Here is a 72089-nt window from a genome sequence, read left to right as displayed (position 1 = left end):
CTACTCAAGGACGAGCCGGAGTTAAGCTTGGGGATGCTTGATACGACTCCAACGCATCTATAATTTTTGATGGTTTCATGCTATTATCTTGTCAAACTTTGGATGTTTTGCATGCCTTTTATTTATTTTTTGGGACTAACTTATTAATCCAGTGCCAAGTGCCAGTTCCTGTTTTTTCCATGTTTTTGACCCCTTTCAGAGGAGATTTTGAAACGGAGTCCAAACGGAAGAAAATCCCCGAAAAGATTTTTTCTGGAACGGAAGAAGATCGGAGAGCTTGGGGGCCAAGCCAGAAGAGCCCCAGGGGCCCCACAAGCCCCCACATGCGGCTAGGGGGGGCGTGCCATGCAGGCTTGTGGGCCCCCTGGAGGTCCCCTGACCTAGATCTTGCGCCTATAAATTCCCAAATATTCCCAAACAAATCAGGGGAGCATCGTACTGACTTTTCCGCCGCTGCAAGCTTCTGTCTCCGCAAGATCCCATCTGGGGCACGTCCTGGTGCCTTGCCGGAGGGGCAATTCGGACACGGAGGGCTTCTCCATCAACACCATGACCTCTCCGATGATGCGTGACTAGTTCACCATAGACCTACGGGCCCATAGCTAGTAACTAGATGGCTTCTTCTCTCTCTTGGATCTTAAATACAAAGTTCTCCATGATCTTCATCGAGATCTATCCGATGTAATCTTCTTTTGCGGTGTGTTTGTCGAGATCCGATGAATTGTGGATTTATGATCAGATTATCTTTGAATCTTATTTGAGTTTCTTCTAATCTCTCTTATGCATGATTTCATATCCTTGTAATTCTCTTCGAGTTGTGGGTTTTGTCTGGCCAACTAGATCTATGATTCTTGCCATGGGAGAAGTGCTTGGTTTTGGGTTCATACTCTGCGGTGACCTCACCCAGTGACAGAAGGGGTAGCAGGGCACGTATCGTGTTGTTGCCATCAAGGGTAAAAAGATGGGGTTTTCATCATTGGTTTGATATTATCCCTCTACATCATGTCATCTTGTTTAAAGCGTTACTCTGTTCGTCATGAACTCAATACACTAGATGCATGCAGGATAGCGGTCGATGTGTGGAGTAATAGTAGTAGATGCAGAAAGTATTGGTCTACTTGTCTCGGACGTGATGCCTATATGCTAGATCAATGCCTTAGATATCGTCATGACTTTGCGCGGTTCTATCAATTGCTCGACAGTAATTTGTTCACCTAGCGTAATACTTCTATTTTGAGAGAAGCCTCTACTGAACACTATGGCCCCAGGGTCTACTCCACGCCATATTTTCAGCCTTACACTTTTTACTTTGTTTCACTTTCCGCCTTCAAATCTCACTTTGCAAACAATCTTGAAGGGATTGACAACCCCTTTGAAGCGTTGGGTGCAAGCTTGTTTGTGTTTGTGCAGGTACTCTGGACTTGACGAAACCCTCCTTCTGGATCGATACCTTGGTTCTCATACTCAGGGAAATACTTACTGCTCCTGTGCTGCATCACCCTTTCTTCTTCAAGGGAAAAACCAACACATGCCCAATCTCCGTCAACTAGTCAATTTCTGGCACAGTTGTTTTAGAAGTAGTAGATAGCGGTCGATGTGTGGAGTAATAGTAGTAGATGCACACAGTGTCGGTCTACTTGTCTCGGACGTGATGCCTATATGTATGATCATTGCCTTAGATATCGTCATGACTTTAAGCGGTTCTATCAATTGCTCGACAGTAATTCGTTCACCCACCATAATATTTGCTATTTTGAGAGAAGCCTCTAGTGAACACTATGGCCCCCGGGTCTACTTCACATCATATTTTCAGCCTTACACTTTTACTTCGTTGCACTTTCCACCTTCAGATCATACTTTGCAATCAATCTTGAAGGGATTGACAACCCCTTTATAGCATTGGGTGCAAGCTCGTTTGTGTTTGCGCGGGTACTCTAGACACTTGGCTTGACTCTCCTACTAGATTGATACCTTGGTTCTCAAACTGAGGGAAATACTTATTGCTACTGTGGTGCATCACCCTTTCCTCTTCAAGGAAAAAACCAACGCAAGCTTAAGAGGTAGCAAGCTACTCGTCTCTCTAGGCAACTGATGACGGATTCGATAGAAGAGCATCCACAAAAGAAAATGTTGAGTGTCCTGGAGATGGAGGAGTGGATACTGGAGGTGCTTGAGCTGGAGCTGGTGCGGAAGGTGTTGATGCTTGAGGTGAAGATTTATGTCTTGTCTCCTGAGCAGGAACAACAGCTGATCTAGGCTGAGCCCTAACCATGTGGTAGTGAGAGGAGGTGACTCTTCTTCATCATCATCTTCATCTGAGCGTGGAATATCCACTGAGTCAACTTCATGTTGAAGATGTTTTACTATGGTGGGCAACTCAGTAACCTTCATATCCATGTCATGAAACTTAGTTTACACGACTCTCTCAAGGCTTTTCTGACTTTGAAGTATCTCCTAGATGTTCTACTCCATACCTTGGACTGACCTAACTAGAAATGACATTTGATCAGCTTGAGTTCTGATCTGTGGAACTGGTGGTGGCCTATTTCTAGCAGCCTCAGCATCTGCTACCATTCCTGATGTAGATGAGGTGGGATCATTTGCATCCATCACCATTGTTCAAGAATTCGTCCGATTAACCAGTTAACTTGCCAGTTAAGCGCTATTCTTAGGGTGACCGAATCGAATAACACCTATTCATCGTGTTAACTTGACATGCCGATTAATTGGCCAGTTAGACCGATTAATGAGTTGTCATATCGATTAATTCGTTGCCAAACCGATTAATCACTACTGGCCTATTAACTAGTGGGCAAATGAATCCCAAAATTTTGGCACATAATGCCTCCCACCCCCTCTTTCTACTAAATACCTGGGGTTTGGCCCTCCTCGCGCTTCCTCATGCTCCTTTCATCCCCTTATAACTTGGCTGGTGGCTAGTCGTGTTCTCACCAGTGCTAGTCTCGACACTACACCTCAAAGATCTAGTTGTTCTGCCATTTTGGTCGCTTGCCTCGACCCCACCCCCTTGGACAATCCCCATCCTCTCCCATGGGATGCTCCCCAATCTCTTCCTCAATGGCATCACCTGCAGGCAAGGTACTACCATCTTCCCCCCATACCTTACTGGAGAATCCAGGATTCATATATTAGTAGATTATGAATTACAATTTTGTAGATGGATGAATGGAATTGTTGGTTTTGGCTCTTATCTGTACTATATTATGTGATGTATGTTAGCAAGTATATGTATAAGTTTAAATGTTTAATTTCTCCATTTGAATTTTGAGATTTTATATATTTAGATTTATAACGATTGTTAATTTTACCTCTTATCTATTTTTTATATGCCTACAATAGAATATTTTGGTATATTACATAGCTAGGTGCATGGAATTATGGTATGATACATAAAAAAAATAGATATAAGTTGGCAAGTTTCTGTTTAATCTACCGATTAAAGGTCGACCGATTAATCCATTTAATAGGCCGATTCACCGATTAATCGCTACTCCCAAGCCGACCGAGCAGCTACGAGTTACTAATTTCTTGAACAATGTCCATCACCACAACATTATCTTCAAATTCTGGCTGAAGGGGGTAGATGGGGATGATCAAGGAGATATGCATGCTTGCCTAGCTTGGCATTGATAAGCATCTAAATGTAAGGGGCATATCCACAAGATATTTTCTGATCACATGCAGTCCTCCAGATAGTCTCTACTATCAAGTCCATCACTTTGAATCTAGTGTGAGAGTACAAATGGTGCGGCAGATTGATGGAGTGTCCTCGAATCATCCTATCATCGCCTGATTTTGGCATCAAGGTGTGTCTCAGAATAGTGTTAGTGGTGGGTATCCATGCTTGCAAGGAGTATACGAAGACCATATTGTGACTAGCCAATTAATCGTGAGGAATTGGCTTGTACATATTTTACATGGTGTTGTGGCTCATCTTTGCTTCAGAATACACATCCACATCACTCTCTTTCTGCTTGGGGGCACCAATGATAGTGGCCCACTCATCAATCGTAGACTCATATTTGTGACCATGAGTCATCCGGACCAAAAAACAATCTCCATAGAAATGAACAGTTGAGTAGAATTGCATGATCAGCTCATCATACCATGGGGTCATCTCTTTTCCAACAAAGTATTCAATGTCCACAAGCCTGAAATTTTCTTGGACATGGGGAAATAAATTTTAATTTTCTTTGATATATTCCGAGTCAACATATCTCATATCGCTGACAGCGTGACTCTTGTCAAATAAGACAGTCTCATAAAAATCTTGTTATTCCTTGGTGTGAAACCTTGGATCAACAACAGTTCTTCTCGTGACAGCACATGGGTCAACAGCTCTTCATTTCCTCAAACCTCCATCTTTCCTCTTCCTCATATCCTATGCTACTGGGTGAGCAGCATTGTGTACTCACAGGGTTGGTCGGAGCTTTCTGAGAATCGGTGCATTCTCATCTTCTACCTCCTCTACAACAGGGGCACTAGAAGCAGGGCCTTTCTCCTTGGCAGCTATAGTAATATCCTTTGTAGTCTTTCACAGAGCTACAACCTTCTTTGCCTTGGATGAAGGCTTAGGAGCATATTTCATGGCATCAGCCATGAGCTTCTTCTTCTTGGGAGGAGCTGGGATCTCATATTCTCCAACATGTTCTACACGGTCCTCATACATGGAAGTTTGTCTCCCCACAAGATGAACTGTCCGCTTCCTAGGTCTCTTCACACCAGCCTTCTTAGCAAGCTTGTCAATGGAAAGTGCAATGCTCTGCCTTCCTTGGAGGTTTAGCAGGTGCTCTAAGATCAGCAGGTTTAGCATATTCTTTCCTCACAGTCTTCCTTGGAGCCTTAGGAGGAGCTGAAGTTTCCTCCGACACAAAATCTGAATCTTCTTCCTCTGAGTTCACTTTCTTCCTCTCCCTGGTGGCGGCCTTGGGCAAGCGATGGGAGTTGTAGGATCCAGGGTCAGAGTCAGACTTCTCTGGACTAGTGCCTAAGTCCATCTCAACACATGGCTCTCTGAAATCATTCTGGCTATCATCTGATCCAGATATCTTGGCAGACAAGTAGAAACTCAGCATCAAACAGCAAGACCTGTGAATTAGATATAGGAAAGGTAGAAGGGTTGAGCATCACAAAATTCAGATGTTTTCGAAATTTTGAACAAAGAAATCCTTAGTTTTAGCTTTCTGCAGATCACATTTTGGTAGCACCGAGTTTGAATTTTCGGAATCACCAAGACAAATGAACTCCTTTACAGAAACTTTGTCATCACTTCGGTGGCACAGAAAGTGACAGCTCGGGCTCACCGAGTTCATTCTCTTTAACCCTAGATTCAAATTGGTGGAACTGAGTTTTGCAACTAGGTGGAACCGAGATCAATTTTGCGGATGGCTAAACCTAAAAACTTCTCGTTCGCTAATCTACAAGAATTTCTAGTGGATGGAGAGGTTTGCACACCGTGGCTTATAGATAAAATTTCTTATGTGCATAGGATAGATCAGGGGAGTGCAAGAGAAAGGCGGATCCGTACCCTAACTCGGCGACGGTACGGCTACGACGGCGATGGTGGTGAAGAATCCATCGGCGATGGCGATTCCCAATGGCGGAGACGCACGGGAAGTCAAGGGCGACGACCAGGGGTCCAGGGGGCAGCTAAGGGCTTGAGGCGAAATGGTTTTGACGATCTGAATTCAAAGATCCGATCCGCTGGAATATATACTCCTTCACTGTCGGTGTCACCTAGATTCCAAAATCGGTGTCACCGGCTTCCTCTACTGTCAGCTGAGAGGGAAACTCGGTGTAACCGAGTTTGTGATTTTGGTGGTACCGAGATGGAAAAACCAGATCAGCTTTGGAAATTTGGTGGAACCGATTTTGTGAAGCTGGTCTCACCGAGATTTTCAAAGAGGTTTTGGAAGGCAGCCTTTGACGATACGGAACTCCGAGTGCACCTTCACACAGAGGGATCGACAAGTGCTTGTTCAACTTTTGTGATGAAGCATGAATAGAACTTGAAATGAGATAGCATAGATAGCTAGAGAAGGGTCCTAGGCATTCTTATCCATTCAATTGGCAAAAGATAAATCAAGAGCCAAATAAGAACAATTGGATGTCCTCGAATGAGCAAACACATGCAGACCAACATGCTCACACAATAAGAATGACAGATAAAACATGGTGAACGTGCATAAACATCCTAGCAGATATCAAGCACTTGGGCGATGACAAAGTCATCTATATGTGAGTATATTGACTTAGGAGCCAAGTAAGAATACTTGATCATAGGTCATATTCCTCGTTAAGCACAATGTGGGTTTCCACTTTTACATAAGCATTAATGTGTTCATATACTTAGGAGATACGTATACTCAAGATTTAGAGTAAAGCTTCCCCTTGATATGACATCCCCCCTAAGAGGTATCAACTAACCTTGGGTCTTGTTGTAGAAGACTTCAAGTAGGTGAAGTAGTGGTGGATGATCAATGTTGATGAAGATCATCTTGAGTTGGGACTAATCCTTGTTGTTTCTAAATCTTCTCACCTACATGGGTTAGTCCCAAAGAAAAAGGAACATATGCAGGAATATCTATGGACATGGAGTGAAACACACATGGGATGATGTCCAAAGATGCATTAATTACCTTGTTCCTTGCTTACCTTTGAGGGAATGTGTGACTCCTTGAGCTAATGCAAGTTCTTGACAAAATGAATAAGAGTGAATTTCATTAGCGGAGTCACCCCTCAAGAACATTCTAGTTCTTCCTCTTGAGGATCCACAGCAAATTGATGGGAATCCTTGGAGTTGTGGTAGCACTAGTTGAGGTAGATCTAGTAGTGTCCTTGGGAATCCACTTGACCTTGGCTTGGGGTTCTTCTTCAAATAGGTCAATGCCATCTTGAATCTTTCCCTTGCCCTTGTGGTCTTGTGGTACAAGGCCATATTGTGAGCTTGTTCCTTCGGGAGGAGTAGGATCACACTTCTCCTCTAGGGGAACAAACTTAGGAATGGGGTATAAACCTTCTTCCCAATCATCTCCGTTGACGTTGAAGTAGCCAACACCTCGTTTCTTCCAATGACCTCCTTGATTGTGCATAATTTACTCAAATTCCTTACTTCCGGCAAGACTTTTGAAGACACCTCTCTTAATAATCCCTTTCAATAAATCTTTTTATTGCTCAAGTGTAACTTGGCTAAGAGAATCATTAGTGGAATCAATAGAGCTACTAGCAACAACATTATTGGATTTAGCTTTAACATTGTTGTTACTAGATGAAGAAAATTTCCTGCCTTTATTACTAGTGTTCCTTGGTTTAATTCTGGAACAAAACTAAACAAGAGTAATGTGGCACCCCGATTCAACGAATCGGGTTACCAGTGTTTCCAACCCGGCGATCATGTCTTCTGGAAACACTCAACAACTTGGCACATAACTGAACTGACTTTATTGATAGCATAATGTTACAACAGCATATCTTACAATGATAGCGAGGCCAAAGGCACCCTTGGTGCAGCACAATATCTACATTATTTATGAGACATAGCGGGGGTTCGAAACTACTAAGTACTTCTATGGCGTAGCGGAACATAGCGGCAACTCCATACACACGGACACTGTTGTGGACACTTCCTAGTACGCATCATCAGGACCTCCGTCCTCGGCTTCTCCTGCATCTGGCATGATATGTCAGGGGAGTACTTGGAATGTACTCGCAAGCTCATAATAACCAAGCAATGCAGCAAACAATAGCATGGCAACAAATTAAGAATAATACCACTTGGCTTTATAACATCCACTTACTCATATCCGGGGTTGTCTCACAACCACCGGAATGCTTATCAAGCATCTCCACTCAACTGGAGAGTTCTTCCAACATTACTAACATCCACACGGGTGACCATCTACTAAGGTCTGGTTGGGCTGTCCATTACCGTGGACATGACTATTCGAATAGTTTTGACACTCTGCAGAGGTTGCACACTTTACCCACACTCTGGAGCACTGACCTCGTGATCCCATTCGGGCGGACCAGCATTGCTCCTACGAGACCGACCTGACCCGTGACTCTCTCATCATATCCCTGGCAACCACTCCCTTCCGAAGTCCTGTCCTGGGTGGCCCTGTGTCCTCATGACACATGTGTCCTCATGACACCTGCCACCGTCGTGGCCAAACAAAACTGTCCCAAACGGGGATGGGCCCAACTCAACTTAACTGGGCTCACAGAGTTATCACCGCCCACAGGGCCAAGGTGGCACGCATGCATAACCCTCCCTCTTTCGGGCATATCGGTGACAGATCACGCGGACAGCCCAAGTCACGGCCTTCCCATATCGGCAAGAGGTGGTTGGGCGATTATGCCCGGTCAGATGACTCATGATCATCCACCATATCATAGTAACCATAGTGATTCATAACCATAAGCATATATGTCTATATGATCATTTATTAAATCATTACTTTCTTAGTAAGTTAAGCAATTTTAATGCATGAATATGTGAGCTATGCTATGCAAAACTACATCACATGGATATGATGGCTTGCCTTGATCAGTGGGGTTGTTCAAATACTCCTGGTCTTCAAAGTTTCCCTCCAAAAACTGTGGTTGAAATAGCAAAAGAAAAGGAAAAGAGTTAAATACTATTTTATTAACCAGAAATTCTATGAGTGTGTGAAAAATACCAAAATTTACCAGATTGTAAAGAATTTCAATACCAACCCAATGCAAAAAGAATCAAGTGATTTGGACTTGTAAATAAAAATATTTAAATGGTCAAAGTTTCTGTTTGAAACTAGAATTAATAAAAGAAATAGAAATCCTGGGAGGGGCCGCGTCGAAGGCGTAAAGTGGAGGGGCGCCTCCACTTAACGCTTCGGCTGCAGGATGCAGACACTAGCAGGTGGGGCCTACCCCTTTTAAATAGAGAGGGAGGAGGGGGAACAGAGGAGGGCGGCTCACCGGCGATGCTCACCGGCGATAGAAACGGCGGGGAGGCTGGGAGATGACAGGAATGGAACGGGCACTCGACGACGATCCTCCCTGTACCCGTAGCTCCTCCGGAGGTGGACGGACAATGTCGCCCCTTCTTCTCCGGCGAGGCAGGGATTCAACTCACCGACGGCTCGAGGAGCACCAGAGGGACCCAAGGAACACACTGGTGGCCTTGGATTTGACTGGGGAAGGGCGGAGGAGGCTGGCGACGGAGGGGATTTGGCGGCGGAGCTTGTCGCCGGAGCTGAGGGAGACGAGCTCCCGGCTCTTGCTGAGGGTCTCTAGGTCTAATCCAGAGGTGGAGGAGAGGGGTGGCAGCTAGGAGGGGTTTGGGCAGCGCCTTAAATAGGCCAGCGACGAGCACTGCCAAGCTCTCACGAAGCGGCGAGGCTCGGGCTTGCCACTAGAGCAAGGAAGGCGAGCTGGCTGTCGTGTCGTGGTGGTGAGGTGATGGAGGAGGTCAGGGGAGCGACGGGACAGGTCCGGAGCCATTAATGGCATGCGGACGACCACAGTGGCCGAAGCTCACTGTTTTGAATGTGACGGAGCTTGGCCGGGAGCGACAACGGTCTTCTCCGGCGAACCAGAGGGTTCGGGAGGTGCCACGTGGCTACCACGGACCTCATCGGAGCTTCGGACAAGGGGGGGCAGCGATTGACGGCTCAGGACGGCTCAGCTATCGCTGGACCTGCGCAGAGCGCGCTTTATGGCATGCGAGCACCGTGGTCACCACGGATGAGGCCACCCTGATGTCACGCAAGCCCTGAAACCTTGTCTATTGCGTCGACCAGCCTTCCATCAGTCACCATCCACTGCTTGCTTGAGCATACAAGCTCTTCTGCGACTAGGAACATCATCAATAGGTTCTGCCAGCAGACTTTGGGTTGATCTAGAGCTCAACAGGGTTGAGATAATAGAAAACTAAGATGTCTAATAGAATCAGCATAGAAAAGACTCTAAACTGGAAAATTTTGGCAAGGTTTGAAGATCAAATGAATATAGCTCCTTTGTAAACCACCTTTGTGGTCCAGAACACAAATGAGCTCCTAGCACTCAATTGCAAGCTTTGCTACCAGTGTCATTTGGTGGGGAAGTGTCATTTGATAATGCACACATGCCCAAAAAATTTGTAGCCCAATTGTGCACCCCCAGCTAGCACTTCCTTCACAAAGTTCATGTTTTAGCAGAAACTTAGGAGAGTGTTTTTTCTCAAAATTTGTACTGGACCATGGGATGTTTTTACATATTTGAACTATATATGATCCCAAGTAACTACATGAATTTATTTGGAATTTTTCAAAACAGGAATCATAGGGTTGCTTCACAAAGGGATAATTCTGGTCAGAGAAGAAATAATTATTCAGGCCATAATTATCCATTGGACAAAGAATTTCTTTTGAATATTTTGAAATCATATGACCTTGAGAAGATGTTGCAAAAGTTTTGGGTCTTAAAGCTCATCCAAGCTATAGGTTGCTTCACAACTCATAGTGATGGCTTAATTCCCAAAATAGAAAAAGAGAATTATTTAATAGAATAAAATATTGCAAATAAATCTCAGAAAGGTTTTGGTAAGAAGAAAATTGTTTTGGATTGTTTGAGACAAGAAATCAGAAATTTTCATAATCCCACTTGCTTTGAGAATTTGAAAATCCACCAAATTGCAAGTGATCTTCAAAATATTTTAAAAAGAAAAGGTTTGAAAAATCAGGGTGTTACAAACCTAGTCCCCTTAGGATGAATCTCGTCCTCGAGATTTGGTTGCTTAGGGAACAAGTATGGATATGCGGATCTCAAGAAATCTTCTCTCTCCCATGTAGCTTCTTCCTCAGTATGGTGTTCCCACAATACCTTATAAAACTTAAGCACCTTACTCCTGGCAGTTCTTTCCATCTCATCCAAGATTCTCACGGGTTTCTCCTCATAAGTAAGATCCTTAGCCAAATCTAGCTCACTCATATCTGCCTGCTTAATTGGAGGTGCAATACACTTTCTTAGCTGTGAGATGTGAAAGACATCGTGCACATGTGACAATTCGGGTGGTAGCTCTAACTGATAGGTGACTCTACCTCTTCTTGCAATCACTCGAAAGGGACCGATATATCTCGGTGCAAGCTTTCCCCGTGTGCGAAACCTTCTCACTCCTTTCATGGGGGTTACTCGGAGATAGACATATTCTCCAGGTTCAAAGGTCACTTCTCGGTGGTTTGGATCACAGTAGCTTCTCTGGCGGGACTTGGCTGCTTGGAGGCATTCCTCAATATCCTTGACCTATTTCTCGGCCTCGAGCATCAAGTCGGTCCCAAATATGCGACTGCCTCCTGTTTGTGACCAATTCAACGGGGTTCGGCACTTCCTGCCATACAATGCTTCAAAGGGTGATATGTTCAGGCTTGTCTGATAGCTCTGGTTGTAGGAAAATTCTGCATAGGGTAGGATATCTTCCCATTTGGGTCCATGGGTGAGGCACATGACCGAAGCATGTCCTCTAGTATTTGATTCACTCTTTCTGTTTGTCCATCCATCTGAGGGTGGTATGCGGTACTGTGATTTAGCATGGTGCCCAAGGCCTAGTGAAGTCGTAGCCAGAATGCCGAGGTGAATAGAGAGCCTCTATCTGATGTGATTGACTTAGGTACCCCATGTAGGCTTACTATCCGGGACATGTATAACTGTGCTAATTGATTGGCGTTGAAAGTAGTCTTTACCGGGATAAAGTGAGCTACTTTTGTTAGCATATCCACAATGACCTAGATGGCACCATTGCCTCTTATTGACTTGGCTAGTCCGACAATGAAGCCCATGCATATGTCGTCCCACTTCCATTGGGAACTGGTAAAGGCTGTAGTAACCCCGCGGGCTTTTGGTGTTCCGCCTTAACCTTGTTGCATATACCATAGCAGGCGACATAATATGCTATATCCTTTCGCATCCCTGACCACCAAAATGTCTTTCTCAGATATTGGTACATCTTCGTACCTCCTAGATGAATAGAATATGCGGACTCATGTGCTTCTCTAAGTATTTGCTGTCTCAGGCTATTTTGGTCGGGGACGCATATCCGCTTTTCGAACCATAGTATGCCTTGGTCATCTACTCGGAATGATTTTTCCTTTCCCTTTGGCAGTGACCCTTTGATCTTCCTGATTCCTTCGTCTGATTCTTGGGCTTTCTTGATTTCGTCTATGAGGGTGGGGGTAATTTCCAGGCTTTCTAGTGTAATTGGACCGCATAATATCATGTTGAGACTAATGAACTCTTCTTGCAGTCTTGGATGCATACTTTCCAGTAGTGCATTTATCGTGATTGGCTTTTGACTAAGAGCGTCTGCAACCACATTGGCTTTCCCCGTATGATAGTTCATCCCAAGGTCATAGTCCTTGACTAGTTCAAGCCATCGTCGTTGCCTGAGATTCAGATCGGGTTGGGTGAAAAAATACTTAAGACTTTTGTGGTCCGTATATGTAATGACCAAGATGCGGTCCTTTCCGATCTGGGGGGTCGAGGCCCCCGAATAAGAAAGAAGCGCATCTAAGCGTTTCGTAAGCAAGTAACATAGCACAAAATATAATACAAGTAGACTGTTGGGGATGTGACATGTGGATGACCCGCCCTAGTTGGGCCGGGTTATCCATTGGGTGATTCATCTAAATGTTTAGTTGGGCCTCGCTTTGGCCGAATCAAAGTTGTACGACGAGTATGGCTCTCGCCGGGTCTCCCAGCTTTGGAAGATGGCGATTCAAAGACCACATTGGTCACGAGTTGTAGAAAGGAAGGAATCCCTGTAAACCCTAGGGAATCGACCTATATATAAAGGCGAGGTCCCGGGGGACAGGGGACGGGTTAGAAATCATGGAGTGCTAGGTTTAGGCGAGTTACGCCTCCCTTGTAATCGAATCCATATCAATACACACAAAGTAGGACGTAGGCTATTACCTCCTCTCGAGGGGCCGAACCTAGGTAAATCGCCGTGTCTCTCCCGCTTAACCCCTTTGAGTCGCCACCAAGGTGCGATGGCTCTAGTACTAAGTCCTTTCACGAGGACATCTGCCGTGAAAAAACCACGACATAGACAATTCGGGATTCAACTGTCTTCTTGTTAATAACTCAGAGTACAACACAGATACAATCAAGGTAGTTCCGCTACGGACTACAAAACATGGAGAATGCTATGCTACCCTGCTGCAGGCCCACGATCACGACCACGCCTCAGTCCTCGGGATAGTTCACGTAGAGGCGGTCTGTCTCCTCGTCGTACTGCCACGCCAGCTGGGTGCCGTCGGGATCATCTGTCTCTGGGGTACCTGTACCTGCTGGGAGTTTCGGAGGAATCCGTGAGCCACGGGGACTCAGCAATCTAAGACCTTGGTGCCAGAACTAGTCATGTTATTAGGTAGGGTAAGGATGAAGTGTATCAGGCTGCAGCATCCTATGCTTGATTAAGTGGCTAACTTACGCAAAGTAGAAGTAAAGGTGGTCTACACTCGCGGTCGGATTTACTTGATCACTAAGTGATCCTGAACACCTACCTACGGCATTCATAACCCCACCTTGTTCCCGATCGAAGAGAGATCTTCGAAGGGACAGTCACGGTTACGCACACAGTGGGCAATTTTATTAGCTTATGTTTAAGTTCTCTAATACCAGATGTTAACAAAATATTCCAAAATGCCACATAACCGCGGGCACAGCTTGCCGAAAGATTAAACCCTGCAGGGGTGCTTCAACTAGTCCATCACAAACGAACACAGGCCGCAAAGGCATCCTTTATCATGAATCTCGTGATCTCGTCGGATTCCTTAGAGGAAAACCTCAACTCCGGGGGAACCCAAACCTTCACTGGGATTCCTATACGCAAGATATACCGCTAAGGTAATACAAGGCTAGCAGGACCTCCCGTCGTGTCGACGACCCTGATAAGAGCCGCGTCTCTCAGTCTCAGGACACGACAGATGAGCTAGACGTCGGGATGGCTAAACCTCTGGGTGACCAGTGGGGCCCCGGACATCGCTCAGGTGGGGCCAACACTCATGAGGAGCACTGGCCCGGGTTGTTTATTAGATTCCTCGGGGTAGCTATTCCCTATGCAGATTATTATGTGATTAGCAGGTTAAAACCAAAGTTGGGTCCTGCCGGACAAGCCTTAACACTAGGCGACTTATCAAGGGGGTCCCCATAACAACCCCGAACGTGTTAGGAGCGATCATTATGGAATCAAACACCGGTAACCGGTAACAAAGGCGGCAATAACGGAACAAGGCACCCGGCAAAAGGCTAGGCCTCCCGTCATTTACCAAGTATATAGGTGCATTAATTAAATAACAGAATTTAATATAATGATATCAAGCTCATGTTATCACATGAGTCAAAATCACCTGCAACTAGCAATGCTAACATTAGTAGCTGAGCAAGCCTACTTAGCCACACAAGTTTGCTAGGAAGGAGAACGGTGTTTGGGCTCATGGCATATCAAGAGGCAAATTAATTCAGTGGTAGGCAGCTAGCAATATGACATGGAAACGGAACTAACATAACAAGCCTAGAGATGGAATCAAGGTCATATCATCTTGCCTGTGATATCCTCTGCTTGGAATGGTTCTGGTTCGCCCTGCACGTACTCTCCTGACTCCACGTATTCGTTCTCCGACCCCGGTGCTACCCAACATGAGAATAACAACCAATGAACAGCAGCAACACAAGATGCTTCAAACACATGATGCATGAGATGAAAAAAAATGGGCATGCATCACTAATTCTATCACTAGCACAATTAAAATAAACTACTGCAAGTTTCTGGGCAGAACTGTACACTAAGCTATTTTTACATGCATGGGGATGACATGAACGGATGCGGCTCGTGAAAACGATGCAAAACCATATAAATAACATTGCAAACGGAGCTACGGATCAACGGAATCAACGAAACAAGATATGAAGCTCTGCGTGGAAGATTCAACACCACACACTCAAATGGCACAAATCTGGTATTCCCAGGTTGCCAAGACATGTATCATTCCAACATGAATGGAATGGAGCAAGGAATAACACCACAACACCAACTAAGCACACACATTGATCAAAATGACTATACTACATAATCTGCCACAATCTGCATCTTAGCTATTTGGGAGCTACATGCAACATAGCTACAGGCCTCCAAACATGACAAATAATATATGTGGTTGTAGCCCACCAATAACACTACAAGCACCAGCAAGAATCACAGCAAAAGGAATTAAACTCTAGAAGATACAAGGCCACAAACTTTCCGAAAACCATCAGATCTCAGGGACTTAGTGAAAATTCATGCACCTGAGTTTCTGTCTCTGTCTGAAGCTTTTTGACAGCAATCAAAACACAACCTACTGGACTCAAAATGATTTGAAATTTTACAGGGAGCTTCACAAACATACCAGGTTCAAAATCCTAGCACTGAACTAAGGCTAGTTCTCAACAGAATGGCCAGCACATCCTCATCTATAAGAGAAGAAAATGTTTCCAGAATTCCAGACTTAGTGAAATTACAGATTTCAGCTACATGCCCACTTTGTCTAGGCATAGATTGCACACACCTAACACCAAGTGATAAATGACACCACTATGGTGTAGAGAAAAACCCCTACTACTATCACACAAAAGCTCATGCCCTTGGGCTCCACCTATTCCATGGAATCAAAGATCAAACTTGCAACGAATCTGAATATATCTACTCCATCGAGTATCCTACTAAGACAACAACTAAAGGTTGAGTTCATGTGCACAATGACAAAGTGACATGGGGGTTTTAACCCCATGTTTGTGTCATGCACATCAACAACACAAATTCTACTCACTAAGCTACCCCACACACACAACCTATTGCAAACATCAATTTCTAGTACCTACAACAAAGAAGAATATACACAAGTTACCACTTCACTTGCTAGCTTTACCTAGGATAATATACTAGGTAACACCACCATGCACACACAACATGTAAAGCTACTCCACGTATATATGGCCTCACACACACATGCAATTCTCACAAGACACACACTACATCACCTAACATAGATATAACAGCAAGAACATAAAATAGAAACAAGATGCCATGACCACCTATGATTATAACAGGAACTACAAAGCAAAGATGAATTAATATTGCAGCAAAGAGAAAACCAAAAAAAAGGGGGAACTTCCTGGGATTCGAACCCAGTACTCCCTGTGGTAAACCAGAGCACCACTACCACTCTACTAGTTACCATGCACTCGACAGAGGAGGGGAACATGGCAGGTTAACCTCTCTGCTGCTGCTACTACTATCAACCGAGAAAAAAAATGAAATAAAAAGGGGGGGAGATGCACCACCGGGGATTCGATCCCTGCACCTCCAGAGAACAAACAGAGACCATCACCACTGTGCTACAAATCGGCTACTGAAAGAAGGAGGGGGTATTTCTAGGAATACCACCACATCCACTGGATTCCTGCTCTGCACCTGCGCGCCAGAGACGCGCTGGCAACAGGGAAGGAGCACCAGCTTCTCTGCTGCTGCCGCTGCGATTCGACGGGGAGAGCAAGACGCTATACTACAGCCTATCGAACGCCTATTCCTGCTGCACTACGAGGAAGAAGACTACCCTACTGCTACTCCTACTGCACACGACAGGGACTGCACCAACACCTACTGCTACCGCACGGGCAGGGGCTTCCTGCAGCCTGCTCGCCGGATCCAACGAGGGAGAAGGGAGGAAGAGGACCGGCTCACCTCAGGGAAGAAGGAGGAGCCGCTCGGTGGAGGAGGCCGGCCGGAGAGGAGGGAGGCGCACGGGAGAAGGCTCTGCTGCCGGTTGATGTCGAACGGAGGTAGACGAAGCAGATCACCGGAGCCGACGCCTTGACGTGCTCCTGGCCGGCGTTGTAGACGTCCCTCGACCTCACCGAGGACGAAAATGGGGTGCGGGCACCGTCCCCGTGCCCCTGGACATGGCCGCCGGCGCTGCTCGACGGAGTAGACGGGGTAGACGGCGGCGAATGGTACTCTCTCTCTCTCTGCTCCTACTCTACAGAGGACTTACCAGGGAGAGGGAGGAGAAAAGAAGGGAGGTGGCGGCGGAGCTGGGGGAAGGAGAGGGAACCCTAGGGAAGGAGGAAGGTTCCCTCCACCATATATTACCTCGGGGGAGGCGCTTGAGCCACATGATCAAGCCATGGCAAATCGGCGGAGGAGGTGGAGTCGTACAACGTGACGTCGACGGGAGGAGGAAGAGGGACGCTGGGTGGGCTGCGCTGCGCGAGGGGGAGAGGAGGCACTGGGCCTCTCTGAGTGGGAGGAAGCCCACCAGAGAAGGAAAAAAAAGAAAACAGCCCTGGACATATTATTACCTAATTAGATTAATTACAGAGAAAGGAAAAGGCCCACAGGACTAACTACTCATTATAAAATCAAAACAAAAATGCCCCTGGGCCTGAAAATACATAAGCCTTTTAAATAAAATGCAAAAGGAATTTTATGGGGCAATTAAATAAATACAAAACAGCAATTATTTATATTGTTTTGTGATTTATATTCACCCTCAAGACCAAAATAAAACTCCACACCATCACATCATCATCTCCACAATAACCTCTAAACACAAGACATTTTAAAACAGCTTTTGGGAAGATGGAATTTTTAACATGAGATAATAGGAAAGGGAAAGGGTTTGAAATTGCAATGAGCTTTGAAAATACCAAGCAACCACTCCTACACACCACACACCATCATCACATGACATCAACACATGAAATTACAAGGCCCACTCCAAGACATGGCAAGGTATAGAAGCAAGCACACAAGGCATGGTAAGAATGGTATGACATGGATGCATGCATGCAAAAGAAGAAACACAAGGTGACACATGAAATCATACATGCATAGATAGCTCTCACGACAAAGTCAAGGTGGTCCCACATGGAAGGTTACAACAAAGGGAAAGCTTTACACTTGGGGCACTACAAATTCTCCCACACTACAAAGAAGATCTCACCCTCGAGATCTAAGACTGAAAGAAATCGGGAAATTCGGAACGGAGGTGATCCTCGCTTTCCCACGTAGCCTCTTTATCGGAATGGTGTGACCACTTCACTTTGAGAAACTTGACAGTCTTGTTACGGGTCTTGCGCTCAGTCGCCTCGAGAACCGCAACTGGATGTTCACGATAAGAAAGGTCAGGCTGAAGATCGATATCTTGAAGATGCTAAGTGCGCTCGGGGGTCTTGAAACACCTCCGGAGCTGAGAAACATGGAACACATCATGGACATTTGCAAAGGTTGACAGAAGCTCGAGCTGGTACGCCAGGTCGCCCCTCTTGCCAACCACTTTGAACGGACCAACGAAACGAGGCGCAAGCTTGCCTTTGATGCCAAAACGCTGCATACCCTTCATAGGCGACACCTTGAGATAGACAAAATCATCAAGCTCATACGACATGTCACGGTGCTTGCTATCGTAATAGCTCTTCTGACGGGACTGCGCTGCTCTGGGGTTGTCGCGAATGATCCGACACATCTCCTCAGCTTCTTCTATCATATCATTGCCAAGGATCTGACGCTCACCTGTCTGGGACCAGTTGAGCGAAGTACGGCACTTCCTGCCATAGAGGATTTCAAACGGAGCCTTGCCAGAACTAGCTTGATAACTGTTGTTATATGAGAACTCCGCAAAAGGTAGACAATCCTCCCACTTCATGCCAAAAGAGATAACACAGGCTCTCAGCATATCCTCAAGAACTTGATTCACTCTCTCCACTTGACCACTAGTCTGAGGATGGAACGTTGTGCTGAAGCGGATCTTCGTGCCCATAGCAGACTGAAAGGAGTCCGAGAACTTGGAAGTGAAGATACTTCCGCGATCTGACGAGATCATCATAGGTACGCATGCAATGAGACAATCCTGGAGGTGTACAACTCTGCCAGCTGAGCTGCTGAAATGGACTCCTTGACTAGAAGGAAATGCGCTACTTTACTCAATTTGTTGATGACGACGAAGATAGCGTCATTGCCCTTCTTGGACTTCGGAAACCCGGTGACGAAGTCCATCTCAATGTGATCGAACTTCCACTCGGGAATCGGCAAAGGCTGCAAGAGGCCCGCTGGTCTTTGATGTTCTGCTTTCACCCTTCGACATACATCACACTCGTTTACGAATTGTCCAATTTCACGTTTCATCCGAGTCCACCAGAAAGTCTGCTTCAAGTCATGGTACATTTTGGAACTTCCAGGATGAATAGAGAGCAGAGAGTTATGAGCTTCTTCCATGATCACCTTCCTGAGATCACCTTTCGGGACGACAAGGCGGTCCTTGAAAAACAATGTGTGCCTGGCATCAACAGTGAAACACTTATACTTGGGAAGACTCTTTCCCACACCAATCTTGACCTTCTTCACCATAGCGTCAAGTAGCTGAGCTGCTCTGACCTGATCTTCCAAGGTAGGAGAGACATGAAGGTTCGCAAGAAAACCCTGATGAACCAGCTGAAGATTGAGCTTCCTGAAAGACTCAGAAAGACCCGGCTGGAGAGGTTGCAGAATCAAACTGTTGCAATATGTCTTCCTCCTCAATGCATCAGCCACAACATTTGCCTTGCCTGGCGTGTACTCAACACTGGGATTAAAATCCTGGAGCATTTCCACCCAACGTGTTTGTCGTAGATTCAAGTTAGGTTGAGTGAAGATGTACTTGAGGCTCTTGTGATCGGTGAAAACTTCAACCTTACGTTCCAACAAGAGATGTCTCCAAGTTATCAAGGCGTGCACAACAGCTGCTAGCTCGAGATCGTGCACAGGATAGTTCTTCTCCGCAGGCTTCAGCTGCCTGGAGGTATAAGCAACCACCTTCCTATCCTGCATCAAGACTGCACCGAGACCCTGGAGAGAAGCATCACAAAAGACCTGGTACGGCTTGGAATCATCCGGAGGGGCCAATACCGGAGTGGAGATAAGCTTCTCTTTGAGTGTATCGAAAGCCAGTTGACACTCTGGAGACCAAACATACTTGACACCCTTCTGAAGACTAGAGAGCGGCTTGGCGATTTTGGAGAAGTTCTCAACGAATCTTCTGCAATATCCGGCAAGACCGAGAATGCTTCGAAGCTGCTTCACATTCTGCGGAGGTTCCCATTCAACAATGGCTTGAACCTTGGACGGGTCAACCTTAATGCCCTCGGCAGAGATAATATGCCCAAGATAAACCACTTCTTTCAGCCAGAACTCGCACTTGGAAAACTTGGCATACAGCTTGTATTCTCTCAGTTTATCAAGCACCAACCTGGGATGTTTCTCATGTTCTTCCTCATCCTCAGAAAAGACCAGAATGTCGTCGATATAGAGCAAGACAAATTCATTCTTGTATGGTGAGAAAATATAGTTCATCAATCGACAAAAAGTCAGAGGAGCATTAGCCAGACCAAAAGACATGATCGTATACTCATACGAGCCAAAACTAGTCCTGAATGTCGTCTTCGGAATGTCTTCCTCGCGAATGCGAATCTGATGATAGCCCATTCTGAGATCAAGCTTGGAGAATACTTTAGCACCTTTCAACTGTTCGAACAACTCATTTATGTTCGGAAGTGGATATTTGTTCTTGATTGTCTTCTTGTTCAATGGGTCGTAATCGACACACAGCCGGTCCGAACCATCCTTCTTCTTGACAAATAGAACACCACATCCCCACGGAGACGAGCTTGGTGTGATCAAACCCAAACGCTGCTGCTCATCGAGTTGCCTCTTGAGTTCCTTCAATTCTTCTGGACCCAGCTTGTACGGTCGTTTGCATATTGGCTCTGTGCGTGGCTCAAGCTCAATGACGAACTCAACTTCACGGTGTGGAGGCATGCCTGGCAGCTCTTCAGGAAACACATCTTGATATTCGCAGACCACGGGAACTTGCTCGATAGGATTGATCTCACCCTTTTCATTCAAGGAGAACAAGCGGATTGTGTCATCGTGCGCCGCGAATATAATCACATCCTCCGAAGAGTGGGTAAGTTTCACTTCTTTAGCTTCACAATCAATTGATGCCTTGTTCATGGCCAACCAGTCCATACCAAGGATCAAATCAATGTCGGACTTGCCCAAGACATAAGGAGAGGCCAGAAAAGAATAACTGCCCATCTTGATAGAAACATCGGGAGCACGGGTACTAGCATGCATGAACTTGCCTGGTGAAACTACTAACAACGGACTAGGAAGCTCTTCAACAGGAACATTATGGTTGGATGCAAATGGAATGGAGAGGAACGAATGCGAAGCACGAGAATCAAATAACACTTTAGCAGGACTATCATTGACAAGGAGGTTACCCATGATCACATCAGAGGAGTTGTCTGCTTCAGCTGCATTCACCATGTTGACTCGAGCTGATCTGGGGTTGAATTTAACAAGAGCGTTGCTTGGAGGTTTGCCTGGAGGAGGAGGCGGCAGACGGAGCTGAGAAGTACATTTGTTGGCATAGTGACCCTTCTGCCCACATTTGTGACAAGTGACATCTGCTGGCTGCCGGAACTGAATCTGAGGAGGCCCTTGCTTCTGGTGCTGGTATCTCTGCTGGAAGCCAGGGTTGGGTGGGTGGGAATAACCACGTCCACCTGAGTGCTTCGGTTGCTGCGAGTGCCGAGGAGGAGGAGGAGAAACCCAAAACCTCTGTTGCTTCTGAACCACCTGAGTCGAGGAGGAGCTGGAATCTCTGAAACGCTTCTTGGAGTTCTCCACCTTGAGCAAGGCTGCCTCTGCTCGGAGAGCTAAGTTGTAGAACTTGTCAAACTCCTCAGGATCGTGCAAAGCAAGTGCTAACTGCAAATCCTCCTTCAAGCCACCCCTGAACTGATAGATCTTGCTCTTCTGATCCAGAACATCCTGCAGCGCGTAACGGGCCAGCTCGTGGAACTCGACATTGTACTTGTACACAGAATTGCTGCCCTGCTTCAAACGCCTGAACTTCTCACGCATCTCTTCAACAAAACTAGAAGGGATGTAGTGGGACCTGAAGTCACGACAAAACTCATCCCAAGACAACACCCTGCCACCTGTGGAGTCCTTAAGCTGCTGCCACCAAATAGAAGCCTGCCCCTTCAACTGAAACGTTGCAAACTTGACATAGTCCTCCGGACGCACATTGCTACACTCGAAATGCTTGTTCATATCACGGATCCAATCTTCCGCATCAAACGGCTGGTCGCAAGAAGTGAACGTCTTAGGCTGGTTTGACAGGAACTGACTCAGACTGGCGAAGTGATTGCCACCCTGCTGGAAATTGCCCTGCAGATGATTGGCTCTCTCCTGGATCAACTGCAACAGCATCTGAGTGTTTGCATTAGTAGCTGCCATCATCGCCTGCCAGGCCTTTGCAGGAGGAGGAGGCGGCAGCGGAGGAGGAGGAGGTGGAGGTGGCATATCCTCACGTGTTGGGGTCTGACGAGTCGGTGGAGCCATCCTGAAGACGGACAGCATATTAGTCCACAGGATAATTGAAGATATTGCTGAATCAAAAGACAGAATATCTGAATAGAATTTAGCATTGCACTCGAACAACATAGCAAGAGTGCATCCTCAAAGTAACAGACGACAAAATTTCGATAAGGACCACTGCAAACAAGTGTGAGCTAGAACTGCTCGGAACAAACATATGACCGAGAATTCCCAATCCTCAATCAATCGTCTGTAAGAAGATAGTCCTATAAGATACTACTAGATATCCCACCTATGAATTCCCGAAATAACTGGTCATGCAATCAGGTACACGTATACAAGGAGTATTTCACACAACTCCTAAACTAACCCGTCACTTGTATCCCATCCTTCAACACACAACCAGTATCTCGGACCTTCATCTACAACAGATCCTCGTGATCACAACGATACAAAGTGTGGTAATACCCCCGAACAATCTACACCAGTACTGGGGACATCGGCGTTATCTCACCACTACCCGTATTGAAGCAATAACGAACACCCTCCGTTCTTAGATACTCAGAAATCTGAATGATGGCGATGTGCGCGATAATCCCTGGAGCTCAACTCCCCTGATACTTAGAGCAGATAGGAGGCACCAAGACATGATTCCGTCACATCGAAATCATATAGATTTCACAACTACCCGCGTGATCCTAAAAAAAAATTGAGCGAGAAAAGGAGTAGAGTTAAAGATTTCCTAAGACGGGAACCTCACCAGAGCATAAAAGAGGAGAAAAAGAATCCTACTCTCCGATATAACTAAGACTCAAAACATTTTCTAGACTCGACTCGGCCAAATGCGATCACACAAGGGCTCCTATGGTCGTAAGGCTCTCATTACCAACTTGTAACGACCAAGATGCGATCCTTTCCGATCTGGGGGGTCGAGGCCCCCGAATAGGAAAAAAGCGCATCTAAGCATTTCGCAAGCAAGTAACATAGCACAAAATATAATACAAGTAGACAATTCGGGATTCAACTGTCTTCTTATTAATAACTCAGAGTACAACACAGATACAATCAAGGTAGTTCCGCTACGGACTACAAAACATGGAAAATGCTATGCTACCCTGCTGCAGGCCCACGATCACGACCACGCCTCAGTCCTCAGGATAGTTCATGTAGAGGTGGTTTGTCTCCTCGTCGTACTGCCACGCCAGCTGGATGTCGTCGGGATCATCTGTCTCTGGGGTACATGTACCTGTTGGAAGTTTCGGAGGAATCCATGAGCCACGGGGACTCAGCAATCTAAGACCTTGGTGCCATCACTAGTCATGTTAATAGGTAGGGTAAGGATGAAGTGTATCAGGCTGCAGCATCCTATGCTTGATTAAGTGGCTAACTTACACAAAGTAGAAGTAAAGGTGGTCTACACTAGCGGTCGAATTTACTTGAACACTAAGTGATCCTGAACACCTACCTACGGCATTCATAACCCCACCGTGTTCCCGATCGAAGAGAGATCTTCGAAGGGACAGTCACGGTTACGCACACAGTGGGCAATTTTATTAGCTTATGTTTAAGTTCTCTAATATCGGATGTTAACAAAATATTCCAAGATGCCACATAACCGCGGGCACGACTTTCCGAAAGATTAAACCCTGCAGGGGTGCTCCAACTAGTCCATCACAAACGAACACGGGTCGCAAAGGCATCCTCTATCACGAATCTCGTGATTTCGTCGGATTCCTTAGAGGAAAACCTCAACTCTGGGGGAACCCAAAGCTTCACTGGGATTCCTATACGCAAGATATACCGCTAAGGTAAGACAAGGCTAGCAGGACCTCCCGTCGTGTCGACGACCCTGATAAGAGTCGCGTCTCTCAGTCTCAGGACACGACAGATGAGCTAGACGTCAAGATGGCTAAACCTCTGGGTGACCAGTGGGGCCCCGGACATCGCTCAGGTGGGGCCAACACTCATGAGGAGCACTGGCCCGGGTTGTTTATTAGATTCCTCGGGGTAGCTATTCCCTATGCAGATTATTATGTGATTACCAGGTTAAAACCAAAGTTGGGTCCTGCCGGACAAGCCTTAACACTACGCGCCTTATCAAGGGGGTCCCCATAACAACCCCGAACGTGTTAGGAGCGATCATTATGGAATCAAACACCGGTAACCGGTAACTAAGGCGGCAATAACGGAACAAGGCACCCGACAAAAGGCTAGGCCTCCCGTCATTTACCAAGTATATTGGTGCATTAGTTAAATAACAGAATTTAATATAATTATATCAAGCTCATGTTATCACATGAGTCAAAATCACCTGCAACTAGCAATGCTAACATTAGTAGCTGAGCAAGCCTACTTAGCCACACAAGTTTGCTAGGAAGGAGAACGGTGTTTGGGCTCATGGCATATCAAGAGGCAAATTAATTCAGTGGTAGGCAGCGAACAATATGACATGGAAACGAAACTAACATAACAAGTCTAGAGATGGAATCAAGGTCATATCATCTTGCCTGTGATATCCTCAGCTTGCAATGGTTCTGGTTCGCCCTGCACGTACTCTCCTGACTCCACGTATTCGTTCTCCGATCCCGGTGCTACCCAACATGAGAATAACAACCAATGAACAGCAGCAACACAAGATGCTTCAAACACATGATGCATGAGATGAAAAAAATGGGCATGCATCACTAATTCTATCACTGGCACAAGCAAAATAAACTACTGCAAGTTTCTGGGAAGAACTGTACACTAAGCTATTTTGACATGCATGAGGATGACATGAACGGATGCGGCTCGTGAAAACGATGCAAAACCATATAAAGAACATTGCAAACGGAGCTACGGATCAACGGGAATCAACGAAACAAGATATGAAGCTCTACGTGGAAGATTCAACACCACACACTCAGATGGCACAAATCTGGTATTCCCAGGTTGCCAAGAGATGTATGATTCCAACATGCATGGAATGGAGCAAGTAAGAACACCACAACACCAACTAAGCACACACATTGATCAAAATGACTATACTACATAATCTGCCACAATCTGTATCTTAGCTATTTGGGAGCTACATGCAACATAGCTATAGGCCTCCAAACATGAAAAATAATATATGTGGTTGTAGCCCACCAAGAACACTACAAGCACCAGCAAGAATCACAGCAAAAGGAATTAAAATCTAGAAATTACAAGGCCACAAACTTTCCCAAAACCATCAGATCTTAGGGACTTAGTGAAAATTCATGCACCTGAGTTTCTGTCTCTGTCTGAAGCTTTTTGACAGCAATCAAAACACAACCTACTGGACTCAAAATGATTTGAAATTTGACAGGGAGCTTCAGAAACATACCAGGTTCAAAATCCTAGCACTGAACTAAGGCTAGTTCTCAACAGAATGACTAGCACATCCTCATCTATAAGAGAAGAAAATGTTTCCAGAATTCCAGCCTTGGTGAAATTACAGATTTCACTAATCTGGAATTTTCAGCCACACGCCCACTTTGTCTAGACATAGATTGAACACACCTAAAACCAAGTGATAAATGACACCACTATGGTGTAGAGCAAAACCCCTACTACTATCACACAAAAGCTCATGCCCTTGGGCTCCACCTATTCCATGGAATCAAAGATCAAACTTGCAACGAATCTGAATATGTCTACTCCATAGAGTATCCTACTAAGACAACAACTAAAGGTTGAGTTCATGTGCACAATGACAAAGTGACATGGGGGTTTGAACCCCATGTTTGTGTCATGCACATCAACAACAGAAATTCTACTCACTAAGCTACCCCACACACACAACCTATTGCAAACATCAATTGCTAGTACCTACAACAAAGAAGAATATACACAAGTTACCACTTCACTTGCTAGCTTTACCTAGGATAATCTACTAGGTAACACCACCATGCACACACAACATGTAAAGCTACTCCACGTATATATGGCCTCTCACACACATGCAATTCTCACAAGCCACACACTACATCACCTAACATAGATATAACATCAAGAACATAAAATAGAAACAAGATGCCATGACCACCTATGATTATAACAGGAACTACAAAGCAAAGATGAATTAATATTGCAGCAAAGAGAAAACAAAAAAAAGGGGGAACTTCCTGGGATTCGAACCCAGTACTCCCTCTGGTAAACCAGAGCACCACTACCACTCTACTGGTCACCATGCACTCGATAGAGGAGGGGAACATGGCAGGTTAACCTCTCTGCTGCTGCTACTACTATCAACCGAGAAAAAAATGAAATAAAAAGGGGGGAGATGCACCACCGGGGATTCGATCCCTGCACCTCCAGAGAACAAACAGAGACCACCACCACTGTGCTACAAATCGGCTACTGACAGAAGGAGGGGGTATTTCTAGGAATACCACCACATCCACTGGATTCCTGCTCTGCACCTGCGCGCCAGAGACGCGCCGGCGACAGGGAAGGGGCACCAGCTTCTCTGTTGCTGCCGCTGCGATTCGACGGGGAGAACAAGACGCTATACTACGGCCTATCAAACGCCTATTTCTGCTGCACTACGAGGAAGAAGACTACCCTACTGCTACTCCTACTGCACACGACAGGAACTGCACCAACACCTGCTGCTACCGCACGGGCAAGGGCTTCCTGCAGCCTGCTCGCCGGATCCAACGAGGGAGAAGGGAGGAAGAGGACCGGCTCACCTCGGGGAAGAAGGAGGAGCCGCTCGGTGGAGGAGGCCAGCCGGAGAGGAGGGAGGCGCGCGGGAGAAGGCTCTGCTGCCGGTTGATGTCGAACGGAGGTAGACGAAGCAGATCACCGGAGCCGACGCCTTGACGTGCTCCTGGCCGGCGTTGTAGACATCCCTCGACCTCACCGAGGACGAAAATGGGGCGCGGGCACCGTCCCCGTGCCCCTGGACATGGCCGCCGGCGCTGCTCGACGGAGTAGACGGGGTAGACGGCGGCGAGTGGTACTCTCTCTCTCTGCTCTCACTCTACACAGGACTTACCAGGGAGAGGGAGGAGAAAAGGAGGGAGGTGGCGGCGGCGCTGGGGGAAGGAGAGGGAACCCTAGGGAAGGAGGAAGGTTCCCTCCACCTTATATTACCTCGGGGGAGGCACTTGAGCCACAGGATCAAGCCATGGCAAATCGGTGGAGGAGGTGGAGTCGTACAACGTGACGTCGACGGGAGGAGGAAGAGGGACGCTGGGTGGGCTGCGCTGCGCGAGGGGGAGAGGAGGCACTGGGCCTCTCTGAGTGGGAGGAAGCCCACGAGAGAAGAAAAAAAAGAAAACAGCCCTGGACATTTTATTACCTAATTAGATTAATTACAGAGAAAGGAAAAGGCCCACAGGACTAACTACTGATTATAAAATCAAAACAAAAATGTCCGTGGGCCTGAAAATACATAAGCCTTTTAAATAAAATGCAAAAGGAATTTTATGGGGCAATTAAATAAATACAAAACAGCAATTATTTATACTATTTTGTGATTTATATTCACCCTCAAGACCAAAATAAAACTCCACACCATCACATCATCATCTCCACAATAACCTCTAAACACAAGACATTTTAAAACAGCTTTTGGGAAGATGGAATTTTTAACATGAGATAATAGGAAAGGGAAAGGGTTTAAAATTGCAATGAGCTTTGAAAATACCAAGCAACCACTCCTACACACCACACACCATCGTCACATGACATCAACACATGAAATTACAAGGCCCACTCCAAGACATGGCAAGCTATAGAAGCAAGCACACAAGGCATGGTAAGAATGGTATGACATGGATGCATGCATGCAAAAGAAGAAACACAAGGTGACACATGAAATCATACATGCATAGATAGCTCTCACGACAAAGTCAAGGTGCTCCCACATGGAAGGTTACAACAAAGGGAAAGCTTTACACTTGGGGCACTACAGTATATATCTCACACCATTGTCCAGTGAGGTAATGCCTCCAAATTTTCAAGGCATGAACCACGGCAGCTAGCTCCAAGTCATGAGTGGGATAGTTCTCTTCATGCGGTCGTAGATGTTGGGTTGCGTATGCTACAACCTTCCCTTCTTGCATCAGCACACAGCCAATTCCTCGTCGGGAAGCGTCACAATAAATGTCAAAACTCTTGTGAATATCTGGGAGGATTAAAACAGGTGCAATCGTTAGTCTTGTCTTTAATTCTAGGAAACTGCTTTCGCATGATGTCGTCCATACGAATATCTGTTTTTTCTTGAGCAGTTCCGTAAATGGTTTGGCTATCTTGGAAAAGCCTTCTATGAATCGTCGATAGTAGCCTGCCAATCCCAGGAAGCTACGAACTTTGGTCACCGAGACTGGTGTTTTCCAATTCAGCACTTATGTTAACTTACTGGGGTCGACAGCCACACCTTGTTCTGACAGGATGTGTCCCAAAAATCCAACTTCCTTCAGCCAGAACTCGCATTTACTGAACTTAGCATACAGTTGATGGGATCTTAGTCTTTCCAAGACAGCACGGAGGTGAAGCTTGTGATTCTCTTCGTCCTTCGAATATATCAGTATATCATCAATGAACACTACCACGAATTTGTCTAGGAAATCCATGAAGACCTTGTTCATCATACTCATGAAATAGGATGGAGCATTTGTCAGACCAAATGACATGACTGTGAACTCATATAGGACATATCGGGTAGTGAACGCTGTCTTGGGTATATCTTCCTTTCTGATTTTGAGTTGATGATACCCAGTCCTGAGGTCAATCTTGCAGAACACTCGTGCTCCACTCAAGTGGTCGAATAGGTCATCGATGCATGGTAGTGGGTACTTGTTTTTAATAGTGACCTCATTTAGCTGACGATAGTCTATGCACATTCGCAAACTTCCATCCTTCTTCTTGACGAATAGAACTGGTGATCCCCATGGTGAGATACTTGGGCGGATGTATCCTTTTTGCAGTAATTCGTCCAACTATTTCTTTAGCTCTGCCAATTCCGGTCCTAGCATACGATAGTAATTCTTGTAGATTGGGGCAGTACCGGGAACTAATTCGATTGCGAATTCCAACTCCTGGTCAGGTGGCATTCCTGGCAATTCCTCGGGGAACACATCTGGAAATTCACATACCACTGGAATCAAGTTTATATTCGTGACATCTGCTTGGTATGCCATTCCGTTCCTTCTCTTCATGTTGTTGGTGATAAACTGGACGGTTTTGCCGGCCGGATTAACCAGTGTCACAGTTCTGGTGGCACAATTGATGCACACTTGATGGGGTGTCAACCAGTCCATCCCCAGTATTACATCTAATCCCGAGGATTCGATGGCAATTAGTGTAGCTGGAAAGGTAGCTCCTTGTATCCGTATTTCCAGATCCCAGTATACGAGATTTGTTCTGAGCATAGAGCCACGGGATTGTACCATCATGATTTTATCCAACAACGAAGGGGAAAATTGGTGTATGGCGGCAAAACTCCTCGAAATAAATGAGTGAGAAGCCCCGGAATCAAATAAAACTATTGCTGGTATGTTGTTAACAGAGAACATACCGATAACGACTTCTGGAGCTTCGCATGCTTCCTCAGCAGAGATATGGTAGACGCGTCCTTGGGTAAACTTAGAGTTAGGGTGGCGTCCAATAGTGTTGATCTGCGGTTTGATGTCGGAGGATGGCTTTCCGCTATTGGTGGGGCACTGCTTTGCATAGTGTCCACTTTGGCCACAAGTGAAACAGGTGTTGTTGCAGCGACAATCCTCTAGCACTGGCTATTTGCCAAAGGCCTTGTTCTGGCTCACTGTCTTGGTAGTGTTGTTACTGTTGTTCCAAGTGGGCTTGTAGATAGTGGTATTTGGTTGCTAGATACGTGGCTTTTGTGCAATCTGCTCCTTGTTGTCCTTCTTGGGTTCAAACTTCCTCTTGCGGTCATCATATCCAGTCTTAAGCTCTCGTTCGGCTATGAAGGCTTTGTTTACCAGCGTCTGGAAGTGTGGAAAGTCCAGCATACAAAGCTGACAACGGAGAGCATGGTTTAGACCGCCTAGGAAGCGATCAACCTTCCTTTCCTCAGTGGATACACCATGGGTCGAGTATCGAGCCAGATTTTTAAACTTATTCAGATACTCGGCTACCGTCATGTTTCCTTGTGTGAGAGCAAGGAATTCTCTTTGCTTCACCTTCATAATACCCGTAGGAATATGATATTTGCGGAATGCTTCCTTGAATCTTTCCCATGCAATCTCTTCTCCACAGGGCCAGGTTACCTTAGTATTATCCCACCATATAGCTGCTGACCCTTCTAGGTAGTGAGTGGCAAAGGGAACCTTGTGTGCTTCCTCACAACGGGCTATGTCTAGCTTCTTCTCCATAGTCATTATCCAGTCATCGGCTTCAATCGGATCCGCAGCTTCGCCAAAATTGGGAGGCTTAGTACGCTGAAAATCTGACAACCTGGATCGTGCCCCGTTGTGGTTATTCTGGCCTACCATAGCTTGCATGCTTCTCAGGAATTCCATGAGATCCTGATTCCTCTTTTCCTCAAAAATTCTCATGATCTGCTCAGTATTTGGTGCCTGGGGTGGTGGAGGTGGTAGGTCTTCTGGTGGTTGACCTGCGTGCCTGGCAGACCGACGGATGGGGGTTCCATCATTGCCTTGGCTACAGCTCCCTTTCATCCTAAATTATTGTTCCCATTGCAAAGTACTGAATCGATGAGCAACATCCATAAGGGAAAAGAATGGTCATAAAACACCAAAGAAATTCTCATGGAAAGGCAAATAAGCAAGGAACATAATTATACAATGCAAATTAACATCACTCTTGGCAAGCTAGTAGGGGGAACATATCATGACTAGACTGCTCACACAGGAGTTGACATATGCAAAGATGCATACTCAACAACTCCAACCTCGGCTCTAGTGGCGCGAATGGCACAAACACTCGAAGACCTTCGACTCCTCGTCGTCTGATCCTGAGTCAGAGTCTGAACTGATGATGTTGACCTCAATCTCCGGAGCAAAGGCTACGCGGCGACGCAGACGAGACGGCCCTGCTTCCGAAGGAGCACGACGCCTCAGCATCGGGGCAGCAGGAGTGGCAAGGAGTGAGGCCCACCCAGAATGAGTCTCACGATAACTGCCACACGAAGTGCCTGGCGGTGTTGAAGAACTAACTGAGATCTCAAATCCATGTGGTGGTGGAACTGGTGGTGCATCTGAGGGTGGAACAGAAGACTAGGGTGGGGTGGCACTGCAGTTGCAATGACAAGTGCCGCCCGAAGACGGGATAGATCCTCAGCCAGGGACACGATCGTACGATAGCTGGCGCTCACATAGCGAGACAGCACAGCTGTCACACGGTCACATGCCGGGTCTACGGGAGCAAAAATGACTCGCCATGTTGAAGGCGACAAGGTGGGGTAATGAAAGAAACCTGGATGAGTCTGCATCTCCACCTCGTGGTAGCGCAAGTCAGTGAGAGCCTCCACCACAACAAACTGGATTGCCATCTCTAGAGTAGAAGCTGTTCCGCCCTTAGTAGAGCGAGAATAGCTGCCAATATCCGAGCTGACAACCAGGTAAGCCTGAGCATGGAACTCGTACACGGACTCGGCAAGCTGCTTCCGAAACACCTGGTACACTGGTTCCTCGCCATGCGGGTACAGTCGAAACCATACGTTCCGCAGCAGTGCTGGGAAGGAGGATGGTGCAGGCTCATACTGGAAATGATACGGAACTGGTGCCATCTACACTCACAAAGCCAAAGGTTAGTAACACAATGAATCATGATGCATGCCATGCAACAATCAAATGCAACATTCAAGTGCAACAAGCAAATGCATACTCACGACCCTATACTACCCATTGTGCTAACGTGGTTACTAGGGTGTCCTACAGTCAGCGTGGCTCTGATACCAAGCTTGTGGCACCCCGATTCAATGAATCGGATTATGAGTGTTTCCAACCCAGAGATCATTTCTTCTGGAAACACTCAACAACTTGGCACAGAACTGAACTGACTTTATTGATAGCATAATGTTACAAGAGCATATCTTACAATGATAGCGATGCCAAAGGCACCCTTGGTGCAGCACAATATCTACATTATTTATGAGACATAGCGGGGCCTCGAAACTACTAAGTACTTCTATGGCGTAGCGGAACATAGCGGCAACTCCATACACAGGGACACTGTTGTGGACACTTCCTAGTATGCATCATCAGGACCTCCGTCCTTGGCTTCTCCTGCATCTAGCATGATACGCAATGGTGAGTACTTGGAATGTACACGCAAGCTCATAATAACCAAGCAATGTAGCAAACAATAGCATGGCAAGAAATTAAGAATAATACCACTTGGCTTTATAACATCCACTTACTCATGTCCGGGGTTGTCTCATAACCACCGGAATGCTTATCAAGCATCTCCACTCAACTGGAGAGTTCTTCCAACATTACTAACATCCACACGGGTGACCATCTACTGAGGTCTGGTCGGGTTGTCTGTTACCGTGGACACGGCTATTCGAATAGTTTTGACACTCTCTAGAGGTTACACACTTTACCCACACTTTGGAGCACTGACCTCGTGATCCCATTCGGGCGGACCAGCATTGCTCCAACGAGACTTGCCTGACCCGTGACTCTCTCATCATATCCCTGGCAACCACTCCCTTCCGGAGTCCTGCCCTGGGTGGCCCTGTGTCCTCATGACACCTGTGTCCTCATGACACTTGTGTCCTCATGACACGTGCCACCGTCGTGACCAAACAAAACTGTCCCAAACGGGGACGGGCCCAACTCAACTTAACTTGGCTCACAGAGTTATCACCGCCCACCGGGCCAAGGTGGCACACGTGCATAACCCTCCGTCTTTGGGGCATATCGGTGAGAGATCACACAGACAGCCCAAGTCACAGCCTTCCCATACCGGCAAGAGGTGGTTGTACGATTATGCCCGGTCAGATGACTCATGATCATCCACCATATCATAGTGACCATAGTGATTCATAACCATAAGCATATATCTCTATATGATCATTTATTAAATCATTATTTTCTTAGTAAGTTAAGCAAGTTTAATGCATGAATATGTGAGCTATGCTATGCAAAACTACATCACATGGATATAATGGCTTTCCGTGATCAGTGGGGTTGTTCAAACACTCCTCGTCTTCAAAGTTTCCCTCTGAAAAATGTGTTTGAAATAGCAAAAGAAAAGGAAAAGCATTAAATACTATTTTATTAACCAGAAATTCTATGAGTGTGGGAAAAACACCAAAATTCTATGAGGCTACGGTGGTCGTCGACGACGACGATTCCGGCAGGGATTCAACTCACCGACGGCTCGAGGAGCACCAGAGGGACCCAAGGAACACACTGGTGGCCTTGGATTTGACTAGGGAAGGGCGGAGGAGGCTGGCGATAGAGGGGATTTGGCAGCAGACCTAGTCGTCGGAGCTGAGGGAGACGAGCTCGCGGCTCTTGCTGGGGGTCTCTAGGGCTAATCCAGAGGTGGAGGAGAGGGGTGGGAGCTAGGAGGGATTCGAGCAGCGCCTTAAATAGGCCAGCAAAGAGCACTGCCGAGCTCTCGCGAAGCGGCGAGGCTCGGGCTTGCCACTGGAGCAAGGACGGCGAGCTGGCTGTCACAGCGTGGTGGTGAGGTGATGGAGGAGGTCAGGGGAGCGACGAGACAGGTCCGTAGCCATTAATGGCGTGCGGACAACCACAGTGGCCGAAGCTCATTGTGTTGCCCGTGGCGGAGCGACGGCGGCCTTCCCCGGCGAACTAGAGGGTTCGAGATAAGAGCAAGCTAAGATGTCTAATAGAATCAGCATAGAAAGACTCTAAACTGGCAATATTTGGCAAGGTTTGAAGATCAAATGAATATAGTTCCTTTGTAAACCACCTTTCTGGTCCAGAACACAAATGAGCTCCTAGCACTCAATTGCAAGCTTTGCTACCAGTGTCATTTGGTAGTGCACACATGCCCAAAAATTTGTAGCTCCATTGTGCACCCCTAGCTGGCACTTCCTTTAGAAAGGTCCTGTTTTAGCAGAAACTTAGCAGAGTGTTTTTGCTCAAAATTTGTACTGGACCATGGGATGTTTTTACATATTGGAACCATATATGATCCCTAGTAACTACAGGAATATATTTGGAATTTTTCAAAACAGGAATCATAGGGTTGCTTCACAAAGGTATAATTCTGGTCAGAGAAGAAATAATTATTCTGGCCATAATTATCCATTGGACAAATAAATATTTTTGACTAATTTGAAATCATATGACCTTGAGAAGATGTTGCAAAAGTTTTGGGTCTTAAAGCTCATCCAAGGTATAGGTTGCTTCACAACCCATAGTGATGGCTTAATTCCCAAAATAGAAAAAGAGAACTATTTAATGGAATAAAATATTGCAAATAAATCTCAGAAAGGGTTTGGTAAGAAGCAAATAGTTTTGGATTGTTTGAGACAAGAAATCAGAAATTTTCATAATCCCACTTGCTTTGAGAATTTGAAAATCTACCAAATTGCAAGTGATCTTCAAAATATTTTAAAAAGAAAAGGTTTGAAAAAATCAGGGTGTTACAAGTAATCGTTTGACTAGATAAGAAGAACTCTTCTTTCAAAGATCATCATTGATCGCTTTTAAGAACTCTTGCTCTTGCTCCAAATTGAGCTTCTCGAAGCGTAGCTTCTCATGGGTTCTTCCAAGCTCTCCATGATCTTCTAGAGTGGTCTCACGAGCTAACTTAAGAGTTTTAATTCTTGAGTTAGTCGTTCAATTTCTTTCTTATCATCATCACTCGTTTTCTCTTGACTAGCATGATAATTAGCAAGTTCATTTCATTGCAATCACTACTTTTATCAAAGAGCAAGTCATCTTCTCCTAACAAGTCATCCTCAGCACTATTAAAATCAAGATATTGAGGGTGTGATACCTTGGGGCCTTTAGCCATGAAGCAATTTTCGAACTCCTCATTTGGTGAATCAAATAGGTCATAGGAGTTAGAGGAAACAAGTGCAATGCTGGCAACACCTTCACCTTGACTATAGTCGGAGTTTGAGTGATAGCTTCTCTCGGAGTGGTGATCAAACTCGAAGCTAGAAACCCATTCACCAACATGAGGTTGATGGCTTCTTCTTGAGCTGCTCTTGGTGTATTTGTCCTTCTTCTCCGATTCCTTTCCTCTCCGTGAGTGTCTTCGTTCGTAGTAATCTTCTCTACTCCTTCTATCTGTGCGAGGTGACTCATATCTTGAGCTTCGTCTTCGAGGTGACTCTACTCTTTGTTTGTAGGGAGCCGAGCACTCATTGGAGTAGTGTCCGGACTTCCCACGGTTGTAGCAGTTTTGGTCATGACTGGACGAGCACTTCTCATCATGTCTTGAGCTTGAGCTTCTCTCTTTGCCTCTACTCTTGTAAAACTTGTTGAATTTTCTGACCATGAGTCTTATCTCTTCATCAGTGACAAGATTGTCCTTTGAAGTAGCGGGAGCATCACACGAAGCTTTGTAAGCACCGCTTGACTTGTTGTGCAGCTCATGTTTGTCATTGAGTGACATCTCATTAGCAACAATCCTACCAATGACTTCAGTTGGCTTGTGATATTTGTAGTTTGGCATCATTTGGATGAATGTGCACACTGTGTCATACTTTCCATCAAGAGCTCTAAGTATCTTCTTGATGATGAATTTGTCGGTCATCTCTTCGCTTCCTAAGCCGACAATCTCATTGGTGATGAGAGCTAGCCTAGAGTACATTTCAGCGACACCTTCACCATCCTTCATCTTGAACTTGTCAAGCTAACTTTCAAGCACATCCAACTTAGATTCTCTGACAGAATTAGTACCTTCGCGCATATCAAGAAAGTATCCGAAATTTCTTTTGCATTCTCAAAACGACTAATTTTTTTGAATTCTTCGGGGCATAGAGAGTTGAAGATGATGTCACACGCTTGAGCATTGAGTTGCAACATCTTCAATTCATCAGCTATCGCATCATGATCAGCTTCACGCCCTTCTCGAAAGAAGTTACCTTGCACATCAACACGAACAACAGCCCAAATATGAGGATTAAAACCAAGAATATGCATTTTCATCTTATGCGTCCAACTAGAAAAATTAGTGCCATCGAAATATGGACCCCTACAGTGATAATTTCCTTCACTAGACGCCATACTCTCCTAGGTTGTGAAACCAATGCAATGGAGACCAAAGCTCTGATACCACTTGGAGGATCGAAAGTACGTATAGAGGGGGGTGATTAGACTACATGACAACTTAATTTTTTCGTATTTCCCAATTTTAGTTGGGAGGCAGATTTCTCAGTTATAGCAAGTCAAGTACACCCTACACATGCAATTCTAAGAGTGTAGCAGCAGAAAGTAAAAACATGCAAGTGTAACGTAAAGGAGTAAGGTACGGAGATCAAACGCATGAGTTTGACACGACGACTTTTGGCATGGTTCCTATAGGTGGTGCTATTGTACGTCCATGTTAGTAGAGACTTTAACCCACGAAGAGTAACAACTGCGAGAGTCCAGGGAGGGCTCCACCCACAAGGGGTCCATGAAGAAGCGGCCTTGTCTATTTCACCACGGCTTCCGCCCACGAAGGACTAGCCTTACTCACGGTAGATCTTCACGAAGTAGGCGATCTCCTTGCCCTTCTAAACATCTTGGTTCCACTCCACAACACGAAGTAGGAGGCTCACAAGCGACACCTAACCAATCTAGGAGGCACGACCCTCCAAAAGGTAATAGATGTGTTAGATCAATGAAATCCTTGCTCCTTTGCTTCTAAAGATAGTCTCCTCAACACAAAATCACTCTCTCACAAAATATGCATGGGTAGGAGAGATTGATTTGGTGGAAAGCTGTTTGGGGAGGCTAGAGATAAAGTTTCAAATGGTTGGATTGGAATATCTTGGTATCAACACATGAGTAGGTGGTTCTCTCTCATAAAATGAATCTAGCAATGAAATGTGTATTCTGAGTGCTTCTCCCATGAGTGAGAGGTAGGTGAAGGGATATATATAGGCATCACACAAAATCCAAACGTTACGCCTAAAGTGGAAACTCGGTGACACCGAAGTTACAAACTCGGTAGTATCGATTAGCACAAAAGGCAGAACTTTTGAATCTCGGTGAGACCGATATACAAAACTCGGTGGAACCGAAAAGGTGGCTAACGGTCAGATGCACAAACTCGGTGGCACCGATACTCAAACTTGGAAATTCCGATTTTGTGTACCGAGGCAACAGAATGTTGGTCACACTGAAGTCGGTAGCACCGATATGGATTCGGTTGCACCAATTTGGTGGGAATGCCTAGGGTTTGTGTGTGAGGTCAAACTCGGTGGGTCCTAAATGTGGAAGTTGGTGACTCCGAATTTGAGTATGTGGAATTTGATAGAATGGATATGTGGGGAAATGACTGAGCATTTTGGTGGCTAACTTTGAGCACTTTGGGCAATCAGTTCATTTTACTACCTCTCCCCCTTTTAATAGTATTTGCTTTCCTATGGACTCAAAAGTGATTTCTCACAAATATAGAATGAAGAGTCTTCTAGCTTGAAGCTTGAGCCAATATTATTCCTTTCTTGCATAAAGGGGCATCTCCACATAAGCCTTTAGCCATAGAATCTTTTGAACTTTTCTGAAATATACTTGGAAAACATATTAGTCCAATGATGCAAATGTTGTGATCAATTATCAATACCACCCTAGGGAGCAATTGTTCTTTTAGCCCTAGAGCAAGCAGTGGAGGCGAGCAGGATCAAAGAGGAGACCCAATGGGCTGGGATGGTGCAAGCCCTCACCTTGTCGGCGGCTGGGGACTCCATCCACGCCCCGCTCTTCATCCCGCCTCTGCCACCACCGCCGTTATCCATAGTCGAGCCCAAGGCGAAGCCAGAGCCCATGCCGACGCGAAAGCGCTCACCGCCTCTACCCACTTGTCTGGAGGAGTCCTACACGTGGACCGGCGAACTCCGTGAGTGGGTGAGTGCGCCTACGGTCCACTACGCCAAGACGCCGGAGGAGGAGGTGGCACACCTTGACCGCTGGAAGGCTCACTCGCTCGCCGAAGAGGAGGCCGACAGCGAGCGACAGATGCTTCAGGAGCATCAGCAGCGGTACGATGTGGAGGTACTGCAGCTTGAGGAGGAGGAGCACGCCGGCGAGCCGCAATATCGGTGCCCCAGCACACGCCGGAGAGGCCGTCCTCGCAGCGTACCAAGCAGCGTTCGGGTGTGCTGGCCCGGCTCCCGTCTTCATCGACCTCACCGGTGGCGATGGTAACGTCAAGGGGAAGGGAAAGGCCGACGACATCTAGGGCAACGTGCGGACACGGACTTTTTTTATGCTTTAATTAATGTTCAATTAGGTTTAAGTGGACTTTGGCCGGCGGTTGACCGGCCACTATGTTCAATTATGTTTATTTCTGCGACGTGTTGTTTTTTCTACGTGGATAAATTTGGGTCCGTCTTTCATTGGATTCTTGAGACGACTCATATGAAAATGTAGACGTACATGTCCATCTGACCGACCCAAACAAACGAAAAGCAGATAAAACGTACGTGGACGATGTTGGAATTGCTCCTAGTGGTCGTGTCCAACAGTGACGGCCCATGTACATTGATCTGCTTGTGGTCCTACACCTTATGCCACACTTCATGTGCATATACGCACCTTGACAGAACATGTTTGACGTTGTCGTCCTTGTCTTCTAGACACGTAAAGCACTCCGATGACTGGTCTCTTACCCGGGGGTCCGACGTCCAAAGCATGTGTTGCACAGCAAGCCATGTAAACACTACACGAGATAGTAATTCATGCAACATACACATAGGAAAAATGGAAAAAAAGAAGAGGACTCTCCTTTTCCTAGTCCCTCACCTCAACATCTAGTCGTTGGCTTGTTGACATGCACACTTGCTTGAATCTTTTAGGCCTTGTTCGGCTGCTGGGGTTTGTTCCCCACATGGAACCAGCCCCGACAGGCTTTGTTCGTTTAACCCCACCCGCGTCGGGATCTGGCCCAACCGCCGTTGATCCCCGTGGGTTTCTCCCCGGCTGGGGTCGGATCCCGGTCTGGCTTATAGCAGCCTTCGGTTAGACCCGGTCTGGATTAATCCCCTCCCAAATCCCTCCCAAACCCCGTGGAAACCGTAGGGAAATGACCCACGCGTCCCATCCTGTGGAAGCAAAGCCCGTCTCTCTCTCCCCCAAACACTTTCACTCACCCCGACTCCCTTTCTCGATTCGGCGACGGCGACGGCGCCGCCGGAGAATAATGGACAGCAGCAGCGCTACTAGTGGAGATGGCGGCGGCGTCCTTCCCCATCCCCTTCCCCTCCTCCTCCCTTCCCCTTCCTCCTCCACCTCCCCTTCCTTGTCCAACCGGTGCCACCGCATCCAATCGTCGCGGCACGAGCTGGGCGGTGATCCGGAGCAGCCACGACGCGAGTTGTGGCAGCACGAACAAGGCACTGTCGGCGTGATTCTCCCCGAACAGTAGACCAGTACGCTGTTAGTCCTCTTCATGATTGAAAGGTGTAACCGAACAGAATTAAGACAAGGGATTGTGCGGATCTGTGGGGAAGGGGTTGTCCAGGGATGGGTGACATGAGGGGATTCATCAAATCCCTGCAGGTGTTGGTTACCCGTGGGGAAGGAAACCCCAACAACCGAACAAAGCCGCAAGGATTGGGTTGATCCCTTGTTGTCACCCAACCATCGTCAGTCCCTCCCTCGCCATTCCACTCCGTCTTAAACTCTGTTCGGTTATGCACATGGAAGCACATCAGGCAGGCAAAAACCCGTATGAATTTCCAAGAACCGTTGCGAGCCCTGCAAATTAAGACAGAGGAGGAGAGGGGAACGAAGACGAGGAAGACCTTAGCAGCGACTCGGAGTTTGCGGGGACGAGGGAACACCGAAGATGGGGTCCTTACGGTCACCGCCGAACTCGCGTCGTCGCTGCAGTTCACCTTCCGGTCACGGGCAAGCTGCGGTTGGATCCGGTGCTTGACATGGAGAAGGGAAGGGGGAAGCATGCAACTGTGGTCTTCACCGTTGCTATCGCCGCCGATGTCCCTCCGTCCCAATCGCTGTCGCTTGAGGGGTCTGGCTGTAATGTTTCCCACCAGACAAAGATGGGGTTGGTTCCACGGGGTGGGAGGCGAGGCTTTTATCTGTAGTAATAAAAGCACGAGAGGGCAGATCCAACTACAGATCTGGAGCGTCTAATCACATCATCAACGGTGTAAGTATGTTGTTAACGAAACTAAGCAACGAAATGATCCCTCGGTAACCAAACCCCCGATATCATGTAGTAATAAAAGCAGGAGAGGGCAGATCCAACTACAGATCTAGAGCGTCTAATCATATCATCAACAGTGTAAGTATGTTGTTAACGAAACTGAGCAATGAAATGATCCCTCAGTAACCAAACCCCCGATATCAATCCCAGCGCCGCTAATAACGAAACCTCCCCAGGAACCGCTCGCGCAGCCATCGCTCGCCCCTGCGCCCGTGCCGCTCGTCCTAGCCCCCGCTGGTGCCGCCGCTCGCCCCCGCTCGCCGTTCGCCCATGCCCTGCCGGCGCCGCCGCTCGCCCCCGCGCCGCTCGCCTCCGCCCCGCCGGTGCCGCCGGTCGCCGCTCACCCCCGCTCGCCGCTCACCCCCGTCGGCGCCGCCGCTCGCCCAATCGCCGCTCGCCTCCGCCCCGCCGGTGCCGCCGCTCGCCGCTCACCCCCGCTCGCCGCTCGACCCTGCCCCCGTTGGTGTCGCCTCTCCCGTTCGCCCGCTCGGCCCGCCCCTGCCTCGCGCAGCCTCCGCTCGCTTGGTGCTCGTCCCCGCACCACCCGCTCGTCCGCTCGGCTCTCCCCCGCCTCGCGCAGCCGCTACTCGCCAACTGGCGCGCCGACGACACCCGTATCCTTTTTGGTAAATCGTGTTTCGGTATTTAAGTTCAGTTATATGCTTGTATTGATCCGTACAAGTTTCCTCCCTTCGTTGCCGGTCTCATTTGATGGCGTTCTTCAAGAGACGGTTAAATGTTTCGACATGGATCTCCAGAGACAAAGTTCTGCACTCACATGTCATAGTTTTTGTTTTATGTTCCACATCCGTTTAGTTTTGACTGTAGCTACCTGATAAACTGGGGAGGACTAGGGCCCTAGCAAATTAGAAAAATTAATTGTCAGAACTGCAGTTTATGCATGTTTGATTTTGAAGCTTCTGGTTGGCATTTGTCCATCATCTTTTCATAGTTGCTGATGCGCCAGTATTCTTAAAACTTTGTACGCCTACAAAGCTGCAACACTGAGTGAGAATAATTGTCCTGTGGCACATAATTCAGAGTTTCACCTTTTAATACTTAAGAAGTGTCATTTTGCTTGAAATTTGTACAAATACATGCTTCTGGTCTGAGTCAGCACAACTGCCCTACGATGCAAAATTCAGAGATTTGCTACACATTCAGATTACTGCAAATGTCATAATTGCAAATACTTTTAGAGGCATGCCATGTAATTGCAATAATTATCAATAATAAAGTCTCATATACTTTGTAATTTTCGGGTCCTTCGATCGGTCTATTCTGCGACAGAGGTCTCATTCATCTCTGGCAAATTCCGCTACAACCTCAATTGTACGTGTGCTTCAATCTATTTTCATGTTGTTTTCTTGGGCCTTAGTGTTTTGTTTCTTGGTTGTTTTATGAACCATCGCAATTAAGCCCCTGTTAACAATTTCAAAGGTGTAGGTTGGTCTGCAGTTCATGTGAGCAGAACTGAAGCACGCTTTAGTCTATCCATGAGAAATTGTTGTCGTCCTCCTCGCTGCCACCGCCAGAGCCGAAACTTGGAGGTAAGCCTCTTCTCCCCCCTCCGAGTTCTTCCCCTTTGCTTTGGACGATATATGTTCATGTCATTACTGTTCATTCATATCTTCTATTGTTCTAGCTGATAATCTTGACTTTTCCGGTGCTCATGGAGGTAGCTAAGGTATACCTATGATGTAGTCGACAAGGAGACTTACCTATGATGCCCGTGCAATTGAAATGTTTGCAGGCCAGCCTATGATGTCAAGTTGGAGGCTTACTTATGATGTTTGGTTGTTGTACACGGAAATTTTGTGGGATTTCCTACATATTCAGATTACTGCAAATGTCATAATTGCAAATACCTTTAGAGGCATGCCATGTAATTGCAATAATTATCAATAATAAAGTCTTATATATTTTGTCTTTTTCAGGTCCTTTGATCGGTCTATTCTGCGACAAAGGTCCCATTAATCTCTGGCAAATTCCGCTACAACCTCAATTGTACGTGTGCTTCAAACTATTTTCGTGTTGTTTTCTTGGGCCTTAGTGTTTTGTTTCTTGGTTGTTTGATGAACCATCACAATTAAGCCCCTGTTAACAATTTCAAAGGTGTAGGTTGGTCTGCAGCTCATGTGAGCAGAACTGAAGCACGCTTTAGTCTATCCATGAGAAGTTGTTGTCGTCCTCCTCGCTGCCACCGCCAGAGCCAAAACTTGGTGGTAAGCCTCTTCTCCCCCTCCGAGTTCTTCCCCTTTGCTTTGGACGATATATGTTCATGTCATTACTGTTCATTAATATCTTCTATTGTTCTAGCTCATAATCTTGACTTTTCCAGTGTTCATGGAGGTAGCTAAGGTATACCTATGATGTAGTCGACGAGGAGGCTTACCTATGATGCCCGTGCAATTGAAATGTTTGCAGGCCAGCCTGTGATGTTAAGTTGGAGGCTTACTTATGGTGTTAGGTTGTTGTACACGGAAATTTTGTGGGATAGTTTGCAGATTGGGAGTTTATGTTTTTTGGTTGGCTTTTTAGATTGTTGTAGTTAAAATATGAGATGGAAGCCTCACATTGAATACCGAGCTATGTTACAAATTTATAGATGGCCAGTCTCTATAGATTATAGGTATGAGTGGACTAAGTGAGAAAATACATGATTGTAGGTTGCTAATTATGCGTCTGTGTTCATGTATGCGTGTTTTTATTACTGGAAAAGGTGGATTAGGGTGCACTGTAGAAGCATTTTTCTGTACTAATAAAAGCACGAGAGGGCAGATCCAACTACAGATCTGGAGCGTCTAATCACATCATCAACGGTGTAAGTACGTTGTTAACGAAACTGAGCAACGAAACGATCCCTCGGTAACCAAATCCCCGATATCAATCCCATCGCCGCTAATAACTAAACCTCCCCAGGAACCGCTCGCCCCTGCGCCCGTGCCGCTTGTCCTAGCCCCCGCTGGTGCCGCCGCTCGCCCCCGCTCGCCGCTCGCCCATGCCCCGCCGGTGCCACCGCTCGCACCCGCGCCGCTCGCCTCCGCCCCGCCGGTGCCGCCGATCGCCACTCACCCCCGCTCTCCGCTCACCCCTGCCGGCGCCGCCGCTCGCCCCCGCGCCGCTCGCCTCCGCCCCGCCGGTGCCGCCGCTCGCCGCTCACCCCCGCTCGCCGCTCGACCCTGCCCCCGTCGGTGTCGCCTCTCCCATTCGCCCGCTCGGCCCGCCCCTGCCTCGCGCAGCCTTCGCTCGCTTGGCGCTCGTCCCCGCACCACCCGCTCGTCCGCTCGGCTCTCCCCCGCCTCGCGCAGCCGCTGCTCGCCAACTGGCGCGCCGACGACACCCGTATCCTTTTTGGTAAATCGTGTTTCGGTATTTAAGTTCAGTTATATGCTTGTATTGATCCGTACAAGTTTCCTCCCTTCGTTGCCGGTCTCATTTGATGGCGTTCTTCAAGAGACGGTTAAATGTTTCGACATGGATCTCCAGAGACAAAGTTCTGCACTCACATGTCATAGTTTTTGTTTTATGTTCCACATCCGTTTAGTTTTGACTGTAGCTACCTGATAAACTGTGGAGGACCAGGGCCCTAGCAAATTAGAAAAATTAATTGTCACAGCTGCAGTTTATGCATGTTTGATTTTGAAGCTTCTGGTTGGCATTTGTCCATCATCATTTCATAGTTGCTGATGCGCCAGTATTCTTAAAACTTTGTACGCCTACAAAGCTGCAACACTGAGTGAGAATAATTGTCCTGTGGCACATAATTCAGAGTTTCACCTTTTAATACTTAAGAAGTGTCATTTTGCTTGAAATTTGTACAAATACATGCTTCTGGTCTGAGTCAGCACAACTGCCCTACGGTGCAAAATTCAGAGATTTGCTACACATTCAGATTACTGCAAATGTCATAATTGCAAATAACTTTAGAGGCATGCCATGTAATTGCAATAATTATCAATAATAAAGTCTTATATATTTTGTCATTTTTAGGTCCTTCGATCGGTCTATTCTGCGACAAAGGTCCCATTCATCTCTGGCAAATTCCGCTACAACCTCAATTGTACATGTGCTTCAAACTATTTAGTGTTGTTTTCTTGGGCCTTAGTGTTTTGTTTCTTGGTTGTTTGATGAACCATCACAATTAAGCCCCTGTTAAGAATTTCAAGGGTGTAGGTTGGTCTGCAGCTCATGTGAACAGAACTGAAGCACGCTTTAGTCTATCCATGAGAAGTTGTTGTCGTCCTCCTCGCTGCCACCGCCAGAGCCGAAACTCCGAAACTTGGAGTTAAGCCTCTTCTCCCCCCTCCGAGTTCTTCCCCTTTGCTTTGGGTGATATATGTTCTTGTCATTACTGTTCATTAATATCTTCTATTGTTCTAGCTGATAATCTTGACTTTTCCGGTGCTCATGGAGGTAGCTAAGGTATACCTATGATGTAGTCGACGAGGAGGCTTACCTATGATGCCCATAAAATTGAAATGTTTGCAGGCCAGCCTACGATGTCAAGTTGGAGGCTTACTTATGATGTTTGGTTGTTGTACACGGAAATTTTGTGGGATTTGCGTTTGGTTGTTGTACACGGAAATTTTGTGGGATTTGCTACATATTCAGATTACTGCAAATGTCATAATTGCAAATACCTTTAGAGGCATGCCATGTAATTGCAATAATTATCAATAATAAAGTCTTATATATTTTGTCATTTTCAGGTCCTTCGATCGGTCTATTCTGCGACAAAGGTCCCATTCATCTCTGGCAAATTCCGCTACAACCTCAATTGTACGTATGCTTCAAACTATTTTCGTGTTGTTTTCTTGGGCCTTGGTGTTTTGTTTCTTGGTTGTTTGATGAACCATCATAATTAAGCCCCTGTTAACAATTTTAAAGGTGTAGGTTGGTCTGCAGCTCATGTGAGCAGAACTGAAGCACGCTTTAGTCTATCCATGAGAAGCTGTTGTCGTCCTCCTCGCTGCCACCGCCAGAGCCGAAACTTGGTGGTAAGCCTCTTCTCCCCCTCCGAGTTCTTTCCCTTTGCTTTGGACGATATATGTTCATGTCATTACTGTTCATTAATATCTTCTATTGTTCCAACTGATAATCTTGACTTTTCCGGTGTTCATGGAGGTAGCTAAGGTATACCTATGATGTAGTCGACGAGGAGGCTTACCTATGATGCCCGTGCAATTGAAATGTTTGCAGGCCAGCGTGTGATGTTAAGTTCGAGGCTTACTTATGATGTTAGGTTGTTGTACACGGAAATTTTGTGCGATACTTTGCAGATCGGGAGTTTATGTTTTTTGGTTGGTTTTTTAGATTGTTGTAGTTAAAATATGAGATGGAAGCCTCACATTGAATACCGAGCTATGTTACAAATTTATAGATGGCCAGTCTCTATAGATTATAGGTATGAGTGGACTAAGTGAGAAAATACATGATTGTAGGTTGCTAATTATGCGTCTGTGTTCATGTGTGCGTATTGTTATTACTGGAAGAGGTGGATTAGGATGCACTGTTGAAGCATTTTGATTGCCCCGAGAGAAATGAGTACACTGCAACAAACAACGGTTTGCTTACTAACCTCATAAATATTTCAAGTGTAAGTCTCTAACTAGATGAATATTGGTGTGCATGGAGCATTTTATTTCAAGTGTAAGTCTCTAACTATTCAGCATTCACAACATGGAGCATTTTATGGATTATGATTCTCCGAGTACAGCTACATTCAGTTCCCACTACTTGTAACAACCAGGCTGGACTGTTTTGTGTTGACTGTTGTCAAATACATGAACCTGAATGCTCATATATGCTTTGTATTGAATGTATACTTGTGTAGAAAAATAAAGTGGGTCTTCAACTGTTCAAGACAGTTATGGCTAACGCTAGCTTCAAAATGAGTCCCAGGCTTAACTGTTAATGTGCAAGTAAAATAGTAATAATTACTCATGCACTTAGAGTAATCTATTCTTCTGGAAATTATACAATCAATTAATTACTGTGCCTTCTGTTGTAGCGATTCTGAGAAAAAAAACAATCATAAGGAAAGGTTCTATGCTCTAAACTGGAGTGAAACAAACACTATGCAGGGGATATTTGAATACTTCGCTGAAATGCCAATTATTGTTCTCTAAATGATAGTAAGTTTGATGCCATCTATGCAATCAACTAAACTCATAAATTATTGTTTTTGAACCAAATAAGGTAGATTTATCATTTATCATGACAACCAAACATGTTACTGTAGAAAAACAAGTTTGACTAAACTGAAGAACTGAACTGAAATCAGGAAAGAAAACATGGCGCAGAACTGCTAATACTTGTGTTGCATAAATCTGTAGGTAGCTCATTATTTGCATTGGTAAAGAATGTGGTGCTAAGTTCTAACATAGGCTACAAGAGCGGGAGCACGCCCATCGAGTTGCCGGGGTGCTCCAGCGCGGGGTGTTTATCAGGACAGTCACGCTCACGGGCCTCTCACTGTAGTTAGACTGTTGGACATGCCTGCCTAGGCGTTTTGGCTTTGAGGACGGTGTCGTGGACGTATGCGCTCAGGTGTCGTGGACTGTAGTTAGACAGTCACGCACGAAGCTAATCTGTTGTTACTAACGGTTGGCAACCTAATGAATGAAGAAATTCACAAGATTACACGTGCGTTGCACGTGCACCGTTACTAGTCCCGGTGAAATCCGCGGGGTTTTCGAGAAGTTATACGGGGGAGCGATCCCTGTTGTGTTTAACCGAACGCACATAAAAGATCGACCGGGATCGAAACCCGTCAGGGCGAAACCACGTGGTTCGGCAGGGATTTGAGCCTGTTAAGATTTATTACATAAATGTATTAGGGAATCTCCTCCTCTCCCAAACCGTCGGGCGGTTCTCTTCCTCAACCGACGCTTCTCCTGCTTGTCTGGAACCGACATCTCTCTGAACCGTCGTGTTCCTCTGGGTCATATATATTGCACCATGTAACCATCGATGTAATCACTCAATCATTCGTTGATTCAAAACACGTTATCAGCACGAGCGCTACCAGAGAGAGCGAAAGCAAACAGAGAAGGAGAGAAGGGAAGGGGAACTTGCCGCTGGTGAGATGCCAGGCCTCGTCTCCTTTTTCCTTCGCCTCATCCGTGAGGATGGTCGCCGCTACCGCCTCATAGCCCGTCACCGCCATGGAGTAGGTGGACTCCGGCGCTTCCGTCGCAGGATGCAAGCCATCCGCCGCTTCGACCGCGATGCCGCTGGACGCGGTTACCATGGCACTCGAAGGGATGCGCGTGGAGGTTACTACGCCTCTGGAAGCGGCCTCCACGCCACCGGATGCGCCCACCGCGGTGCTCCTCGCGCCCGTGGCCCTACGCCGATGGGGTTCGACCCCTCGCTAGTGGCCGGTCCGAGCGCCCCTGCGGTGCACGAGGATGCAGTCACGCCTGCCCCGCCCCCCGGATCTCTGCCTCCACCACCTCCTCCACCGATGGCTTGGATGGCGCCGCCGACGCCCACGCCGGCCGCCGAGACCGCCTGCCCGAGCCGTGGTCCTCCTACCTACGTGCCCGTCCCGATGCGTGCCTTGGTGGACGAGGAGGCCGCGCCACCGCTGGAAACGACCGTGGGCTCGAGGAGCCGCGCGGAGAAGCGTTTCAGCCGACTCTTCGGGCGCGCCGTCGCCGCCATCGACCGCCGTCCCGGCCGCCGCGCCGGCTCGTGGACCCCGGCGAGCCTCGGACTCGCCAGCGCCGCCAGAGGTTGCGCGCCCGGACGCCGTCTTCATCGGATCTTCTTCGGACGATGAGAGCTCGGCGGGGCTATGCCGGTGACCACTGGAGTCGCAAGGGGATGCGGCGGCCACTCCTCCCCGTCGGCGCCGCTGTGTGGCAGTGGGGATCGAGCAGAGGTGGTGTGGGGGTCAGATATTCTGACCCTTATCCGATCCACCCTCTCCCCGTGTCCCTTATGCGGTGCGGTGGCGAGTGGGCCGGCCAAAGGCCGGGCAGGCCCAGGCGCCCGAGGCGGCTGCTAACTCCCCTGTGCGGTGCAGCGGCTCCATGGGCCGGCCAAACTGTTTTTTTTTCTTTTTCTCTGTTTTCTTAACATTAGTACTAATTATTGTATTTGTGCAATTTTAGACTATGTTTAGTACTGTTTAGTACTTAGTTTGACAACTACTTACATTTTAGTCCTGTTTTAGATTTATTCTATGTTAGGACTTGTGTAATTATTGGTAGGTGTATTTATATTATCTAATGGATTGCATATAAATAAAGTACCGGATTTCATCTGGGAAGAATGACATGTTCTATGTGTTTACCACATATTCAGTTCTCTTGAACATGTGCTTGCGATTGAGATCATCTTCTCTCGCATATCAAACTTGCAAATTTTATGTATATTTTCTCCCTTATTATATTTGGAATCACAAGGTGATGAGTTGGAATCTACTTCTCATTTGCAGACTATCCCCTCTTACTGTAAGGTCTATGCTTTGTCAATCTTGACATGGATTACCTTCAACGTGTATTCCTTATATCTAAATTGTAGCATACACAAGGTAATGGCCATGCAGTCCATTACTGTGAGATCTAAGTGATCTTCAATGTGTATGTTCACACAATTGAGGTTGAGAATTTATTTTTTTCAAGTTTTCACTTGAGTACCAAATTTTTGTATTCTTATTACGCAACCATGATGGTTTTTAATTTACCACCCGTAAATTAATTATCTCTGGTCCTCCATGTAGGCAAAGATGACTGCCAAAGAGTTTGAGGAGCTTGCCCTCAATGGCCACAACTATCCTACATTGGCCATGGACATCAAGATCAGTCTTGCGTCCCGTGGGATTGCGCGTGCAATCCAGCCTCCTGAGACTCCTCTCCCGGCTGGAGCCACACCGCTGACAGAACAACAGAATTATGTTGCCTTATACATCATAAGGCACCATATTCATCTAGATCTCAAGTCTGAGTATTTACAGAAGGAATCTCCTAGTACTCTGTTTCTGGCCCTCAAAACGAGGTATGAACAGCAGGAGGCAGTAGTCCTGCCAGAAGCACTTCATGATTGGACTCATCTCCGTCTTCAGGATTTCAAGTCCATTGGTGAGTACAATCATGCTGTTCATAAGATATGTTCCAAATTGCGCTTTTGTGAGAAGGAACCTACTAAGGGGGAGAAGATAGAGAAAACTTTATCTAGTATGCTCCCTTCAGATAGGATCCTCCAACAGCAATACCGTGCTCGCAACTACACTGTCTATTCCGAGCTTATTCACATGTTACTTCAGGCTGAAAAGCATGATGAGCTACTCGCTAAGAATGGCTCTCAGCGTCCAGTTGGGGCACAACCTTTACCTGAAGTTCATCTGAATGTCACGAATAGACAGAAGTTTAATGGTACCTTTCGAGGTAAACATTCCAATTCTGAGCACAAGCACAAGCGCAATGGGAACAGAAAATTCAGAAACATGGGCAAGGGCAAAGGCACTGCAAAGCCAAAGTTCGATAAAACTAAACTTTGCAACAAGTGTGGATGCTACTCGCATTCTACTGAAAAGTGCTCAATGCCCAAGCATCTGGTCATGCTGTACCAGCAATCTCAGGGACGCAAAGCACCTCAAGGGAAAAGGCTTGAAGCTAACTTCAACTTACATCCGCATAGCGCAAATGGAGCTGGCGATTCACAGGATATTCCTCCTGGACCGAGCAACGCCAAGATTCCTTATCCACTTAGGGACCCTGCTGAGACGGAGGCCATGTTACTTGAGTACACCTCAAACGATGTGTTTGGCGACTTTGACTAGTCCCTCTACCTCCTTAGTGATCTACTTAACTATGTCCATTTGTGATGATTGTAATAAGAACATAAGTTTGTTGTTGTCTTTATATTGTATTGTATCAGCACATTTGACATAATAAAGATTGTATTCTATCTTATTGAAAATTCTTTCGTTTTTATATAGTTTTTCTACGGGGACAATCCGATGGAAGAGGAATTATGCCTTGTGGATAGTAGTACCACAAACTCCATACTGAGGGAGATGAAATATTTCCAAACTCTAAAAAAGATGAATGGAGATATTCTAACTATCGTTGGACGCGATACAGTGGTTGTTGGTACTGGACGTGTCATATTCACCCTCCCAGGTGGTACACAAGTGACAATCGAGGATGCTTTATTGTATCCTGATTCTTCACGTACCCTGATCAGTTATCGAGATATCCGTAAGAATGGTTTTCATATTGAAACCTATGAAGACAACAAAGAGGAGTATCTACTCTTTACTAAAAATCACGGATATGGCAAAAAGGTACATGAGAAAATTCCTTCTCTATCGTCTGGTTTGTACCCCGTGGAACATGTTGCATACAAAGTAATTTTTCAGAATGTTGACGCATTCCAAACCTGGCATGATCGCCTGGGCCATCCCTGAATCGGGATGATGAGAAAAATTACTAGCAATTCCATTGGTCATAATTTGGTTGAGTCAAAATTCCTCAATCTTCTGATTTTGTGTGCACATCTTGTGCCACGGGAAAGCTAATTTGAGACCCTCGCATCTCAAAATACAAGCTGAACCACTTCAGTTCCTTGAACGTATTCAAGGAGACATTTGTGGTCCCATTCAACCATTATCTGGACCTTTCAGGTATTTCATGGTTCTCATTGACGCATCTACACAATGGTCACATGTGTGTCTTTTATCCACATGGAACCATGCATTTGCCAAGATAATGCGGCAAGTCATTAAGTTGCAAGCTCGTTATCCTGAAAGTCGAATTAAGACAATTCGAATGGACAACGCTGCAGAATTCTCCTCACGTGCTTTCAATGATTATTGCATGGCTTTGGGGATTGAAGTTCAGCACTCTGTCCCATATGTCCATACACAAAATGGTTTGGCTGAAGCATTAATTAAGAGGATTAAACTCATCGCAAGACCTTTGTTGACGAATTGCAACTTGCTAACCTCTTGTTGGGGTCATGCAGTTTTACATGCTGCTGACTTGATACAATTGAGGCCAACTGCATATCACAGTTCTTCCCCTCTGGAATTGGTACGTGGAAATCCTCCAAGAATTTCCCATCTGCGTAAGTTCGGATGTGCTGCATACATCCCAATCTCACCACCACAGCAAACATCTATGGGCCCACACAGAAAGTTGGGGATCTATGTGGGGTACAAATCGCCGTCGATTATCAAGTACCTGGAACCCCTAGCTGGGGATCTGTTCACAGCCCGTCATGCTGATTGCATATTTAATGAGGAACATTTCCCGGCATTAGGGGAGATTTCAAGTACCAGAAAGAATGCCCGGAAATCGATTGGAATGCTCATGCCATTTCATCCTCTGATCCACGTACCCATGAGACCGAACTTCAAGTTCGGAAGATCATTAATTTGCACCATCTTGCAAATAATCTGCCAGATTCATTTACTAATCTAAAAGGTGTTACAAAATCCTTAAATCTGGCCAGAAACGCACCAGAAAGAGTGGAGGTACCAATAAAAACCACTCAACTTCCTCTTCCTAAAAAGAGGGGGAGTAGTATGGCTTCTGACCTGGAGCTAGCTTCTAGCAAGCAACAAAGGAAATCGAGGAGAAAATCCTCAGAGTCAGTAAATGCAGGTCAACTCGACGTTGACAAACACCTGATGGGTAGTTCACACCCAGTGGAAGGGCAACCTTCACAACCCAGCTCCAGTGTGCACAAACTAGCTGGAACATCGGAACACCCAGACTCAATCGTATTGGGAAATCACGAAGAGTCTCTAGGGGTGCAAGAAATTTCCATCAACTATGTTGATTCTGGAGAATCATTTGACCGCAAGACTACGACTGTCGACATATATTTTGCTGAAAAGATTGCAGATACCCTTATCACTGATCATGATCCAAGGTCTATCGTCGAGTGCCAAAGGCGCTCCGACTGGCCTAAATGGAAGGATGCAATCCAAGCAGAAATTGCCTCGCTTAACAAAAGGAAGGTATTCACTGAAGCAATACCTACACCTCCCAATGTTTTCCCTGTGGGATTCAAATGGGTTTTCCTCCGGAAATGGAATGAGAACAATGAGGTGGTGAGATATAAAGCAAGGCTCGTAGCACAAGGTTTTACGCAGAAACCCGGCATTGATTTCAATGAGACATACTCTCCAGTAATGAGTGGAACAACTTTCTGATATCTTATATCTATGGCAGTACAAAATCGTCTATCCATGCAGTTGATGGACGTCGTGACCGCATATCTTTACGGGTCACTATATTCGGACATATATATATGAAGGTTCCTGACGGAATCTCTATCCCGAATAACAGTGCAAAACGCAACATGTATTGTGTAAAGATGAATAAGTCATTGTATGGCTTAAAACAGTCGGGACGGATGTGGTACAACCGACTAAGTGAGTTCCTTCTTCAGAAAGGTTACTCCAACAGTGATGATTGCCCATGCGTCTTCATCAAGAAGTCCTCCACAGGATTTTGCATCATTTCTGTGTATGTTGATGATCTCAACATCATCGGCAGTGCACCAGACATTGATGAAGCAAGCAATCACCTAAAGATGGAATTTGAGATGAAGGATTTGGGTAAAACCAAATTTTGCTTAGGTATTCAACTTGAGCACCTTCCCTCAGAAATCATGGTACACCAAGCTGCCTATATCCAGAAAATATTGGAGAAATTTAATATGGACAAATCCTATCCATCTAAAACTCCTATGGTGGTTCGATCTCTAGACGTAGAGAAAGATCCGTTCAGACCGAGGGATGATGGAGAAGAGGTGTTGGGACCTGAAGTTCCATATCTCAGTGTTGTTGGAGCGCTTATGTATCTTGCAAATTGCACAAGACCTGATATTGCATTTGCAGTGAATCTACTTGCTAGACACAGCGCAGCTCCCACCAAACGACATTGGTCTGGAGTAAAGAATATCTTTCGATATCTCCAAGGCACAAAGGATCTTGGCCTATTTTTCCAGTTCCAGCAAAATCTGGACTCTGATATGATTGGGTATGCAGATGCCGGTTATTTGTCTGATCCCCATAATGCCAGATCTCAGACCGGCTTTGTGTTCCTACATGATGGTACAGCTATATCATGGAAGTCTTCAAAACAGACTCTAGTAGCTACATCTACCAATCATTCTGAAATAATTTCACTATTTGAAGCATCATGTGAATGTGTATGGCTTCGCAGAATGATAAACCACATACAACAGTCATGTGGAATTGGGTCAATGAAATCACCCACCATTATCTATGAGGATAATGCGGCCTGTGTTGCACAGATACAAACAAGATACATCAAGAGTAATATCACTAAGCATATTTCTCCTAAATGGTTTTCCCCCACAATCTTCAGAAAAGCGGGGAAATAAGCATCCTACAAGTCAAATCATGTGACAACCTTGCTGATTTATTTACTAAGTCTCTACCAAATTCAACATTCCAGAAATATGTTCATGAAATTGATATGCGACGACTTAGAGACTTGCAGGCAACAGGGGGAGTCTCTTCTTGAGATATCCTTGTTCAATAACATCACATTATGCTATTGTTTTGAAGTTTATGTTTCAGGTTCTCATCAAAGTTTTCATGAAGAATTTCCTGAAGACTGGTCGTTTGAAATGATGGCACTACCCGGACAATCGTGAGATGATTCTATGTGGTCAAGCCTAGATTAGGGGGGAGTGTTAAGATTTATTACATAAATGTATTAGGGAATCTCCTCCTCTCCCAAACCGTCGGGCGGTTCTCTTCCTCAACCGACGCTTCTCCCGCTTGTCTGCAACCGACATCTCTCTGAACCGTCGTGTTCCTTTGGGTCATATATATATATTGCACCCTGTAACCATCGATGTAATCACTCAATCATTCGTTGATTCAAAACAGAGCCCAACCCCGCCTGGGTGGGGTCTAACCAAACGAAACTATAGCGGACACGTTTACGCGCGTTGATCGCGCTGGAGTAGTTTACAACACACCACCCGCCATGGAGCGCGGCTTGGAGGGCGCGGCACTCCTCGGGTCAACGCTTAACTGCCGGCGCGCGCCGCGGCGATGTAGTTTATCTAGAGCAGAATTTCGCGGCAGGCGGTTATCAGGGCAGTGCGAGAGAGACGCCACCCCCCTTCCCTTGGCATATGGCGTCATCGGACGGACGTCGTCGGCGGGGCAAGAAGAGCAAGGCCAAAAAGAAGAAGAAAGAGGCCGGGCCGACGACCGTACAGGACCTCCCCGACCATCTCTTGGAGCTCGTCCTCGCCCGCATCGGCCCATCCCCATGCCTCGTCCGCGCCGCCGCCGCGTGCAAGCGGTGGTGCCGCGTCGTCGGGAATCCCGGCTTCTTCGCCCGCTTCGGCCCGGTCCACGCGCAGGCCCCGTACGTCGGCGACTACCACGCCGTCCAGGGCGGCCAACCCCTCTTCGTCCCCTCCTCGCCGCTCGTCGTCGACCGCAGCCGCTTCTCCCTCGAGTTCCTCCCGGAGAGCGGATCATGGGACATCGCGGACAGCCGCGGCAGCCTCCTCCTACTCACCAAGAAGAGGACGCCGCATTCCTGGCGCGACTACTCCCGCCGTGTTCGCCACTACCCCGACCTTATGGTATGCGAGCCGCTCACCGGACTCAAGCAGGGAATCATCTGGCCGGGGAATCTGAACGGCTTCAGTCGCCTTGGGGTGTTCCTGCTTGACGGCGACGATGCGGACCGCCGCGTCAGCACGTTCAACTTCAGGGTCCTTGCGGCCGTCTACGATACCATGGCATGCGTGTTCTCCACGGGCAGCGACGGCGGCTGGCGCTTCATTTACAGCGAGATCACCAGCCACGTCGCGCTCCCAAAGCTCGGCCCCGAAAATTTCGTAGGGCGTGCAAATGGCACTCTGTACTGGGGAATTGACGGATGCGCCACCGCCGTTCTTGCTCTCGACGAGACCACCGCGGAGTTCTCCATCTTGGCATTCCCGGAGAGCGTCTGGGGGCCGTCCCACAAGCGGACCTCACGGATCGTCGGCGGCGAGGACGGCACGCTGCACGTAATCCGCCTGATACGCAACGAGCTAAAGGTCTTCGCGCAGCGGCTTCCGGGTAATGACGAAGATGAGTGGTTGCTGGAGAAGCACCTGAAGTTGCCGGAGGCCACCCTTGGGCTGCCGGGGCGCAAGGAGCACTTCTTCCGGCAACTAGCCATGATTGTTACGGCGAATGCTAGATACGTCCTACTGACACCAAGCGAGAAGACGTGGTTGTTTTCTGTTGAGCTCGACACGATGCGAGTAGAGCGCGAACAAGAGAGAAACAAGTACGCCGGAGAAGCGTACCCGTGCAGGTCGCCGTGGCCGCCAGCCTTGACCGATCATAGCAGGGATCAGAGGAGGTGATGACGTCCCTGATCATAGCTGGGAGAGGAGGTGATGATGATGCCTGATTGTCATGGCTGCCGACTTTGGCTCATCGTGATGGTGTCCCTAATCGTGTATCAAAATTTGAAAAGATTATCAGTTTCGGCGTATCTGAACAGATTTGCACTTTTTTCAACACAAAAACACGTACGGAAGCAGATATCAAAGGTATATCTATACTTGTACGTACTAATAAAGCAAATATTGTTTCTGTAGTACATTGTCAGTTATTTTGTAGAAAAACGCCTATAATTTTAGATAATCAACCTGCAATACGTTTATAGTCAGACGAATCGTTTTTTTTCCTTTATATAAAGCCTCAAGACTTTTATACTAATGAATCCGCAGTCTGATTTTAAGTCACAACGAACCGTTTTCTGAATGTTTACAAATAACCTCCTAATATTTGCATTAAACAACCTGCAGTTCATCTGAAATATTTTTGTTTAAATAATCATATCTCTTAAACCTCAACTTCAATTTTGACATATTATATATGAAATTTGATTAGAAAAATGCGTGCAATCGGAATATGATGTAATTTTTATCTATTAATTATTTAAAAAATAATATCTTGTAGACCTATCGCAGAACACGGTCGTCATCCATCTTGACGGCTTGTCCGTTCATGTCGTTAGCGCGTGGTGTTCGTTGTCATGTTGGCAAGCGTTGGTCGGCCATGTCTCCGAAAGCCTCCTTGCAGTCAACAACGTCAATGAGAGCCTATTGGTCGTCTTCACCGTGAACGCTTTCAAAATGATTTGACGCGATTAGCTGCCTACCTAATTAATTGTTTGTAGGGCTAATTAATTCTCTTCCTAATCATTTAATGTTTGTCTAATTAAGAACTCCTTACTTTAATTATTTCAAGTTCTAATTAAGATTTTTAAAATAAAATCATATCTTTGTTGTAATATGGATCATACAAAAAATATGGGAGTACCCCATCTGAACTATTGATATTCTTCTGGCTTAAAGAGATTGCTTCTAAGAATTAAATCCATATCTAAACTATTGATATTCTTATAATTATCATACCATTCATGTCACGTCAACAACCCCATAAACAAATTATCTTGAGATTTAGGAGGGGCTGGAATATTTGGTAAAAAAATACTTGCACACCTCGCAAGCAACAACATTGATCAAATAATAATTTAGGTGAATAGGAGTCGAGTATAACTCAATATACACCATTGAATCTTAGGAAAACGTATAGGAACAAACAGAGTTGCAGTTGTTTTTCAAGAAAAACATCACAGTTTATTACGCAAGGCACAAGAGGTAATTCTTTTTTTAAATATTTCCTACAGTAGAATGAAGTGTAACATTGTAATGTACCTGTGTCAAGCCAGGATGAAGTGCAGGTTATATCATCGAACGTCCAACACCGTTTTAATTAGTTAACCTCCAACCAATTTTACAAAATGGAATAGAACACCTGAATGAAGGTAAAATCAGGCTTCACGGGAATGACTTTCACCAAATAGTAAGATATTTCGGTCGCCCGGCAGCCCCACAGCAAGATCACGACACAAGCTTCTCTTAAGAAGAAAAATGAAACCTGGCACGAGATAGGAAGATGACTGTCTCAAAAGCAATAACTGACCCATCAACTGTAGTATTATAATCACACCATGTCGTACTTAATAGAAGGGTGCGCCATGGGCGTTCAGGTGTTGCATTGTCATGGTGTGGAGGGCAGGGGCAACACCATGTGCATCAGAGTCATCGACACGCAACACGATGCAGCACTGTGGTGAAACTACTCATGGATTATGCGGCGAGTAGAGCACGCGTAGAGCTTGCTCCGCTCGGACCCACGGCCATCAGTGCCATCCTTCCTCTTGGTTTCCACTAGAGAACCCCTCATCCATGTGTCTAGTTGTGACCAAAGTCTGGCTATCATGGACCACATAGATTTCGACAATGGGGATAGATCATTAGCAAAACAAAACTACAGCGCATATAATGGTCGTCGTGCTTTCGCTCCCGCCGGCCGATGGCGAGACTTGATCGAGTTGGGTGCGCCGGACGGGGGCCAATGTCGGTGTCAAAACTGGCTGATCTCGAGTACGGGTCTGAACTGTGGAACTTGGATCGATGGTTAACAGGTTACAAAGGAGACGATGTTTATTCAGGTTCGGGCCCTCTTGATAGAGGTAAAACCCTACATAATGCTCTTGTTTATATTGATGACGGAGTATCAAATACAGAGTTGATCTACCTCGAGGTCGTATGTTGTGGTCTAAAACCCTAATCGCAATGAGCTTAATGTGTCTCAATATGAGATTGTCTATTGACTAGTCTGGCCTCGGTTTATATAATGCATCATAGTCCTAGGATAACAAGAGTCCTAGTCGGCTAGTTCGGTGAAGAGGTGTCCTTGTCTTGATCTCCAAATCTTGTGGAATCTTCCTCGTATATGTCATCGGTTCCCCGAAGTAGCCTAGGAGTCTGCCCTATAGAGATAGGTCGGCGGCCCGAGAACCCCTTAGTCCCGGACTTCCTCAGTAGTCCTCGAACTGGCAGCCAATGTCGTAGTCTTGATCCTTAGCATCACGCGTCCAAAGTCTTCGGCTTGGGTGTGAGTTCTTCTCCCCATTTATGTTCGGACAACACGAGTTCGGTCGTCGATGACTTCCCGATTTTCGAGCATAGGTCTTCGAGTTGGGGATGTTCCTCGCTTCTTCTGAACTATTCTTCATCTTCGGTCGTCGGTCTTGAAAACTGGTTCAACAATTCTTCCCATGAGTGAACTAGAGGATCGTCGGGGTGAATCCGAGGAGTTCACACGTCGGGCCTCCGAGGTGCCCGTTTAAGTTATCAGCCTTTACTAATGTCTTGTAATTTTTCACCCCACACCTCGGGTTTGAAATGTTTCCCGTGTGGTCGTATCCTCTTGCATCCGAGCTTGAATGTAGAACTGCATCCGAGGTGTCCTCTCGCGTCAGAGCTCCAACATCGCATTTGGGGTGTCTTTTTGTAGCCGAGCTCCAACGTTGGTTGGCATCCGAGGATATCATGTTGACCATGATCGTGAAACCTCAACGTCGATCAATGTGGGAGGAAAATATTGAGGATTTAGTTTGAGGAATAGCCTCGAACTCTGTGGTCTTTAATGAACTAAAATTTTCACTTCCGTCATTGCCAAGCAATTATATTCTTAAGATGGCAAGCTTTCAGCTTCATCCAGTCTGAGGTACTAACCCAGATGACCCAGAAGTAACAATCACACAGGTTCTCCCATTACCCCTTAGCCAAACAATCGGGAATGTAGGGGTAAGCACAAGAGCCAGGCAACCCATCTTGGCCAAAATCTTAAGTCAAATTGATGCCTATTTATGGCTTTATAATGATGATTACGAAAGATAACACTTGCATATTGAATACAAATGCGTTTATTCTATATGCTATATTGACTCATTTGTGACCATTTATCATTTGAGAGGGGCCCATTGCCAGCTTCTATCCCTTTGTAGATGCTATGCAGGGTGTTTCCACAGTAACAAGACAACCCTTAGCCGACCTCTCGGTGCACGGAGGCGGTGGTGTTAGCTGAAACGAGGCAATGAGATATCTAGGGTTTATAACTCTCACTTATTCATAGGATCTTAAATCTTAGGAGACCAGTTACTAGCCACCGGTTAGTGTTCCACGTCATCCGAGATCAAGCCATTAACACTTGGGCCAATTTTTTTGAAAATCCCACCTCTATTGATCTATAGCTTGACACAGTCATCGGGTCGCTGACCAGTTTGCACTCATTGTGACAGTCAGTTTTCGGCTTTCTCGAGTGAGGTATTTGACCAGTCAAATCGGAAGTACAATCACAATGGTTCTCCTTTTCTACACCTAGCCAAACAAAGCGGAAAGTAGGAGGCAATCACAGGAGCCGGGCAACCCAACTATTGACCGAAGACACAATTCGAAACTGATGCATATAAAGCAATATCCGAGGACGCTTTGCCGATACTTGAAATGCACCTGGCGTTGTATTGCAAGAGTTATGCTCGGAAAAAACCAAAAAACTTATGCAAAAACTTTATGTTTAAATAGAATCAAGTATTTATCGTGCCAACTCGAAATTGGACTTAAAATTAATATGTACTTTGATCGTGCTTTAACATGATACATCCGATCTACGGACTTTAAGCGAGTCAGCCTTTTCCTTCAACCTCCATATACCGAAGGCGGAGTGTTTCTCCGAGGCCTATTTAACAAACTAAACTTAAACGGATTTAGAAAGAAACAAGGATATACAGCTATTAACCACACACTAGTGTCGAAAAAAGTAAAAAAGACATTGCGACGACCAAGAAGAAAACACATTTATTATAAAACGTCTCATATAAATTTAAGAGCCCTCGATTAAACTCGGTAAAGAAGAAAAAATTAACAAACAAAGTTTTTGACAAAGTTTTTTTGTTTAACAAAGAATATAATGTTTGGTTGAACCGAACAAGAAGTAAAATTTCAAAGAAAGCTAAGCATAAAAACGACTTAACTGGTTAATGTGCTCGGTGTTGATGACATGGTCCGAGCTATGGCGGGATAAGGTCCCAGGCTCCAAGCCGGTCACGAGGTAGCCGATGAAGAGCTCGACTTGATGAAGTGACAACATAACACTTTGGAAGGGCCGAGGTGAAACCCCCGATACAGCCGAGGATACACAACAGTTCGGCAGTGTGACGATGAAGCCCCCACGGTAGTCGACCATGTCGATGATGCAATTTGGCTGATGGAGGCAGAACGACAATGTTGACATGCCGCGGTGACCGCATGATGCAGTTGAAGTCAATTACTCCTTGTGTGATGCTAGCGATCGGAATTCAGTCCATGTACGCCGCTCCATATGAATGAGAGCCAACTCAGCATTGTTGATGACGGGGGGCGAGCTTGCAGCTGGTCGAGGTCCCAACCCCCAAGCCTTTCTCGAGGTGCCCGGGCGAAGAGCTCGGCTTGATGAAGTAGCAATGCACCACGGTCAATGTGGCAAGGCGAAGCCCCGGTCCAACTAACATGACGAAGTTGGTCGGCTCATGACGTTGAAGTCATCGGAGCAGGTTGATGAAGAGATGGTGAAGCCTCAGGTCTAGCCAATGTGATAGAGTAGGTCGGTATGATGACTTTAGAGTACCCATGCCAGCTGATGTGTTGAAGTAGATCGGCGGTAGATGTCGGCTTGAAAAGGCGACAATGTGGCAATGCTGACGCATGTCGAAATTTGTGACGCGGCCAATGCTGGTTTGATGAAGCAACAACGCGCCTGACCTGTGCAACCTGTGGGCGACGAGGTTCTCTAATGATTATTCGGTCCTCGTGATGCCGAACTCTTGGTCGGCTGACCGAGATGATAATCCGAGATGGTTGTCGTTGGCTCGATAGAGCGACGGCGCAGTCGATGCCAACACAGATCGGAAGCCATGGAGCAACACTGGTGCGTTGGTGAAGATTGCTTTCGAAAAGGCTAAAAATTTATAAGCATGTGATTTAGAATAACACATAACACCTTTTAAAAAATCATTTAAAAAGGATGTTTGAAACCCCGTTCATGAACAAAGATGAACTCGGGTCAGATTCTTTTTCGCGAGGAAAACAGATCCGAAAAATTGATGCCCACATCAGGCGTTTCCGAGAGTTTGGACGGTTGGATCGGGCTAAAATTAGGAGGGTTGGTAAATATAGGAATTCTGCAGCTGATGAACGGTGGGATTTCTCAACGGATGTACGAGCTAGATACTAGACACCTTTCCCTAAATTCATCCAGATTTCCGTCCTGATTCGACAAGACACCCGTATATCGAAGTTCGCCGGAGATTCCTTCATTGGAATACGATGAAATTTTGCACGGTTGTTGTTGATACAATTCCATGAAATTCCACTAAAGCAATCGTTAGAGCGACGCTCGCGGAAGTAGAGACGGCGAACACGAATTCGCTGTCAGAAAAAACTACTACCAATAAGTAGACAAGCCATCAATCCTTTGGCAATCCCACACCCAAATTCTCAATGAAATCACCAATGTGGGTGTCAAAACCGGCTGATCTGGAGTAGGGGGTCTGAACTGTGGATGTTGGATCGATGGGTAACAAGTGACAAAGGAAACGATGTTTACCCAGGTTCGGACCCTCTTGATTGAGGTAAAACCCTACGTCCTGCTTTTGTTTATATTGATGATGGAGTATCGAATACAGAGTTGATCTACCTCGAGATCTTATGTTGTGGTCTAAAACCCTAATCACAGTGAGCTTAATGTGTCTCAATATGAGATTGTCTATTGACTAGCCTGACCTCGGTTTATATAATGCACCATTAACCTAAGATAACAAGAGTCCTAGTCTGCTACGTCGGCGTAGAGGTGTCCTTGTCTTGATCTCCAAGTCTTGTAAAATCCTTCTCGTATATGTCATCGGCTGATCGAAGTAGCCTAGAAGTCCGGCACGTAGAGATAGGTTGGTGGTCCGAAGACCCCTTAGTTTTGAATTCCCTCATGCGAACCCTCAGGTGGTGGAGCTTCGTGTGTGTCGGCGAGCTATCCTACTAGCCCGAGACCTCAATGTGCAAAACTTGATAGTTGAGACAAACTCCAAGGAAGTTGTAAGGAAGATTGTAAATTCTCATGGAGATTTCTCAACTACGGGGAAACTAGTTGAAGAGATCAAATCAATGTTTGCTGATGTGAATGAGTATTAGACTGTTTTGGTGCAACAGTCGACAAGTAAAGTCGCACATATTCTAGTTACGAAGGGTTGTTGTAAGGGCTTACGTAAAACTTGGTTTCATGTGTTTTTGGACTGTATTTGCTTCAAGATCACACACGAGATAACGAGGAACCTTTAATAAAATAGCTACATATTCCTAAAAAAAAAAAAGCACGAAAGACCACAAACTATAAGCTTTATTTTAGTACTCCTTCTGTTTTTTAATATTTGTTTTTTAAAAGATTTGATTACGGACTGCATACGATGTATATAGATATAATTTATAATATACGTTTATTTATTTTGCTTCGTATGTAATTTGTAATTGAATCTTTAGAAAAACAAATATACTCCATATAGGAAAGAAGGGAGTACTGTATAATCCTCTGTTGGTAGTCGGAAACAAAGTGATTCGCCGACCCCGACCTGACTGACCAGACTAAGGTGTTGTAGTCGAGTCCACGGCACGGTCAAGAACCCGTAGTTTGGGACTTCAGACTTCGGCACTGCGTGTTTACAACATGAGAACGACATTTTTCCCGAAAAACGAAACATGAGGACGACATAAACAATAAGCAAATGACAGAATGAAGAAAATTCGGGAAGGATCCCCCTCCCGTGTCTCGCAACCAACACGTCTACATCATATCTCGTTCGCGGCCTACGCGCTTTACACAAGTCCACGCGAGACACGGCCTTTGTTGTCCCTTTTACCAGCTCCAGCTCTGCTCAAGTTCTGCTCAAATTCCCTGCCACACCGTGCGAAATTTCCCTCCAAATCAACTACGAAACGACCTATAAAACTCCACCTCCCCTCCCATGTTGCCACCAGTCACCACCAAACCTGCCATCACACAGCGCTCACACTCTCACACGGTAGTCTACACACCACACCGCGCACTTACCAGACCAGCGACGACCGATGGCGAGCACCACCGCCGCCGCATCGCAGCACCAGGCGAGCACCACCGTGGCGCCGGCGAGCGGCCGTAAGGTGGTGGACGAGGTGTCCGGCTGGCTGCGTGTGATGGACGACGGCAGCATCGACCGCACGTGGACGGGCCCGCCCGAGGCCCTGCCACTCATGCAGCCGGTGCAGCCCTACGCCGTGCCCTGCGACGGCCATACGCTCCACGACCTTCCCGGGGAGCCCAACCTCCGGGTGTATCTCCCCGAGGTCGATGCCGGCAGCGTCGGGCGCCTCCCCGTCATCGTGCATCTCCAGGGCGGCGGCTTCTGCATCTCCCACCCGTCCTGGGTCCTGTACCACCACTTCTACGCGCGCCTAGCCTGTGCCGTCCCGGCCGTCGTGGTCACGGCCGAGCTCCCGTTAGCCCCCGAGCAACGCCTTCCTGCCCAGATATACACCGCCGTCGACGTGCTCCGCCGGCTGCGCTCCATCGCCATGTCCGACAAAGGCTCTCTCCACGACCCCGCGGCTGAGCTCCTCCGCGAGGCCGCGGACATATCCCGCGTCTTCCTCGTCGGGGACAGCTCCGGTGGCAACCTCGTCCACCTCGTCGCCGCGCGCGTCGGTGAGGACGGTGCGGACGCCTGGGCGCCCCTCCGCGTCGCCGGCGGCGTCCCGATCCACCCGGGGTTCGTGCGCGCCACGCGGAGCAAGTCGGAGCTGCAGGTGACGCCGGACTCGGTCTTCTTCACGCTGGACATGCTGGACAAGTTCATGGCCATGGCGCTGCCGGAGGGCGCTACCAAGGACCACCCATACGCGTGCCCGATGGGCCCGAACGCACCGCCGCTGGAGTCCGTTCCCCTGCCGCCGATGCTCGTCGCCGTCGGGGAGAAGGACCTCATCCACGACACCAACCTCGAGTACTGCGACGCGCTGCGTGCCGCCGGCAAGGACGTGGAGGTGCTCATCAACCGCGGCATGACCCATTCCTTCTACCTCAACAAGTTCGCCGTCGACATGGACCCCACCACCGGGGAGCGAGCCCAAGAGCTCATCGACGCCATCAAGAGCTTCGTCGCCCGCCACTAATTAAAGCATAATTTAACAGCATACTGTATTCCACACGTGCCGCATCACTGTTATTACCATCAGGTGTGTCTGCCATTAAGTCGATCGACCTATGTGTGAGTTTTACGTCCATATATATGGGTGCTTCGAGTAATTATTAAGCAGCGCACAGACTCGGCTGGAGTAGTGTATGTGACTGTGGAGTAGTGTATACGCGTCCACAGTGTTTTGGTCATGTCACTGTAATAATCCGTCGTAGTCCATGAGAATTATTTGTAATATTAATTATTCAAAATTCAGTCAAATGTTGTACTCTCTTTGTTTTTATCTACTCTGCTTTGTCTAAAGTTAAACTTTATACGCTTTTAACACGTTTTTTTTTTAGGATTGCTTTTAACAAGTTTGTACAACAAAAATAAGAGGGTGTACAAAAAATAGATTAACATATACATCATCAAATCAGTATCATTGGATTAATCATTACATATATTTTCACATATATAAATTTATTGCTGCAAATGTTCATATTATTTCTACAACCTTGGTTAAACCATATAAATTTGAATTAAGTTAAAGGTAATATGCGGAGTAAGATAGAAACGGAGGGAGTACTGAATCTAATGTATAAAATTCAGAAATTGTGTTATTCTTAGAAAACGAACTATGGGTGCATCTCTCATAGTTTCCCTTGGCACTACAGAGAAAAAAAAGGTCTGTGTATGAAACATACTTGGCGAAGGCAAGTCTGAGCAGGGCCGGGCCGGCAAAATCCGGGGCCGTGCGAAATTGAAGATTGAGGCCCTATCTTAGAAAAAAAAACTAACGAGCAATTATAGTGCATATATATCAAATACAAAAATATAGCATATTTTTACCTATTAATAAAGCACCTATTGCTTCTGTGGTACGTCATTAAAATTGCCTTCAAAATTGTCTAATATTACCCATCAATGCCACCTATAAATTATCAAAAACGTTTTCAGAGAATCCTTGCATGGGCCGGTCAATAAATAGGGACCAGCTATACTACGCTCTGCACGCAGGAAAATAAACAGCACGCCCATTTGGGCCAGCCCACGGACGGGGGCCTGTTATTTTAGTTTTTGATTATTATTTATCTGTTCCTTTTTATTTTTCTAATTCAAATAAATCAACAAAACTTTCGCAATTCAAAAAATTATATTTAAATAAATGTTTGATAAAATATAAAATGTTTGCCAATTTAAAAATTGTTCGGGATTTTTGTAAAAATATTTGCATACTAAAAAACTCGTAATTTTGGAGAAAACATTTGTGAATGAAAAAAAGTCCATCATTTTGAGCAATTTCTTTAATGCAATTAAAAAAATGTTTGATAATTCAGAAAATGAATTATTCACCAATTCACAAGGAAATACTTGAAAACAGTTCGTAATATGAAATATTGTTTGGAATTTTAAAAAAATGTTTATAAATATTAAAAATGTGTTCTCGATTTTAAAAATGTTCCGAAATATGTAAACATGTTTATGAATGATTGAATGTATGTAGTTAAACAGTAATGCTTGTGAGTCTTTCAGATTATATACCTCAGTGAATTTTGAAGAATTAATTATCGGGGTGGATCAGAATATTATACTATATTTTAAAAATGTTTCTTGGAATTCAGAATATTCTTTGATTTACGAAAGTTTTTTGACAACCATGATATTTTTTAAAAATATATGAACATCGTTTCAACTTGTAAATTGTGAATAAAATTAAAAGAAGAAACATTTTCTTGCATTTTTGAATAAATTTTCGGAATCATGCGATGAGATATGAACATAATATGATCATTGCCATTGAAGATGGTGGGTTTTTTTCCTGTTGCAACGCACGGACTCTTTTGCTAGTATAATTTAATGTCTTACAAAATTAGAAATTAGAGGCACCTGGAGCTGGAGGCTGGAGTCGGTCGACCCGTTACCGACGACAGCCGCACGAACGAGGGCACAAGCCTCAAGGCCACAAGACAAGGTGACGACGTTTAGCTCGGCTTCGGTTCGCTGTAGCCATGATCCAGGGCCCTGCCACGATCGAGTCCTTTCCCTTCCCGATTCCTGACGCTCACGAGACGAGGAGTACGCGATGTGGATATAGCCCTCGATCACCTTGCCCTCGTCGCTCGAGCGGTCGAGGCCTCGCCCTCGTCGATCTCCTGAGTGCTTTGGCTCAACTCCAACGGAAGCACTGTCCAACGGCCTAGTACTGTATAATTTTGTTAATACAAGGTTTATTTATAAAAATTGGAGTCCCTTAGAATTTCAGGCCCTGTGCGGGCCGCACAGATGGTACCATTGTAGGCCTGGCCCTCAGTGTGAGTGTTGCATTCGGCTCATCATACCTGCTTACATTTTAGTTTTTAGGGACAAGAGACCTGCTTACACTCAAATCCTATCACCGACATTTGCCTTATGTATAAGTTGAGACCAAAACATTTACCCTCGACAAAATAAATGAATCTGAGACACGAACTGATGCAATTGATAAATGAAAGATTGCATTCAACGTTTTTAGATCCAGTTGAGCCAAGCTAGGGGCAATGTTAAAATAAATGTGTCCCTGAATTTTTCTTGTTATGGTCGGTCTAAAGTTTACTTCGAAAATGACCGGGCGGCTAAAGAATGTGCAACATGTCCCTTCTACAAACAAAAATCTTGCCAATGACTTGTTTGTGTCGAGATCGCTATAAGTTGATATTTTAGTCAAGTAAGCTCGTAGTGTATAAGTGTCGGCAATCTGTTGGAAAGGGCTATGAGTGCGGAGGCTTGTTCCGTGTATCTTTGCCAGACTTTTGCACTAAAGTTATTAGTCATGTTTGTAGTGAAACTAAATCAAATCTTTGGCATTCATGACTTTATCATATGAAGTTTGGTTATATGACGCGGCTAGCAAATTTTAATTCAGTATCAAAATTCATAATTTTCAGGGGTTCTAAGTGCCAAGTGTGTGTACTAGCAAAGCAACCTCGCAAGTCGCATAGGGCTTGTGCAGCAAGTAATTTGGCACCACTAGAACTCATACATTCAGATCTTTATAAGATGAATGGTGTGTTGACAAAAAGTAGAAAAAGAAACTTCATGATTCTGATCGATGAGTCTACTAGATATTGCATGATATATTCGTTAAAAACAAAAAAAAATTGAGGCTTTGCATTACTTTAAATTTATAAAGCCAAAGCAGGAATCAACTCGATCAAAAGATCAGAAGGTTAGGTCGGATCATGGTGGGGAGTATTTTTTTCAAGTTCAATCTATTTTGTGAGGAACATGGTATAATCCATGAAAGGATCATCCCTATTCACCCCAGTCAAATGGGTTGTCAAATGAAAGAACCACACACTAACCGATTTAGTGAATGCCACATTTGACATAGTGGGACTTTCAAGGAATGGTGAGGGAGGCTTTGATGATTGCTAGTCATGTCCTAAACAGAGTTTCCAGAAATAATAAAGAGATTAGCCCATTGGAGGAATGGAAAAGAAAAGGCTTAAATTGTTTACTTATGGCTTATTTGGCGAAAATCAACGTGTCAATTCCCACGAAGCGTAAACGTGTACCCAAAAACCGTTTGACTATGTTTTCTTGGGTGTGCTTTTTCATAACATTTGCTATAGATTTCTAGTGATGAAATTTGAGATAACTCACATGAATGTTGTTGCAATCATGGAGTCAAATGATGCGACTTTCTTTGAGGATATTTTTACTTTGAAAGATGTGCCTAGCTCACCTAGTCCGAGGTCAGAGACAACTCCTAAACCTTTTGTTCCATTGGAACATTCTTAGCAAAAACACCTAAGATTCCTAAGGTGGATGACAACGAAGCTCCTAGAAGCAGCAACAAACAAAGGACCACAAATTCATTTGGTGAAGATTTCATTGTATACCTCATGAATGATATTCCTACTTCTATTTCAGAACCTTATGCATCTCCAGATGTTGATTGCTCTAAAGAAGTTGTACATTGCCAACTGAATTCCATCATGGCTAATGGGACATGGGGGGGTCATTAATCGTCCTTATGGATGTAAACCTGTAGGACGTAAGTGTGTATTTAATCAAAAGATTAGGTCTAATGGTAAAATTGTAAAGTACAATACTAGGCTTGTGGACAAGGGTTATATACCAAACAGGAAGGTGAAGATTTCTTTGATACTTATGCGGTCGTTGCCAGATTGACCAATGTTGACTTATGCGCCCATTGCCACATTGACCAATGTTTGAGTATTACACTCATTTCTTGCCTCGCACAATCTTCTTGTAAATCAAATGGATGTTAATACAACTTGATGGTTTTGTAGGTCATGAAGGGAAAGTGTGTAAGTTGTTGAAATCTTTGTGCGGCTTCGAACAAGCACATAAGAAATGGCACAATAACTCAAGAACTTCGACATCTATAGGATTTGTTGTAAACAAAGCTAACAAGTGTCTGTACTATTACCATAATGCCATGATGAGGGTGAGGGAGTTATATTATGTTTGTGTGGTGACGACATACTTATATTTTTGAACAAATCTCATGGTCATTGAGTAAGTGAAGGGTTTTCTAAATTATAGCTTTGAGATGAAAGATCTTAGAGTAGTTGATGTTATGTTGAAGACATACTTATATTTTGAACAAATCTCAAGGTCATTGAGTAAGTGAAGGGTTTTCTAAATTATAGCTTTGAGATGAAAGATCTTAGAGTAGTTGATATTATCTTGAACATCAAGCTTTTGAGATGTGATGATGGTGAGATCATTTCGTTGTAGTCTCACTATGTCGAGAAGATTATGGATCACTTTGGATATTCATATTACAAACCTTCTCCAACACCTTATGGTCTGTGTTGATTCGAAAGAATGAAGGAGACACAAAGGATCCATTGAGATGGTAATGCCCAAGATGCGATCCTATCCTTATTTTGGCGCGAGGGCCTCGACAGGGATAAAAGCACATCTCGTCGTTTCGCAAGAATGGATATCGTTACAAGTACATGTACCGAAGAGAAGAGTATATGGAATTGGCTTACACTCGCCACAAGCTACATCAGAGTCACAACAGTACAATATATAAATATCACAAAGAAGAGCAGGGTCCGACTACGGACGAAAGCAAACGAGAAAAGAACGACGTCCATCCTTGCTATCCCAGGCTGCCAACCTGGAACCCATCCTAGATCGATGATGAAGAAGAAGAAACTCCAAATGAACAATCAACGCGCTCACGTCAAGTAACCTTTACCTGTACCTGCAACTGGTGTTGTAGTAATCTGTGAGCCACAAGGGACTCATCAATCTCATTTCCAAAGGTATCAAGACTAGCAAAGCATAGTGGGTGAGGTATGGTTAAGTGGTGAGGCTGCAGCATGCGACTAACCATTTGTTTAGTGGCTAACTTACGAGTACAAGAATAAAGAGGGGGATGATCTACGCACAGCGGACGTGAACTACTGATGATCAAATGAATGATCCTGAACACCTACTTACGTTAAACATAACCCCACTGTGTCCTCGATCGGAGAACGAACTCACGAAAGAGACAGTCACGGTTACGCACTCAGTTGGCAAGTTTTTAATTAAGTTGACTTTAAGTTTTCTAGAACCAGTGTTAAACAAAGTTTCCACGTTGCCACATAACCGCGGGCACGGCTTTCTAAAAGATTTAACCCTGCAGGGGTGCTCCAACTAGTCCATCACAAATTACCACAAGCAGCATAGAAATCCTCAATCACGAAGCTCGCGATCTCGTCAGCTTTCTTAGTGGAAAACCTCAACTCTGAGATTACCCAAAGCATCACCGGAATCCCGATGCACAAGATATTTCATAAAAGGTAAAACTAATACAGCAAGGCCGCCCGACGTGTGGACGATCCCGAAAGGAGCCGCGTATCTCGTTCTCAGTACACAACGGATGGGCAAGACGTCGGGTTGGCTAAACCATGGGTGACCAGGGGGCGCCGGACATCGCCCGGTTTGGACCAACACTCATGCGGAGCACTGGCCCGGGGGTTGATTAAATGGTTCACGGGTGCCGGTGGGGGGGGGGGTCCCATAACAACCTCGATCGTGTTAGGAGCGCTCAATTATGGAATATAACACCGGTAGCCGAAACTAAGGGGGCAAAGGTGGAAAAAACACCAGGCTAGAAAGGCTAAATGGCATTAATAGGGTGATAAAACAAAGAACCCATGTTATCACATGGAAGCAACTGCACCTGCAACTAGCAACGCTAACACATGGTTAAGCAAGCGGTAACATAGCCAATCAGTGGTTTGCTAGGTTGTGAACATGTTGAAGGTTGTCATGGCAATGTTGAGAGGCTGATATTTAACAGGTGGTAGGGAATGAGACATGGTGATAGAAGCGAGACAACTAGCATGGCAATGATAGTAATGATATCTGGGGAAATGGTCATCTTGCCTGAGATCCCGCTTGGAAGAAGAACGACTCCGTGAAGCAGACAAACCAATGTAGTCGAACGGATCCTCACATTCCAACACGCTTGCAGAACTCTATCGAGACGAAGCAAACCAAAAACAAGCATCAACACAGATATACACCACGGCACATCCACGACATAATGTTCAACACGTATGATCCATGATGTCTAATGCAAGGCATGACATGGCAATTTACTCCAATCAAACACTACACATTAAGTGAAGTTCAATATGCAACGTGTTGCATATTGACGAAACTCCACATACGGATTATTTAGTTCTATCCCGATTAGGTACACGGTAATATTAAATGTTGTTAAACATGGTAAGAAGTGAAGCGTAATTAATCTACCTATCTAGGCATTTTAAATGAGGTCGAAAACGACTTATAGCATCTCCGAACTGACCCCGTGTGTTAATTTATAATTCTGTCCATATCTGAACTAACACATTTTAATATTTGTTAAACACACAAATAAATAGGTTCACGTGATTCTACGTGGCGTTCCAATCAATTTACACATAGAGAACATCTCCAACGGAGCTACGGTTCAAAAGATATGATCACCACAAGATATGATGGCATGAATGCAATATGTATGCAATCACAATCCCAAGCATCCCAAAACAAGAAGGCAACAACATAATATGAAACTACACGAGATTCTAAGCAAGTTTCATATATGACACAATCAAAACGAAGCAACGGTTCAACAAATACAAGCTAAACAAGAAATAGTCATAATCTGCCAAAAACAGCAACATGGCATTTTCTACACCCCAAAAGAACGAGCTAGATAAATCTAAAATGCTCAAACA

General features: G+C 45.8%; 2 protein-coding genes, 1 long non-coding RNA gene and 1 pseudogene across 3 annotated transcripts; 3 read left to right on the top strand and 1 right to left on the bottom strand.

Annotated features, from left to right (window-relative positions):
• The first annotated feature begins 44004 nt into the window (after positions 1-44004).
• Positions 44005-45729, top strand: LOC123412792. Its single transcript, XR_006613603.1, has 3 exons — positions 44005-44101; positions 45457-45526; positions 45635-45729. It is a non-coding gene; the product is annotated as an uncharacterized LOC123412792 (long non-coding RNA).
• A 1790-nt stretch (positions 45730-47519) lies between these two features.
• On the bottom strand, positions 47520-48415 carry LOC123400043 (annotated as a pseudogene).
• A 6352-nt stretch (positions 48416-54767) lies between these two features.
• LOC123412785 lies at positions 54768-56305 on the top strand. The gene has a single exon (XM_045105722.1). The coding sequence runs from the start codon at positions 54884-54886 to the stop codon at positions 56120-56122; it is 1239 nt and encodes a 412-aa protein (XP_044961657.1). The 5' UTR covers positions 54768-54883; the 3' UTR covers positions 56123-56305.
• Positions 56306-63603: 7298 nt separating this feature from the next.
• LOC123412775 (probable carboxylesterase 15) lies at positions 63604-65140 on the top strand. Its single transcript, XM_045105714.1, has one exon. The coding sequence runs from the start codon at positions 63770-63772 to the stop codon at positions 64847-64849; it is 1080 nt and encodes a 359-aa protein (XP_044961649.1). The 5' UTR covers positions 63604-63769; the 3' UTR covers positions 64850-65140.
• Positions 65141-72089: the final 6949 nt, after the last annotated feature.

Source organism: Hordeum vulgare, chromosome 1H, assembly GCF_904849725.1.
Source record: "Hordeum vulgare subsp. vulgare chromosome 1H, MorexV3_pseudomolecules_assembly, whole genome shotgun sequence".
Classification (NCBI taxonomy): domain Eukaryota; kingdom Viridiplantae; phylum Streptophyta; class Magnoliopsida; order Poales; family Poaceae; genus Hordeum; species Hordeum vulgare.
This window is presented reverse-complemented; position numbering and strand designations above follow the sequence as displayed.

Bases quoted from the DNA above. Each gene is read 5' to 3' on its own strand.
- LOC123412775 (XM_045105714.1), top strand. From the start codon at position 63,770: ATGGCGAGCACCACCGCCGCCGCATCGCAGCACCAGGCGAGCACCACC.
- LOC123412785 (XM_045105722.1), top strand. From the start codon at position 54,884: ATGGCGTCATCGGACGGACGTCGTCGGCGGGGCAAGAAGAGCAAGGCC.